Source organism: Alnus glutinosa, chromosome 10 (genome assembly GCF_958979055.1).
Source record: "Alnus glutinosa chromosome 10, dhAlnGlut1.1, whole genome shotgun sequence".
NCBI classification, from domain to species: Eukaryota; Viridiplantae; Streptophyta; class Magnoliopsida; order Fagales; family Betulaceae; genus Alnus; species Alnus glutinosa.
Genome location: NC_084895.1, coordinates 19,435,690 through 19,507,778, shown reverse-complemented (window position 1 = coordinate 19,507,778; position 72,089 = coordinate 19,435,690). Strand labels below are relative to the sequence as shown.

At 36.6% G+C, this 72,089-nt stretch overlaps 2 protein-coding genes across 4 annotated transcripts; both read right to left on the bottom strand.

The window, feature by feature from the left end:
• Positions 1-12,468: 12,468 nt before the first annotated feature.
• LOC133879136 (uncharacterized) lies at positions 12,469-21,517 on the bottom strand. The gene is given in 12 exon segments (XM_062317680.1): positions 12,469-13,436; positions 14,016-14,233; positions 16,294-16,455; positions 16,859-16,913; positions 17,096-17,438; positions 17,480-17,656; positions 17,777-18,005; positions 18,056-18,206; positions 18,438-18,502; positions 19,008-20,894; positions 20,896-21,099; positions 21,225-21,517. Coding segments are annotated over 12 exon segments (4,542 nt in total). The 5' UTR covers positions 21,308-21,517.
• A 968-nt stretch (positions 21,518-22,485) lies between these two features.
• On the bottom strand, positions 22,486-39,780 carry LOC133880685 (probable helicase CHR10). 3 transcript variants are annotated; one of them, XM_062319677.1, is made up of 17 exons: positions 39,496-39,780; positions 39,160-39,167; positions 37,171-37,249; positions 36,898-37,058; positions 36,551-36,682; positions 35,978-36,158; positions 33,305-33,440; positions 33,101-33,218; positions 31,146-31,235; positions 30,772-30,879; positions 30,470-30,673; positions 29,981-30,106; positions 29,243-29,904; positions 26,638-26,783; positions 25,470-25,634; positions 22,819-22,933; positions 22,486-22,744 (listed from the first exon to the last, which is right to left on the bottom strand). In XM_062319677.1, the coding sequence occupies exons 1-17, from the start codon at positions 39,674-39,676 to the stop codon at positions 22,714-22,716; spliced, it is 2,643 nt and encodes an 880-aa protein (XP_062175661.1). In that variant the 5' UTR covers positions 39,677-39,780; the 3' UTR covers positions 22,486-22,713. The 3 variants fall into 3 exon arrangements, with proteins under 3 accessions (XP_062175661.1, XP_062175660.1, XP_062175659.1); XM_062319676.1 differs by lacking the exons at positions 39,160-39,167; positions 39,496-39,780 and having other exon boundaries at positions 29,243-29,520; positions 29,641-29,904; positions 37,171-37,245; XM_062319675.1 differs by lacking the exons at positions 22,819-22,933; positions 39,160-39,167; positions 39,496-39,780 and having other exon boundaries at positions 37,171-37,245.
• Positions 39,781-72,089: the final 32,309 nt, after the last annotated feature.

Sequence of the window (72,089 nt, the reverse complement as noted above, 5' to 3'; positions counted from 1 at the left end):
CCTTTACAACATCTTTCTCTACTTTACCAGAAGTACGAGTACCACTACCCACACCCAATGAGGTTGAACTTGTGCAACTTCGACTTTCATTTGACAGTCTTGCCTCACTTCCTCCAACATTCATAGCATAGTGATTATATAACTTATTCAAATAATTATTTAAGTTGGAGACAAATCTTTTTTGTTTTCCCCTCGCCTACATTACTCAAGAATCAAAACTCCAATACATCCATCTTGTAACGGTGATCAAGCATAGAACCGACAAACAACAATGGGCTAATTTTCTCAAAGTCTCCCCAATATTTATAATATTTCGTTTTCACTTTAATCGCCATGGTACTCAGCAAAATATTATCACTATCATAATACTCGGTCAAACAATTATAATATTTTTGGAGTATACTGAAATACATGCTGGAAGTTGAGTACAAGAAACCCAATATCTTTACTATCACATCATAAAACACTTGCAAAATTTTTATAAAGTGTCGAACATTAGCCCAATCAATATCAATCGGAGGCCCCAACCCCTTTTTCCCTCCACCATCCCCACACAAATAGTTTGTAAAATTCGAATTTTTGTCTAACATTAGATCAAAAGCCTTCATACTCTCCACTACCTCTAACATGGTATAAATAGAGTTCCATCTAGTGGGAACATCAAGAGTCAAGGAAGCATTACATTCGATTGTCTTCCTGTCTGCACAAGACTTAAATTGGGCCAATCTTTGAGGGGATCCCTTCACATACTTCGCCATATTTTGGATTCTTACTGTTAGTTTTATTGACTACATTTTGTTGACAAAATCACTGCCATATAAGGTTGCTGCTTTATACAATGTTGCCATATTCTTCAGAGTCTTCATAATATTCAGAGATTATTTCTCCAATTTGGAAAGAGCCTTAATATAACAAGTATCAGTGTCATAAGCATCAAGAAGACAATTCCCGGTTTTCAGGAAGATTCTGCACGCATCTCAATATTTTTATCATAACTTTCTGCTCAAGTATCGAATTGAGATGAAACTAGTGTCATTGGAAAGCTAATAAAAAATACTACAACTTAACTGTCTGGACTATAAAGAGAAACGTTGGGACGGCCCAGTGTCTGGACGGAAGATGAGTGGGTCCGAACGCTATCCAGAGTTCGAGAAATTTCAGAATTCCTTTTCAGACACAAAAACAGCTAGCAACTGTCCAGACGCAAGGGCAAGTCCTTCAGGACGTTGAGATTGAAATTTACGCGTGAAGCGCTGTATGGAAGGTGGTTGCAGTTCTTTGTCCGGACGCGGCCTAGAAAAGTCCGATTCATACTCGACTTAGGTTTTCTTAATCCTATAAATAGAGGCCTCTAGGCATGTAATAATCATGAATTTAGTATTGAATTATTCTGTACTTAGAGAGGATGTTTAGGTAGAAATTGTGAAGATTTGCTAGCTCTCTAAGGGTTGTCAAGTGTGTAACTTGTTCGTGTGAAGTCTATCTTAGGGAGAAGCCCTAAGGTAAATGAATCCATTGAAGAACTCTTCAAGTAGGTGACTTGGTTGGGAGGCGTTCATGGTGGGTTTCATGTCAGAGTGCAAGATAAGATCGATGCATCGGGTATGTGAGTGTTACTGTCTTGTTACTAGCTTTGTCTTCTGAATAGTAGAATCCCTGGGTTTGGCTGTCCCGGAATGATTTTTCTCTTAATTGAGTTTCCACTTTGTTAACAAAATATCGGTCTCTTTTAAATTTCGCATTTGGATATTTTGTTACACGTTATTCACACACACACACACACACACAGAGTAATTTAGAAGTCTATTTATTTTCCACTTACAATTGAATCATCTATTTCCTTCAAACTCTCATGCACAACTAGATTGGGAATATGGGCACAACACCTTACATGAATAAATTCGTGGCAATAAAGAACATCATTATTAGCCATATTTTTTTTTTAAAACCAATCGATTGCACTATTATTAGCAGTTGGATTGTCAACTGATATTGTCAACAACCTTCCAATACCCCATTCACCAAACATTGCTCTAATTCCCTTGCAATTGTTTGCACGTTGTGATTTGACATTTGGCGAAATAGTAATATTCTTTTGTGATATTTCCAAGTATGATCAATGAAATGTCTAGTGATGTACATGTAATTCATATTCTGAATTGAAGTCCATGTGTCAGTGGTCAAACAAACCCTTTGGCCTGTCATCAAAAACTCGGTCTTCATTACATTCTTATTCATCAGATACAGCTTGACACAATCCTTTATCATTGTATAGCGGGAATGAAGCTTAAATCTAGGCTCAATTACCCTAAACAATTTCTTAAACCCCATCTCGCCACAGTCGAAAAAAGGCATTTCATCAACAATAATCATCTTAGAGAGTGTATCCCTAATAAGTTTTTCAGAATATTTGGCAAATCATTGTATAGCGGGAAGGAAGCTTAAATCTAGGCTCAATTACCCTAAACAATTTCTTAAACCCCATCTCTCCACAGTCGAAAAAAGACATTTCATCAACAATAATCATCTCAGAGAGTGTATCCCTAATAAGTTTTTCAGAATATTTGGCAATCATTAGGTTCTTACTACTACTACCACCCTGAGTCTGCCTAAACGCAAAAGTAAACTTAGATTGAGAGCTATCTTGTTTAGCTTTTAAGCTCTTGTACTTTTGGCATATCTTGAAATGGTACAACATGTTAGAGGTCCCATAGTTTTTGCGTGACAGTTATACGAAGCCTCATAATAGTTACAATGTGCCACGGGTTCTTCTTCGAGACTATCTATATCTTTAGTAAAATGTTCCCAAACTACAGATAGTTCTTAGGGAGTGGTGGTCATCCACCACGAACTGGCATAGAACCAGTAGATTTATCATTTTCAAACTCATTAGATTCACAGTCATCATCGATATCTACAAGACTCATTAAATTATCAATAGGAGATGGTGGACACTGATAACAAGAAGTAGTAGCTGATGCAGAAGATGTAGGTGTACCTATTGGTGTAGGACTTGTAGGTGTACCTTTAGGACCAAGAGCAAGTGCATCCATTTAAAAACACTAAGCTAATATGTATTAGGGATAATTGCTTCGTTGGTCTCTGTAGTATGCCATAATTATTTTTTACTCCCTATGGTTTAAAAAATTCATGGGAGATCCCTATGGTATGCAATAATTACGTTTTACTCATTTGGTCGATTTTCTGTCCACCATTTTGGCGGAATCTATTAGCCCTACACGTCAGCGCCACGTGTTGAATAAGATGGCGACATGTGTCCATTTTAATAAAAAAATATAAATTTATTAAAAAATAAATAAATAAACTTTTTAAAAAAGAAAAAGAAAAAAGGTAGGCCAAGGGGTGGTCGCGGCCTCCCCATTGGCCGGGGGTGGCGCGCGGCCACCCCCAATGGCCTGGGGGTGGGTGGCCCGATAGCCACCCGCGGCCACCCCCCGCGGCCACTGAGGGTGGTGCGTGGCCTCCCCCCAAGGGGTGGCCCAGCCACCCCTTGGCCTGCTTTTTTTTTTTTTTTTTTAAATAAGTTTATTTATTTATTTTTTAATAAATTTATAATTTTTTATTAAGATGGACACATGGCGTTGACGTGTAGGGTTAACAGATTCCGTCAAAATGGTGGACGGAAAATCAATCCAGGGAGTAAAACGTAATTATTGCATTCCACATGGACCTACCATAAACTTTTTAAATCATAGGGAGTGAAAAATAATTATGGCATACCACATGGACCAACGGTGCAATTATCCCTATGTATTAATATATGACAGAACAAGAATAAATATTTGGTAGCCCCTAATTAACCCTATCTCGAAAGTCAGAAAGCCTAAACTATAGGCAGCCCATAAGCAAAACCACTAAATAATAATTAAAAAAAAAAAAAAAAAACTAATGCTAAGGCCTAAATATTTGGACAGATTTTATTATTACAACAAAGCAATCATTTAATTTCATTTCCATATACAATGAGCAAACTTCTATTAAATGATAAATCCAAATTTTAAATTAATCTGAACCAGCAACATTTCAACATCTCCTTTTACTAAAAAAACTACATTAAAAACAGAACTCATCACGTTATGATACATTTATGAGTGAATTATATTAGTAAACTTTAAACATATATATAACCTGAAAAGTGAAAAAGAGTGTTCATGTGGTTGTTTTCAAGTCTCAACTAAATGCAGCTTTTTATCACGTGTGTTGTCTTGAAGTGGTACATCCTAAAGACTATGTAGAACTTCTTAGAGCAGTCACACTAGTTACCCAACCATTTTTCCTAAATTTAGAGAATAAAACTACTTTTTGCTTTCTTATAAAAAAACACCTCACAATAGATTCTTTTAGCTTTCAATTAAACACTTTTTTTACTCTTATTTTATTATTATTTTTTTCTCTTTCCTACTTTTTTTTTTATTCAATTTATCTTCTTCTCTCTAGGGCTGTCAAAACGGGTTGACACTACCCGTTTGACCCGCGAACACGTTAAGGGTCAACCCTGACACGACCCGTTTAGATAAAATGGTCAAATTCTTAAACCCTAACACGACCCTGCTAAATAACAGGTTGACACGACCCGACCTGTTTATTGATAAAATCTATAAAAATAAAAATAAAAACAAAAACACAAATTTAAATTTTTTTAAAAAAATCATATTGTTTGAATAATCATATTATTTTACAGTTGAAATATAAAATATTTAGTTGTTTTATTATTTACTTGTTTTGGTTCAACTTCTAAGTTCGAAAACTTGAAAGAAAAAAAAAACTCCACTAATTTTTGTAGTCTTTGCCTTTTTTGTTCAAGTTCTAACTCAATAAAAGAAAAAAACTAGTTTTGTTTTTTGTGAGATTTTTTTTTTTTAGTTTAGTCTTTACTCTTTAGACAGTGAGAGAACGAGAGAAGTAATATGATTGTTTAAATTAAATTTTTAATGTTAAAAAAAAATGTTTAAGTATACGGATCAAATGGGTCGACCCACGGGTCAAGCAGATTGACCTTGTAACGACCCTTTTATTAAACGGGTCTAATGGGTCAACCCTTTTATGAACCAAACCCTTTTAAGTTTAACCTTAACCCTTTAACTTCGTGTCGGGTTCGCAGGTCGTGTCAAAAATTGTCAGCCATACTTCCCTCCTGTCTCGTCTTCTCCATCCTCTCTCTCAAAACCCACCACCTTGCTCTCTTGTCTTCTCCATTCTCTCTCTCTCAAAACCCACCACCCATAATTGCACCAGAGAGCCACAATAGCCATCGTCCTCTCGTCTTCATGGCATTGTGTTGGTCCTTCCCAGGGACTTGGAGGTTCATAGTGAGAAAGAAACTTTTGAGGGACTTACGGAGGGCGTGGAACACGCTGTTGTCGAGGCGCGCGAGTTCGTTGTAGAGCTTGGCTGTTGATTTCAACCAGTCCATGCTAACCGGAGAGAAGAGGTTCTCACCGTCTGGGATCGATTTCAACTAGTTCCACCCCCAACCCATCTCTCTTTTTCCCATCCTACCCTTCTCCCCCTCCCCCTCACCTGAGCATAGCTCCCCTAAAATTGTCGCCGGCGCCGTTGCTGCCTCCTCCGTCGTCTTCCTATGCTTCCAGTGCCGGAGGAGCCGTGAGTTCACTGTCGTCTCTAGACGCGTGTTTCAGCCTTCCTTCAAAACCTGTGAGAGCCAGAGAGGAGATAGGAGAGGGAGACTTTTTTTTATTTTATTAAAATAATGCAATGGGAATGTACATGCTCATGTATATTTAGGGAGTTACTGTACATTTCCAAATAAGTTATCTAAATATAAGGCATCTGCTGTGGAAGCTCTTTGGGTGTTTTTCATGAAATTTTTCCTAAATATAGGGAAGAGAACCATTATAAGATAACTACTACTAGTGCTTTTATATAATAGCTGCAAGAAGTAGTTTACAGCCATACCCACGTTGGGTTCCATCCCAAAGCTAACTCACACGTACACTAACCCATGACATATACGGAAGATAAACCTAAAAACTGCCAAACCGATTTACACTATAACTCAAATACATTTCGGGTAGAAACTATAACTGAAATGCATAAATTAAAGCTCTTTCGCACTATAACTCAAATGCATTGCATATTAAAACAGGAAATTTTGCATAAATCAAAGCTCTAGACAATGCTTTAAACAACAAAAGTTACTCGATTAAGTTGAAAACGAGAGTGAGAGAGACATAGAGACGAGAGTGACTAAGGTGAGAGAGAGAGAGAGGGCAGCTAGGCATGGTCGTGGGCGGCTGGGCTAGGGCAACAGATGGGCGTAGGCGGCGGGTAGGGAGTGACTCGAGCTCTTGGGTTAGGTTAGTCGTGTTTTTTAGCACTCAGCAGTAGGTTTGGCAAATACACAAATTGGATAACATAATCTTTTATTTTTTGCTAGGTATTTATAAAGAATTTTTTTTATTAAAATTTTGAGAAAAGTATACTTAACTCCTTCAAACTATCATCCCATATTCCTATAGTCAATGTCCTCTCAAAATATCAATTGTGTCAATGTGCCCATAAACTACAAAATAAAATGTCAATGTCCCCAAGGCCAACAAAAAGATAAAAATGACCATAACATTTTCAAAAGGGACAAAAATATCCTTATAAATTCGAAAAAAAAAAAAATCTTAAAAAACAAAAAATTTTAAGAACTAGCGAGCCACCCTTTTTGTCCAAATAGAATTCTAGAAAGTGACTTCGTTGAGTACAACGAGTTTGCACTTTTTTTTTTTTTTTTTTTTTTTTTTTTTTTTTTTTAATATATATACAATAATATGATTTTTTATTTTATAAGAAAACTTCACATACCACCTAATATGGTTGGTAATTTTTGACATGACTCACGAACCCAACACGAAGTTAAAGGGTTAGGGTTAAGTTTGAAAGGGTTCGGGTCATAAAAGGGTTGACTCGTTTAATAAAAGGGACATTACAGGGTCAACTCGTTTGACTTGTGGGTCGACTCGTTTGACCCGTATACTTAAATCTTTTTTTTTTTTCAATATTAAAAATTAAATCTTAACAATCATGTTACTCTCTCACTATCTAAAGAGTAAAGATTAAACTAAAAAAACTCACAAAAAACAAAACAAAACAAGTATTTTTTTTTATTGAGTTAGAACTTGAACAAAAAAGGCAAAGATTAAAAAAAATTACCAGAGTATTTTTTCTTTCAAGTTTTCAAACTTAGAAGTTGAACCAAAGCAAGTAAACAATAAAACAACTTAATGTTTCATATTTCAACTGTGAAATAATATGATTATTCAAACAATATGATTTTTTTTTTTTAGTTTAAATTTGTGTTTTTATAGACTTTATTATATAATGGATTAAACGGGTCGTGTCGTGTTAACTCGTTATTTAAGTGGGTCGTGTTAGGGTTGACTAAACGGGTCGTGTCAGGGCTGACCCTTAACGGGTTGACAAGTCAAACTAATCGGGTCAAACGGGTCGTGTCAACCCATTTTGACAGCCCTACCACCTATGATTTTTTATCACGTTTGCAACAATACCCTAAAATTTTAAAAAGTATCAATTTATATATCAATCTTTCAATTTTTTTTTTCAATTTCAGCAATTCATTAGAATTTTTAGTTAAATCCTAAATGAAAGGGTGCCAAAATTCCTAAAATAATATACCTCTTTTTTTTTTTTTGTGGGAAAAAAATTTGCAAGAATTTAGAAGTTGATCAAGATTTTGCGGAATTTATAAAAATATTCATGTTTGAATCTTTGAAAAAACATAATATATATTTTTATAAAAAAAAAAATCAAGGGTATTTTTGAAATTTTAACCCGCTTTAACGGAAAATAGTAATGGATTGGTGAAATTGAAATATGAATACACTAAATTGACACTTTTTAAAGTTTAAATGTATAATTACAAAAGTTATAAAAGATCATGGGTGATAATTAAAGTTTTTCCTTTCTTAATTAATTTTATTGAGTACTTTTGTCATTGGGTTTTATTTTTTTAGTTTTTATTTTAAAGATTTTGGTAATTGGAAGAGGAACTTTTGGCCAAAGAGCAGGTAGAAGGGAAGGAATTCTTCACCAAAGGGCCATGCGGCGGAGCAGTCAGCCCCCGGTCGCACGTGCCAACTAAAAACACTTGAAAAGAAATTAATATTAATTATATTATTTAGTAAAGAGTTAAATTAGTTATAATTCAAAACAGACTAGAATTCTAAAAGATATACAAAAAGAGTTACCAACATCAGGCTAAAGTTTATCTTTGGGCACCAAAACGCACCGTTCACGACAGGCTAAAGTTTGAGACACAAAGTTTTGGTCTCACAACAATTTGACTTCACCAAACCTCAAGGTTTTTTTTTTTTTTTTTTTTTTTTTTTTTTTTTTTTTCGAAATAAAAAAAATAAAAAGGGGGTGCCAATTTTTCATTATATTATGGTTAAATATACTTTAACTCCTTTAACTAATAGCCATTTTATATATAGCCTTACGAACTGACAGGTGTAACATTTAAACCAACCAAATTACTATTTTGCTGCAATTAAGCTATTTTTCTAAAAACACCTCCTCATTTTATTTTTTATTTTTTTAAAAAAATCAAAATTCCATGCATATTATTTCTTATTTCTATACTAATCGAACTTTACTCTATGTATTTTAATATTTAATCAATTTTTTAAATATAAATTTGATTATTGATTTTAAAGAAAGTATGAATATTTTTGAAAGAATGACAAAAAATGGCTTATGTTTGGAATAGTTATTTTATGATCTAAATTATATTTTTAAGATCTAAAGACGAAGGCATTTTATAAATTAACCTTTACATAGTTTAAAAACAATTTTTGACTATAAAATGATTCCTCTTCGTTTTATTAAATATATTATTGTTAGCCATATTTTTTCTTAATTATTTTATGATTAAGATTTTGTTTTAGTGTCATGTTAATTAACCTTATATATTTACGAAAAATATTCCCTACACTTTCAAAGAAATTGTTACTTCTCAAATGATGTAAATTCAGACCACTTTTTTGCATTGAACGATAATAAACATATGGTAAAAGCAAATCCCTTGTTACAATTAAGATGTATGCATTTTATTTTCACTTTAATTTGAGATTAAACTAATTAAACAACATGAAATTTGACGGAATCTATCACTATAATGCTAAATCACTGATATTTACAGCATCAATGTAAGAATATATGAATGTTGGCTTTTCCTCTTAATTATTCTAACATTGTGGGGAGACCTTCCCTTGGTTTATCAATCTAACACTCTCACAAGAGACTTTGACACTTTCATCTTCTTGGCGGGCTAAATTAACATCTTCCAACAAAATTCCTTGACCAGGATGACTCTTGCTGCACTTGAAATTTATAGCTTCCTCTGATGCATTGATACCTATGACGTTTTTGTGAATATCATTGCTAATCTTCACGGTTGAGGCATGCCATTAGATTAAAATGATTGTTATCTTCGTGTTAGTTTATGATTGTGAGTAGAGTTGACAATTTTTGACATGACTTGCGAATTCGATAGGAACATGATACGAAGTTATAGAGTTTGAGTTTAGGCTAAACGGGTTTGAGTCATAAATGAGTTGACCTGTTTATATATATATAGAACGAAATAGAAGAAGGAAAGTTAGAAAACCCTAGCTGTAGTTTTTGTTTTTCAATCCATAGCCCTATAAAAACTTGTGAATAGAGACAAGACTCTAGCTCCGACTAAGGGCTTATCCTTCAGAAATTGCTGTTTTCCTTACACCAGGCTCTTCAATTAGAGTAGGATTGTTCTTTGTTCTCCTGGAAAGAATCTGGATGCACCTAGGTATTTCATCATCTCTTACTATTACTGGGTCAAGCTTTCCTGCTTTTGCCATGGCTGTCAAATCTGTTCCATATTTTTCCAGCGCCTCTTACTTTTCCTCAGGATCTGTAATAAATTCAATGTGTATCTCTCTTAAGCATTAAACTCGTTTTTTTTTTTTTTTTTTCATAACTATGTTGAGTAAAATGACATAAAGAGATTATCAAAGCATCAAATATACTCAGAAGCTTCGATACAGAAAGCTATTAGACACAAATGCTCCATTATTGGAGCATATATTACTAATTAATCAAAACCCATTAAAAAATCTTTAAAAAACAATCGAGTCGTGTCAACCCGATATGATCCATCAACTAAACGGGTTAATCATGTCGTGTCAGGTAACCTGACTTATAAACGTGTCATGTTTCAACCTGTTTAACTAATCGTGCCTAGTTCGGGTTGGCCTAAACGGGTTGATGGGTTGACTGGGTCGACCCAAACCCGATACTGTAACCCGTTTTGTCAACCCTAATTGTGAGTGACAATGATGGGTGTAAGGGTACGAGTGTTGTTATGAATATTATATCTTTCACTACAAATCCATGTCAACCACTAAACAAGTAAATTTGGAGTATTACCTGCACCAAGTAGGACGAATCATTTCGATGTAGTATTGATTTATGACTATAGGATTTCTAACATTGTGCATTTCAACATTTTGAAATGTGATATTTTTGGCATGCCCCGAGGCTCCTTACACATGAATAACACACATATGTAAAGTGCAAATTTCTACTTAAGGAGTTGTCGTAAAAGTGGTAGAGTGCAAAAAAAAAAAAAAAAAAAAAAATTGAATATTTGAAAACCAATTTTTATGAGCCAAGTCTTTATTCTCAATCCATTACTGGTTCTTGAAAGTCTCGCTCTATTGATCACTATGACATTTGAAACATAATCACTTGAACTCCCAGCACCTAAACTTTCAAAGCTGTAAATAAAATAATATCCAAATAAGTAATAATTAAATTGTTAAAATAAAAACCAACAACATAATATTCGTGCATCATGCATGTTGGTAGAATTGCTTAAGTTCAAACATTGATTAGGTGCAAAGCAAGTTTGAGATACAGACCTGATGCCATGATCTGTTCCACATGTAATATTTGTTGCTTCAACATTTTCTGAGCCACCTTCTATTGAAATACAGTCATCACATTCAATAACGAGATCACAGGAAATAGCTTTTTGTGAAATTGAGAAAATCTTCATATCATTGTTTTGCATTGAAATTGTCATACAAACATTTGATTTCCTCCAATAAATCAAGTTTGTAAGTAAAATTTTTGCATTTAAAACTCTGTAAATAAAATTTTGCATTGTAAAACTTTTACCATACATATCTATAGAATTACAAGATATTTATACCTACGTGAACCAAATATTAATTGCAAGGATTTGCGTTGCAATCATTTTGTTGTGATCAAGTGGAATAAATTTATTATTTTTTTTAAGCGAATGCATTTATTGTTTTTGTTAGATCATGACATACACATTTTGGATGACTGCTAAAACTTGTGAACTATACATAAATTACAAGCAGTAGGGGTGTACAAACGGGATAATTATTAATCGTTAATAACCGTTAACCGTAACCACCCTAGGCCATTATGTGGTTAGTGGTTATAGGGGTAGGTAGAAGCGGTTAATAAGTGCTAATCGCCTACCCTTATATAATTAAAGATAATCATATAACAAAACGGCGTCGTTTTGGTATTTAATGGTGCATGAACAAAAACTTAGGTCCTGAACTCTTAGTTAAAAAGCAAGGGGGAGGAAGTAGAGAGAGGTTGATAACAAATAGTTCACAACAAATTTAAGGAAAACTTTACTTACCACCCTTAATCTTTTATCACTTTTACAATCATTCTCATAAATTTTAGAAAGTGTTAATTTAGTATATCCATCTTTCAATCTTTTTCAATTTCATCAATCCGTTAGAATTTTTCATTAAATCCTAACGGAGGGGTATCAAAATTCATAAAATACCCATTTTTTTTTTTTTAGAGAAAAAGAAAAAAAAATTTCAAGGATTTAGGTGTTGGTAAGGATTTAATGAAATTTGTAAAAATCCTCGTGCCTGAATTTTTGAAATATATATATTAACAGGATTTAACGAAAAATCCTAACAGATGGGTGAAATTGAAAAAATTCAAAGATGGATACATTAAATTGACACTTTTTAAAGTTTAAGAGTATAATTGCAAAAGTGATGAAAGATCAAAAGTAATAAGTGAAGTTTGCTAATGAATCCCATGTCGATTTTAAAAGAGAACAGAAAGCAAAAGATGGAAAACAAAGCCGTTAACAAACATACGTTACTATCATTAGTGTAACTTAAAAAATACAATATAATATATGTTATCAACTATATATGTAATTTGATCATAAACATGTAAATTTTATATGTTGTACTTTATGGGAGAAATTTAATTAACCAGTCCTAGCTATTTTAGTACTGATTTTAAAAAGCAGAACTCAAAAAAAGATTTTGAGACCAAGAAACAAACATCAAATTAATTGCATGTTATTCCATACTTCCATAAATCTGAGAAACTTCAAGATTAAACCAAGAAAATGTATGCAAGATATGATTACAGGCTACGGATGAGTATGCCCTCAAACGTAATGCCTGGTCCAAAAGCTAAGGCAAGCCCCCATTCTTCCCTTCCTCTCGTCAACTCTTCTCTCATGTAGTCCATGACATAGAATATGGTATTACTGCTCACATTCCCATAATCCATCAATGCCCTTCTGCTACACTCTAGCTTGTCACTTGTTAATTTCAGGGTGTTCTCAAGCCTATTGAGAATTGCTGGTCCACCAGGATGAACAGCCCAAAACAAATCATTGAACTCTTTCAAATCACCCTTCGCCATCAGCTTCTTGCAGAACTCCTCAATGTTGTCCTCTATCTTTTGTGGAAGGTCTCTTCCAAGCTTGAAGTTTATGCCCTCTTCGGAGATCTTCCCGTCGATCACATTATGTGTCCCTGGCAAGAATTGTTGGACAGCATAGTTTAGCTCCATGAAAGGAGACGACTCTTGATCGGTTAATGGATTGCTTCCAATAATCACAGCAGCAGCTCCATCGCCAAAAAGTGCAGCCCCTACAAGATCATAAGGGCGCTCCTTGTTAGGAGGGCGGAAACCGAGTATAGTTGTCTCCGAAGTAGTCAACAGAATCCGGCTTCCCGGATTGTTTTCAGCGATATCCTTGGCAACCCTAAGGCCGGTGACGCCGCCGTAGCAGCCGAGGAAATATAGCATTACACGGCCAACGTCGTTCCTCAGGCCGAGCTGACTGGCTAGGTGAAGATCGCCGCCGGGTAAGCGGATTTCGCTTGAAGAAACGTAGACAATGTGGGTGATGTCTTGGGCTGGCCTTCCCCATTCCTTGATGCAGGCAAGACTCGCTTCCATGGCCATCTCTAGGACTGCTGGGTGTGCAATTTCCAGCCTTTGTTTGATCGTTGATGAACCCTCAGTTGCCAGTTCAGGGTATTTGTCCAGTATCTCCTTGGACATTACTGTGTATCTTGTCTTCACAGTCGTAGTTTTACCTATCAAAATTAACAGAAAGAAGTAAAGAGAAATGCATGGTGAGTCTAGGGGCATATATCATAAGGGGTTCGTTAGAATCATTTTTGAGTAGAATAAATGACTTCCAATAGCAGCTGACAAAAGAAATGTTGGTGGTGTTTGATAACCATTTTTAAGAGGTTTTTTTTTGTGTTTTAGTTGAAAAAAGTGTTTTGACTTGACATGATGAAAGGAGTTTTGAGTTTTTATTGTAAGGAAAGTTGTTTGTTAATTTTTTTTTTGATGAATAAGTTGTTTGTTTGTTAAATTTTGGTAGGACAATTTTTTTTATACAAATTCTATACAAAATTAATGGATTCGTATTTGTGAGTCTGGTCCATTTAATTTAATGGGTTATATTAGAATTGACTTATATAATTTTATACACATATGCCTCGATATAACTCGAATCCGAACGATAACACGAATTCCCACCCTTACAATTGGAAAGACATCAAAAGTAAGTTACGTAGGACAGTTTAGAAAGCAGCAAATGACGATCTCAACAAGCTAGCTAGAAGCATGAACTATATATATATTGAAGTAATAATTTTGCTTACACAGGCGCTCCAACTTCTCTTTGATGGAGGAGTCCACACATTTGGTGTCACGAATGTAGCCCTCCACCAAGCACTCCTGAGGAATGAGTTGGCTAGGGAAGGCCTTGCCCAAAGCAAGGATTGTTGCCTTCCCTGGAGAAGGAAGGCGTCTGGTTTGTGAAGGATATTTGTCAGGATCGCCATTGCCGTTGATCCTTGACATGTTTAGGCCGGAGGTACTGTAGGAAGAAGATGAAACTTGGGTTTGGTTGATATATAGAGTACTAGAGAGTATAATAATGGGGAGCTTGGTTTGTTCTTGGAGAGAAGTTGGTGCCGAGAATGAATGGCATGAAAAGAGTGGAAATTATTTGTTTATCAGGTTTTGGCTTATTTTTTGGTTCTGGGGGCAGGAAGTGTGAGACTATACTTAATAAGGCAACGATCTTTTCCTTTACTTTCGGTTGAGCACTCACCATTCACCAAAAAATAAAAAATAAAAATAAAAAAAGAAAAAGATAAAAAGAGGAGAAGTACGAAAAACAAAAAGAGATATTGACACAATTGATAGTTTATAAGGACATCGACAATGGGACAGTAGTTTAATAGGGTATGTGTATTTTTTTCTAAAAGAAAAAGCCAACTCAATAAATCTAATAGCATTATGTAAAATAAAAACATACAAGTTTCAAATTTAATTTTATAATAAGTCACAAGTCATAAATATAATAAGTCACAAGTCATTAAAAATAAAAATAAAAATAAAAAAATTCATGTTTAAAATTAAAAAGATTTGACATAAGAGTAGGCATGTCATATGAGGGGGTAAAAAATACATTTGACAGGGCCACGGCATAAAACGTAGTGTTTTTATAGGATTTTTATAAAATTTTAGAGTTTTTGAAATCCCCAAGGATAAATGTAGGTCCACCCCTGGGCTTAAGTCATAATAGCTAATTAAAAGTTGCTTTATCTCTTTTAACTAATGGCTTTAAAAATACATCTTACATCTAATTATTTATTCTTTTCCCATACCATCTATATATATATTTATATATATTTTCGTCGGTCATTTTTATAACAGTCATATTTTTCATATGATCGCATTATGTTATGTTAATCTTCATTGGAATGTTCACTTTACCACACTAGAAGTTTCATTTCATCAATTTTAATATATACAAGTCAAACTTCATGCACTTTATAACTTGCTCATACCTTAATGGTTGGTCACTTGTGAAAATCATAAACATTTACTCAAGTACAGGATAATAGGATATACTTGTTCATTAAACATATACACTTTTTAATTTCATTTCATTGTGTTTCTCGGAGGGTATAGTATGAGTTCAACATCAACTCTATATCAGTAACTTCTCGCCCGCCACCCACATTGCTACGTTTTACACTTAACAAAGAACAAAATTTGGCAGAGGCAGCACACATTGGGTGTTGATAAGATAAATTTAACAGGCAAAAATACAACAAACAGATATCACAAACAAATGGAGACTAAAAAAAAGCATTTTTCCCATTGAATTCTGTCAATCTGATTCTATACTACAACAAACAGATATCACAAACAAACGGAGACTAAAAAAGGCATTTTTCCCTTTGAATTCCGTCAATCTGATTCTTCACTTTGAAAAACCTTTCCCTGCAACTACACATAACAGATTGAACAACAGTTTCTCCTTGAAAATCCTTTAGGCCTGCTACTTATGTACTGCAACAAGTTCAACAGAAATGATATTGTACATTTTTCAAAATAATTGACCACAACCATGTCCACTTGAAAGATAACAACTCAAGATGAACCGGTTAAAACAAATGCATACCCAACTGCGATAGAACATCCATACTAAAAGAGCCTTTTCGTTCAAACTATTAGAAATCAAATCAATCTGAAGAATGTACAATAGTGCAAAGTAACACTCCCAGGACTGAGTAAACCATGGTAACAAAGCCAAAATAATTCTTCAAAGCTTTCAATTCCACATCGACTTTCTGGAAGAAATACCCACCAACACTGCGTGCCTCTTTATTACATCAACCTACCAATAAAAAGGTATAGTTTCAAATTGAGATGCATACAAATTACACAATCATATCCATCACAAAATGCTAAGATGTTAAAATCTTGTCTCCTGGAGATTTGGTAACTACCAAACTGTCCGAAATGAATACATAGAAAACTAAATAAAGTCATGTGGTGGTCAATGGTAGTACTGTCACGGGCCGAATTTTTCGCTCGGCAGCAAGCACAGCTCCAGCCCCGTGATGGCCTTAGGCAAAGCACCAAGCAGTCCTAAGCAGCCCCAACACCTTCCCAAGCCACTGTCCAGCAAGCTTTAGGAGGTTCTTTTGCACCAACCCGAGGTTAGGGAAATCACCAAACACCTCAGAGCACAACACAACACAGTACGCAGCATCTAGTTTTACGGGAGCAACACCTCCCAACCTTTACAATTCACTCAACGAATATACAAAGGACCGACTAGGGTCCTTGCGCACAATGGAGCCCTTAGTCCTATACAACTCAGCCACCAAGGCTATTACAAGAGATACATGAATGACCCAAGCCACCAAGGCTTTACAAGGAAACCCTTCCCCAAACAGTCACTCACCTAGCTCTCACTGTGGCTGGCCCTCTTCCAGCACACATTTGTCTCCAGCAGCACCACGGCCCAGCTTTGGTCTCGGCCACCTTCGACACTTTGGTTTCCAGCACCCTTTAGCCTCCTGCACCTTGGAATGCTAGTCACCCCTGCCGCACACCTTCGGTTTCCAGCAGCCTTGAAGTCCTCTTGACTTGCCCTCAGCTACTCATAACTCTCCAGCATACATGCAGCACATGGACTCACTCAATCAGCACCTCACTAACTCTCACAGCATGGAGCACACTCAGTGAAGTCGGTCCTGAGTATATGCCATCCAGCAATGAAGCCCCAAGCTACTAATTTAAAGCCCCAGCAGGTCTTCATGCTCCTGGCAGTGGGCTGCCACTTGGCCCACGCCCACTGCCCTCAATCAAGGCAGCATGGCATGCTGTCTCTACCCAGCATGCCCTGCAACCAGCCAGCCATGTGTCGCGGGCTTACCAGCCCATTTGAATCCGCCCATCCATGCCTCTCCTGCACAGCAGCATCTCAGCATCCCATAATACTCGGGCCACGTGTATGAAGCATCCTTGGTCCATTTCAATTCAACCAACAGCATGTCTGGCGCACTGCCACAAGGCAGCACCCATGCAGGCCCTCCTGCAAGCGCACAGCCACCCACACAAGGCAACAGCAGCTTCTCCAATGCCCAGCCATCATACTGCCACGTGCTTAGCTCATGCAGGCATGATGCAGCACCCCTTTTGTCCACTGCAACACGCCATCCCCTGCAGCCAGCTTGGGCAGCGCCCATGACAGCATCACTGCTGCACACAGCAACCACCTGGCACTCCCTAGCACATGCAGCAGCCTGGCCTCACTGACATTCGCCCTGCAGCACTCTTCCTTGGTGTAGGCAGCCTGGGCAGCGCCCCTGACGGTTCCACTGCCCCACTCAATCCTTCTGCAGGCCCAGCACATGCAGAAGCCTTCTAGTGCAATCATTGCACTCATGCCCAGCACCATCACTTGGGCAGGACAGTGCCACCACGTGGCCACTTCCTGCAGGCATTCCACAGCATACTCAGAGACATTCTAGGTGCCATTTGGCCCCTCTCAGCAGCATCTAGCAATAGCATCAAGTCAGCAAGCAACTAAGGGCCTGGGCCACGCCCAGCCCACTCTCAAGCTCTCGTCAACATGTCCTGCGCCCCACAGCAGCTCTTGGGCCTCATTAGCACTGGCCATGCTCCAGCATGGTCCAACCACGAACTCCCTTCCGTATCCTAAGCCTTTTCCAAGCAACAGCACCGAATCATCTTCCTTGCACCCATGGCATGCCTTCCTCATGCCATGGCTCAGCGGACAGCAAGGGTGCAAGGCACCCGCCCCTGCTGCCGCGCCACAGCCACTGTCAAGGTCGTGACAAGTACCCACCAAGACCAATCAAGAAGTTAAAACCTAAATTCTGCTTCACAAGCTTTTTGCAACTGCAAGAACAGCTTCTCTTGAAGAGAAGCAGGAGCAATATCTTCTTCCAAACTCCTCAGCCCATCACCAACACTTCCTGCATTTCCCAGACTTTTTGCTTCTGAGTTTTTCCCATCAACATCTGCATCTCAGACCAATGGTATAGACGTCTAGTATACAACATTGTCCAGAGAAACAATTCTAAACAGTACTTCTCTGCATATAAATGAAGGTGTAAGTGGTAGATGGAAAATACAGAGATATCTATAGAGTTGGTTTCTCATTTCCTTTTTTTTTTTTTTTTTTTTTTTTTTTTCCATGGCTTTATTCAATGCAAAAAATACCAAAGCTTTTCTGGCTCCCATATTCCTACCTGGTTTCTTCTTCATATCTGGCCTGGAATTATCAGGTCTCTCTCTCTCTCTCTCTGCCTTTACACTGCATGCATTGCATTGTCTAGTCTTTTGATGTTGAGCTCTGTCTTGGTTTGAAAATTGAGGATCCATTTTTTTTTTGGGATAAGCGGTAATAGTAGAGGTCATGAGCAAATAAATTACTCACAGGAACTTAAAGTTCAGTCAGGCGTCTATCCACCAAATGAATTCAAATCGTTGGGAAGTTACCCAAAATGGGTCGCATGCTCAAACATTGAGCTTGAGTTCTCTCTACAGTCTCACTATCAACAATGGGCTAATCAAAGAGTCCTGATGTTAGAAGATGACATTCCATGCAGTATATCCTCCCCTATTCTTGTGCCCTTCTAGGGTTTTAACCTGTGAAATAGATTAAATAATTGTATCCTTCAGACACACCAATTGTTATACTTGCTGTATGAATTCATTCCCAATCCAGAGAGTTTAATAATAATTATAACCAGCACTAATCTTTCGTGGAAAAGGGAACAAAGAGCTAAACTTTGGAGCTGATCTATCCAAATGTTCACTGTCCTGGCATCCTCTTAGACACAAACCCAGCTTCATCTGATCTTCCCCCAGCGTCTAGGGCAGTTTTCAAATCATATTGGCAGGTCAACTGTTGATGTACTCCTTTCTCTGCCAATTCATAGTACAAACCAAATGCTTCTGAAAGTTTCTTCATTTTACAGAGGCCCACTATAACTGTGTTGCAAATTTTGATGTCAATATTTTGATTCTTATCCAAGCTAAATAGCAACATTTCACGTGCCTCTAACAGCTTTCTTCTCTGGCAAAGGAAACCAACCAATTCTTCCATCTTAACTATGTACCCATTTTCAAAAATCAAGCCAACAATCCGAGATGCTTTATCTCGCAGTCCACTACCAAAAAGTAACCTTATACAATTTGTTGACAGACTAATATTTTGTCTAATTTTTCTCTCTAACATCAACATTATAAAACTGGCAGATTCATGGGCACAACCCTTTTCAAGAAGTTCTGCAAGTACAGAATGGAAAGTAGACGTTTTCGGGAGATGAGAGCTTTTCAGCATCTTCTCTAGAGTCTGCTGAGCAAGAAGAGGCTTTCCCTTCTTCAGGAAACCACCAATCAAGGATTCATAGATCTCAAAATCAGGCACAAAATCTCTTCTTAACATCCAGACCAAGAGTTCATATCCAGCTTCATATGTACCTTCCCTACAGTGCCCCATGATCAAAGTTTTGTATGATGGCGGGTCTTGCGTTCCCCTTTTCATTAGCTGCCTAAATACTCCCTCAGCTTTATTAGTTTTCCCACTTGCACACAAATACTCAAACATAGGGTTATATGCAGCAACAAGAGGCTTACACCCAACATCCCTAAACAGGATTTCCTTCTCTGATAGCTCATCAAACAACTTCTCTGCTCTAGCATAATCCCCAATCTGACACAAGCTACGTATTAAAACACTATATGTAGCTGAATCTGGTTGGACATGAAACTCCGAAATCTTCCTATACACATTCAATGCTTCATCCAAGTTTCCGGCACTGCAATGCGCCTGGATTATTGTGTTGAATGTACAAGTATCAGGAGTAAATCCTCCAACTTCCATCATTCCCTCCAAAATCTCTTTTATCTTATCCAGCTTCGATGCCTCACAAAGCCCCTTAATTAGAGTATTATAGGTAATTACATTCGGTTTCAGCCCTCGGCTAGCCATCTCTTCGAGAACAACCAAAGCTTCATCAATCTCTTGTTTCATACAGTACCCTCTAATCAAAGTTGTATAAGTAACAACATTAGGATTCAAATCCATGCGTTTTTTCCCCATACCCTTCACCACATTATGCGCAATCCTAGCCTTCCCAACCCTACACAACCCATCAACAAGCGTATTATACGATACAACATCCGGATCACAATTAAAACGTGACATTTCCTTAAAAAACCAAAACCCTTCATCAACCATTGAGTTCTTACAAAACCCTCTAATCAAAATATTAAACGTATATGTATCCGGGGTAACACCATATGTACTAAGCATTTCATCATACACACTCTTTGCCATATTAGTTCGACCCCGTTTAAGCAAAATCGACAAATGACTGTTGAATGTAACAACAGAAGGTGAAACACCAAGCGACTTCATCGTCGTAAAAAGCTTTATAGACTCTTGGAACAACCCGGCTCGACCGTAGCTCCTAATCAAGCTATTAAAGAACCGGTCCACGAGCTTAACAGCTCCATTAGACCTCTTTTCGATCGAAAACAGCAAATTTCGTGCTGCATTGAGATTTCTATTTCGACCCAAGATTTCTAGCATCATGAAATACGACTGGTCAGTGTGAGAGAAACCCATTTTCTGCACCCAGTTGAAGAACTGAAAGGCTTTGGATGGGGCTGTGATAAGGCGGAGGGTCTGGAACACTGGTTTTGGACAGTGAGGGCGAGAGTGAAGAGAGAGAGGACTCAAGGTCATCCGACCAGGGCTTGGAGTTGATGAGCCGACCCATGGCTCGAGCCCTTCTGGTTTTGGTGGGTGGTTTGGGTTCAACACTGTGGCCCTGGTCCAGCTCTTCGTCGTCTTCGTCATCGTTCTCACTGTGGGTAGAGGTCTGTAGAGAAGAATAATACCTGGGTTTTGAAAATTAGTTTAAAAGAAAAGACAAAGAAGTGTAAATTAGTGTACAACGTGTTTGGTTAGTGAGAAAATGTAGGAATGAAAAAGAAAAGAAAAGAAAAAGATTAAGAAGGGGTACCTGGAAGTTGATTCATGAGGCTTGAAGAATTGCTTTCTAAAGAGTGTATATAATCGACTGTGGGAATTGGGAACGGCGGCCATGAAACGAATTTTGCTTAGTTTTACAGTTTATAGAAGCCCTTTCAATTCTTCAGCAAGTTCAGTCAATTTCCTTACAATTTCCCAACACAACCGAGATTCTGCCACGTGTCCACTAAACACCAGATGATGCCACCTGTCTTTCATGGCCAAAAATGTTAAAGAAGCTAACGAAAGTGGCGAAAAGGCTGACATAACATTAATAAAAGTTGAGAAAATAGACAAAAATAAAAAATAAAAAATTACAAAATGATTGATTACAAATCCACGACAAACTTAAAATACAAAAATTAATTTTTAAACAATGATGGACTGATTTAAATCGCTCGTTGATTTAAGAATTTATTAAGCATTTTTACCATTTATTTTATGCGATACTCTTTATGTTTCTTTAGAAATTCTCAATTGAATGTGTTTTCTTCTTAATTCCGGCACCAACAGCATCCATGCTACTTTAACTAAATATTATATTTTATTGATGAAACTAATTTTTGAACTCTTTATATTAAAAATTTATTTTAATTGAGAGGAAAGAATAAAAGGTATGAAAGAAAAAGAATATTAAAAAATCTTTAACTTTCACTTTTAAACTCTTTATATTTAGAGATCATCAATTGACAAAAGTTAAATTTAACATTGAGTAGAAATGGCTAAATCCTAATACATTGTTCATCAATTCGAAAGACTTTTGTGTTGTACTTCAAATTACTAGGCTTGGGACTAAAAATGAAAATTTTGAAAAGAAAGAAGAGTCATGTCTAATAAATTGTTTTGTTTGATGACTTGAGTAATTATGGGTGAAGAATTGATGAATGGAAAGAGTTTGAATTGTAATTCAAGTAAAATAGTTACAAGATCTCATTGATAGTAATTTTTCAAAGAATAAAGAAGTTTTTCTAGTAAAACAAAATGTTTTTGGTTTAAACATTATTTTCAGTTGCATAAAACACCGAAAAATACAAAAAACATTTTACACTAAAACAAACGGAGAGAAAAAACTTATGAGAAAGAATTTCAATTATGTAGGGCCACGGCCTTGCTTTCATTTCATTTGAATTAAGTAAAATGGAGAGAAATTATTTTATGGTCAATATTTTGTTTTATTATATCTAATGGTGTACATGATATCACGTTATATTCATGTGAAGCAATTTATATACAGTTAAATTGTGAAACTAATATTGACCATGAAATTGTTTCTCTCCATTTTCCTTGAAATGGGAAGAACCCTACCCTGAGTATTATAATTGCCTCGGGGTCTTGGGGCCTCACTTGAACAAACTGATCAGACCTAACCATGAATAATTTTAGTAATGTGCCGAAGTCCATTTCACCATTCAGGATTACATGTCCTCGCAATACAGAAGGGTTAACCTAAAAGGGAAAGTCAAGATATTTCAAACACAAGTCTAGCCTGAGGTGGATCGGCAGTAATAATACCTGCAAAAAAATTGTAAGGAATTAGTTTGCATTGGATGAGCAGGGAGACAGAGAGGAGAGTAAAGGGAACATACACAAAAAATTTTATGGCATATATGGAAGCATATTTTCGTAGAAGACGTTCCACTGTGTACCAATCTGAACGATCTGATCCATCCTGATACCCAATACGTGGCATGTGGATTGACGCTTTTGGAAAAACAAAATAAATATAACATAAGATAGTTTCGTAAAAGAGGGGGGGAAAAAAAGTTTCACATTGTTAATTGTGATGGGAATATGCAAATGTAAGAGAACTGCTTCATAGTTATGACTCTCTTATATATACATATATAATTATGGAATGCATCAACATGATTTTCTGCCTTGTTTCAAAGCTTGTGAACTGCTCCATGTGATGCTTTACTTTTGACTCACATTAAAAGAGGGTTCACAACATTACCATGTTTACGAGTGTTAATTACTCACTAAGTCATGGACTTACCCTTTTTTGTGCATATCCACCTCTAACCCTAGTTTAGCAAAGGACTTTGTAAATGGTGAAGCAGGATCCGCCCAGAAGAGTGACCATGGATGATCTAGTTAGGCTGACCTTTGGGTCTAGCCTGGTTGCTTACATGGAGGCTCATCACAGGGAGGAGGCTTTCTCGTTTTAAGCACTTCTATGGTGGTGGTATTTGATTTACCACCAAGACCTTGAGGATTATCTTTATGGCTCTCTTTTATCTCTAGACTTATCTTTCTAGCTTGATGATTTCTAGACTTTTTATGTATCCTGATATTCTAGACTCGGTATGTACTATATTGATGACTTAGCTGATCTAGTTGGTCTATGACCGTACTGATGATAGACTTGATGTTACTACTAAGTTATGACTATGATGTCGAGTTATATTCTAGTTTCGTAGTTGCCCTAGTTACGATTATTCGTGATTCAGTCTTATTTCTATCGTGGTTGTCCAAAAAACAAAAAAGATACACCTTTCCATTGCATATTATTTGATTATTGAGTAGTAGTGTTAACTCTTCGGATTCTTTACCAGTTAAATGAATTTGGGTACCTTACAGTTCACGCTATTTACTAGTTAAATAATTTGGGAGAGTCATAGAAAACACCAACACAAGTTGAAAGCTGCTACAGTTCTCTTGGGGAAGTTGTTGTGGTGCTATATGTACGATAGAGAGGCCTTGTGAAGAGTTGTAATAGGTTCTAAATATGGTAGCTCATAGGGTAGGTGGTGCTCTAATGAGGTTCATGGGCCGTTCGAGGTGGGGTTATGGAAAAAAATCAAGAAGGGTTGAGGGGAGTTTGCTAGTCATACCAAATTTAAGGTGGGACATGGCTTTAAGATTAGATTTTGGAATGACACGTGATATGGAGAACAGGCCCTCAAGGAAGCTTTTCTAGTTTTGAATAGTATAGCTTGCGTCAAGGATGCCTATGTGGTAAATCATTTGGAGGTTTCTAGTGGCTCCCATCAATAGAACGTAAGCTTTATTAGAACTCTTCATGATTGGGAGATGAAACTCTTTGCTTCGTTCTTCAATTTGTTGTATTTATCTAGAGTGGGCCAGGGAGGTGAAGATAAGCTTTGTTGGGTCCTTTCCAACAGAGAGTTGTTCGATGTTACATTGTTCTATAATGTCCTTGTCCCTCATGATGGTAATCATTTCCCTTGGAAGTGTATCTGGCGGAATAAGGTCTCCTTGAGAGCGACATTCTTTATTTGGTCGGCTGGACTAGGAAAAATCCTCACCATGGAAAACTTAAGAAAGCGGTATGTCATTGTGGTGGATTGGTATTGTATGAGTAAGAGATGTGAGGAGTTTGTGGATCATCTTTTTCTACACTGTGAGATTGTTGATGCCTTATGGAGTGCTATTTTTAGTTGTGTTGGTCTTACTTGAGTAATGCCTAGGAGAGTGGTTGATTTACTGAGGGTTGGGTAGCAATTCCCAGAGTGCAACAGTGTGGAAGATAATTATATCTTGTCTTCAGACTTCCCTTATGTGCTTTCTTTTCGTATTTTTTTTTTATCCTTTTTCTTTTTAGTTAGGTGCTCTTCTTGTATGTTCCATGTGTTGTGTTAGTGCGCCTTTTGCACTTTTTAATGATATTTTAATTACTTATTAAAAAAAAAAAAGCTAAAGAAGAATTCTAAACCTTTTTTTATTTTTTTTAATATACCCTAAACCTTAGAATCTTGCTATGATACTATGTTAATTGTGATGGAAATATGTAAATGTAAGAAAAAATGGGGTGAATCTCCCTACTGGCATTCTTTCAAATATATAGGCAAGGTGGTTACACAGTATAGCTCATGAATTGAAGTGAGGACACCTCTCCACAGACGGATGGTGGGGAGACCTCACCTGTACTTTTAGAAGGAAACTCCTATCATTCTTAACACACATTATCAATTGAGACTATGAAATTTCTGGTAAACGTTTTGTGCTATAATAAACAAAAGAGGATTTGTGCCTGATGATGACATGCAATCAAATAACCACTACAGTTAACTAGGCATAAACATTCACACAATATATTATATCTACCTCGAAGCATTCACAATGAACATTAATCTTAGTAGATCTATTAGGTGCAACAATAACACAACAAAACTTGGTTATATTAAGTACAATTTCAAAGGACCAATAGGGTGGAAGTGCTATGCAAGAATCTCAAGTTCTACACTAAATTAAGCCAAATGTGTGGAGACCTTACCAGAATTTTGAGCTGCTGTGAATGATGCCTTTGATAAGCAACATTCCAGGTCCGAAAGAGAGATCTTGCTGCGGGGGACTTTACGCCTAGAATTGTAAGACTGTACAACAGCCAAAGCCACCCATTGAGGAGGACAAACACCTGCACTCTGTTCATCTGAGTCCTCTGAATAGCAACAAATGGGTTGAGGATTAAATAAATAAATGAAAGAAAGAAACTTAAAAAAGGGACAATAAATAAATCTGAATGCTAAAGTAGGGAATATGGCATATAGAGTGCCCATATTAATCAGAAAGATTATATGGTGCAGGACAAAACAATGGAAATTGGTCCATCGAACAAATTACAGCTAATTCTCAGAGGAAAGCAAATTAAAAAGATTTTGCTAATGACTTCCATCAATCTTTCTCACCAGAAGAAAAAGACTTCCAACAAACCAGTCATTAATATCAGTGACTCACAGTCAAAACATAGTTAAGTTATTGTATATATTATCTGCATATGTTAGCAGCCCAACTGATGCTGCATGGTCTCCCTAATAAATCCTCCTATTTCTTATAGGATAGTCTGTAGTTGAGGTTACATGTTCTTACATGGGGATATTATAGAAATAGTACCTAATAGTGATATGCTTCTTCATCAAGTCATTAAGGGCAAACTGGCAACATGCTATTTAAGGTCTTTTTTTTTGTTTTTGTTTTTGTATTTTTTTTTCCATGAGAAAATAAATTTAAATTTTAATCAGAGGGAACAAGCTGCAAAGCAAGGAAACATGAGATTAGCCAGGATATCCTCCCTTAATAACCTTTTACATAGTTGAGGATGAGGCTATCAGTGGGAGCTTGCTACCTCTAAAGAGATACTTACATTTAGATGGAGTTCTTAAGTTGAGAAACATGATAACAAGGGTGATTTGAAATGACCTTGACCTAAAACCTATACTCAACCAGAACAACTTGCTACTATCCTATAGGTACCATGACTTGCTTCTTGGTCTGAACAATTAATATTTGTCTGTTGGACCTCTGTGAAGAACATGGTTAACAACTTCCTGTAATCAATACCTGAACAGCTTGTAAAATACACCTTTTTTTTTTTTTAAAACAATCCAGAGCAGATTTAGGTAATAAACAATCAAAAATAAGGTAGAGAGTACACAGAAGCTGACCGTTAATTCTTATAAGATGCAGATCACCAAGATGCAGGTCCCTGAATTCAGTAGCTCGTTGATATGCATCAGGGATACTTGCAGAAAGTTTGGCCAGTGCATCAAACATTCCTCCATGGCCCCAGTTTCCGGAGTCATCAACACAACTGCAAAATGAACATATAAATTTTCTTCTGAGATATTACTGTAATCAGCGAAAAAAAGAAAAAAGAAAAAAAAGAATAGTCAGTAAAGCATCTTCAAATTGCCAATATAATGACAAATGGAATTGAAAACTTGTTTCACATCCCATATAATCGAAATGAACTCATTTCAAAATGCTATGTAAAATGGTGTGTTGATTTCATCAGCATTGGACATTCAAAGTTGAATAATTTATTCCATTCTATTATAATTTCAATTTGGCAATAGTGACTGATTTCTCATGGGTATGCCTGCCTTCTCTCTGGTGATAAATGGGCTGTTTATCTCTAAAAGGATACTATTTGTTATTCATATGCAATAACAACAAACACATTGACAACATTCTTTTCTTATTTTTTTCTTTTGATAAGTAATACTTTCACTGGACAATGCCAAGACGGCCAAATTGCCGAAGTTAACAACTAGTTATTTTAAGCAGAATGTCAAGAAGGCATTTGGCTTATCCAGCTTATAGAGAACTGGTGGTAGATATAAAATTTCCCCACAAAATTGTTACCAGATATGAGTTCTAGTATTTTAGTAATTAAGATGCATAAAGCCTACTTTAAGTAAACCAAACTCAATGTAGGGAGCATCTAAAGCTACAATCAGTATACAAGCAGGATGTGGCACTTGTTAATTATAAATGACGAATAATTTCTGCTTTTACTATCTTTGAGCACTAGAGTATTTGTTAACTAAATGAGCGTGTTGATATACCCTAGAATATCATAAATTGAAAACTGGTAACGATTGTGATTTACCATCTTATATAAAACAAAAAATGACCCTCTTGTTGAATAAAGCTACAAGATATTCTTTGGAAACATAAATTCACGATTCCTCATACTTTCCTAGAGAGCAAGATTTTACTTACTGAATAATTCACCAACAAGGCTGTAGTAGACTGGCTAAAGAACTTCTAATTATGGATTATTAGTTTTTTTCTCCTACTGATTAGCAACTTTCTGGAGATAAATCCTGTACTTAAGAAAAGGGGACATGTAGAAGCTGATGACAAAATTTATGTCTTTGTTTTCTTTTATATTTCTCCTCACTTCCATTCTAGCCCTCTTGCGGCTTGATAATGCTTCTGCAAGAGCAATCTTGATTATTTTTACAGTTCTAACTTAGAAGTGTAGAAAGGAAGATACTGTTGAGGTATTAGAACATTTTACAGAAAATGTCATTGATCATTATATATAAATTGGAAGAAACTTCACTTACCCCACCTGATATTTCATCGCTTTTGAAATCACATCCCCAAAGTTTAAAAAATCTCAATGTTGAATATCCAAGTTTAAAAAGTTGCAATGTCACCCCTCTATTAGGATTTTCTGTTAAATCCTAACGGAGGATGTGAAAATTCTCAAAATACCTATTTTTTATTAAAAAAAAAAAAGAACAAAATGACCATATGCTCCACGGCTGGCCCAACGCCAAGCTTGAATGTGGGTCAATTTTTTTTTTTTTTAAATCTAATTATTTAATTAGGGAAATTTTGTAATTTTAAAAAATTTGCAGGGATATAAAGGATATTTCACCCCTTTACTGTCTGATTTAGCCCCAAACCCTAACGGTAGGGGTGACATTGCAAAGTTTTTAAACTTGGATATCCGACATTGAATGTTTTTAAACTTTGGGGGTGTGGTTGTAAAAGCGAGAAACATCAAGGGAGAAGTGAAGTTTTCCCTATAAATTATTTTAATTCAGAATGTGATCTCAATCCTCCAAAGTTAAGAAATGACATTGGAAAAGCATAAAATGGAATTTTAATTTTATAATAATCTCAAAAAGCAAGACAATGGCCCAGTAAGAGCAAAACTAAACATGCTGACCAGATACCAACAATGCTTTAGGATGTTAGAAATAAATGTCTATACTCAAAAGAGCCAAACAACGGATAAATGGTGCACATAGTGATTGATAATGAAAAATGAAACAGAAATTTGAGAGAAATAGAACTGAACCAAAGTATTACATCAGTAATCATGGATGACTGACAAAAATTAGAAAGAAAATCCAGTAACACCCTGAATATTTTCCTACCAATTTTTCCATTCATTTTTGCACAAGCAAGATAAAATTAGAAAGAAAATCCACACCTGTTCATAAAAATGCATAGCACTGCCATTTCAAATGACCCATCTATACAATCAGAATATGCTTAAAGTTTGATTTTGTAAGACAAAATGAAAAACATATGTGCACTTTCAAGGTAGTCAGTTTTATGACATGCTCATAGTTGAAAAGAAACAAGCATCAACACATGAAAAAATGAAAAGCATGAACAAGTTGAAAAGGCAAAAACATGCCAAGAAAGAAGAGAAAGGACATAGGAGAAACAACTGCGGACCACCACCACTCTTGTTATACTAATGAGAAAGCTAACATGAAGGCACATCCAAAACAATGAACTTACCTGAAGATAACAGTTGGCTCAGACGAACAAACTTTTGATGGATGCGTACAATCTCCATAAACAAAATGAAGGGAACCTGAGTCTGACATCACATCAACAGTCACAGGGCTGATAGGTTCTTTAACTGATAATGACCGGTATCCAAGGGCTTCCCACTTAGACAACTTCTTCTCCTCTGCCTTCTTCCTTGCATCCTCAAGATTTAGATGCTCTTTCTCAGGGGCTTTCCTTCTAATTCCTGACTCCATTATTGGGTGACTACCTGATTGCGACGCCTCCTTGAGTTTTTCAACCCAGGAGAGATAAGAAGCCTCATCAAGACCAGGATCTAAACTGATAGAGGTGGATCCTCCTCCCACAACAATATCAGATCCACTTGATAGATCTAACGGACTGACCTCAAATTTCCTATCATCCTTTCCTGCAATTTGTTCGCAGCGCTTTGCAAGTACCTTATCAATCATAGCATTCATTTCAGAAATCTGCAACTCATCCGAATTCTCAGTGCTGACGTCAGTAGGATCAAACATATGTAACCCGAATATGATAGACCGCAAATTACCAGTTTCAACTCCTGCCATTTCCTTACCTTCCCAGTCCATATCATCCCCTACAACATTATGGCTAAGCTGCAACTTCCTCTCCGCTCTCCGCATAATAACCTACATCAACACACATGTGACACAACAGACAGTACACCAAGGCCTTCAACATTACAGACTGATATATAAATCTCACCTCCTCTATGGTATGTCTGCTAACTAGGTTTATAGATAAAACATGATTCATTTGACCAATCCGGTGTGCCCTCTGCAAAGCCTGCCTGTCCACTTGAGGATTCCAATCTTGCTCATAGAATATAACCTACAATGTGGATTGAAATCAACAAAGTTTTGACATACCACAAATATATCAAGAATACAAAGATGTGCTCTAAGCCACAAATATATAACCTACAATGTGGATTAATCAACTCATATGATACAAGTCGAAGTTTGTTGAGGTAAGTGGCAGAGGGGTAGCAATTTATCCAGACAAAGTGTAATTTACCCAATTTAGAATAATTAAAATTATGGTAGGGTGAGAAAGATTTAAGACATCTGGCCAAAGATATATTCCATTTCCTTTTGAACCAAATCAATGTATTAATGAGTTCAAATATTGATATAATTAATCACAATTTAAGTAATAATGATAAGGGAAATGTAGATTGAGATTGAAGCTCACAGTATCAGCAGCGACCAGATTCAGGCCAACTCCCCCAGCTCTTGTGGATATCATAAAAACAAAAGAGCCTTTCTGTTCAGATTCAGAATTCAAGCTCCCTTTAACAGATTGTCCACTGAAACTTCTTATTGCAGAGAACCGCTCCTCAGCACGAACTGATCCATCAAGACGCTCGTAGGAATATTTTCGTAACTCCAGAAAATCCTACATTGCATATAGAAACACTTCTTAAATAAACTGCACACTGGCGTATCCAATAAAGTTTAAGAGATTATTTATTCTTTTGATAAAGGACAAGAAACCTGTAAAATGTCAAGTGTATGTGTCATTTGAGCAAAGAGAAGGACACGGTGTCCAGAATCATGTAGCTTCTGGAGTAGTTGGTCCAAAATCATCAGTTTACCACTGGCCTGATCAGGAAGTCACAAATGAAAAGGGATTACATTTATAGGAAACTTCATGAGAGAAAAAGACAGATCTAATACACTTGAACCCAGATAAACTGCACAAAGTATTTCCATTTAGAGCGACAACAACATAGCTAAGCAAGCTTTTTTCCCTCTTTCTTTATTTTTCATACTTCTGGAGATAATAGAGGCTCAAACCACACAACATGGTTCAGACTACACATTATTATCCATGATTATATCAAATTAACTTAACAGAGCAGGGCTACCTGAACCAGGTGTTCGCCTTCTTCAAACGGTTCCGGCTCAATACCAGGAAAGAGGTAAGGATGACTACATGTTTTTCTTAGCTGCATTACCTGCACATCAGTGCCATTCAAATGATCAAAGACTCTATAAGCATTACATTCACCTACACATACAAGTGAAAACCACAGCATGAATTGCAAAAGAAAAATAATTAAGGTAAACAGTACTATATTAGAACTTAAGTAGGCCTCAAGAACTACAGCACCAATATCACATTTCACATTGTTAAGCTTTCTATGCTATTCATTAACAGTATCGACTTTTACTAAGAGTTCATATTCTATGCCTCTCCTGCCTGAACAAATTGCAACGGACACATCATAAATATATATATAAAAGCTAAGTTCTTCCTTAGAATGACATAGATGGCAACACGTGGCAAGTCCCTTTACTTTTTAGTAACCGGTCCTTTAAGTATTGAACCGGTCTTCTAAATAAAATTGAACAGGTATAAAAGCTGAGTTCTTCCTTAGAATGACACAGAATGGCGACACATGGCATGAACCCATACTTTTTAGTGACTAAACCGGTCCTTTAAGTACTAACCGGTCTCTTTAATATATGTTAAAATGTTTACTTAAAAATCTATATATAGAATCAAGAGTTATATGTATTAATACGGTATTTAAAAACCCATATATAGAATAAAGAGTTATATGAGTTATATAGAATCCCATATATAGGAAAACAAAAACCCCCATATATACCAAAAAAAAACAAAAACCCATATATACGTTACAATAAACGCACGTCTCTCTTTCTCTCTCTCCATTAACGCCTTAAAATATAGAAGCGTTTCAGATTTTGTATATATATCATATATCATACATATATATAAAAGCAGAGTTCTTCTTTAGAATCCCGCGCATTGCACAGGTTATGAATTAGTATATATTACAGAGCAGATTATATACAAGGTAGCTTTAGGATCTTTCAAGGCAGTCAATGCAGAGGAAACCTTCTAGGTCAATTGCACTGCCTTGCCTAGTCAATACTTACCCTTTTCCTGTATTTTGTACCAATTTTTATGTTACTTTTCACCTCTCATCCAATAGCAATCAAATTGATTAAAATAGCTCCTAAATCCAGTTTAGAATGACCCTGCATTCCATCAGTCAATAACCAGGTTGTACTTTAACATTAGTTTAGATAGATTTGAAGTCATCAATACTATTCTTGCAATTGTGGCAAGAATATTACATAGCAGTTGAGGTGGATGCCAACAGTGGCTCACCGATTCCCATCTCACCCCTTCTTTAAGTGGCAAGCCAGTGGACTTGGTACATGAGGGTTAATGAGAGATCTTTTGTCTAATTCTTTTCCTGTCTTGACTTACAAGGAGTGTAAGCGGCCAAGCACACGAACAGTTCTAGGTCAGCAGAAGCACCAATTATGAGGATGGTCATGGCAGAGGGATCATGCAATCCATGTACAAACCATAATTTTCAGATTGTAAGCATCAGATAACAATTCCCAATCCCAAACCAGCCAGAGTTGCAACCCAATATGCAGAGGAATCACGCAATCCATGAACGAACCATAATTTTCAGATTGTAAACATCAGATAACAATTCCCAATCCCAAACCAGCCAGAGTTGCAACCCAATATGTGGAGGATAATCTGTCAAGTAATCCATCAGTCCCCACATTAAACTTCAAAAAATCCTATGAGATAACACACATTAGCAGCCATAGTATCAAAATTCATGCAAACCTCTTCCACACCAAGAAAATAAGATTACTAAATCTGAATTAAGTAATGTTTGGTCAACCTAAAATCTACAATATATAAAGTAATTCTTCCAATGTGGATTTCTAGAAGTTAAAGAGCAAAGGAATTTGCTGTAACACAACATATAGATGGAATGACAGAGAAGAGAGGTGCTAAAGGTGAAAAGTTCATAAACTGACATACGATATTCTGTAAGGATTGATGATTTGAAGCTCCCGAAGATATAGCGAGTAGTTTAGGAAGCTCCTTTCTTAATATTGACATGTAAACCTTCTTTTGCAGGCTAACAAGTGGCACTATTCTGTTATAATAAGGCATCTTAGCACACAAAAATGTAAGTAAGCCCATAAACTCAGCTAGCAAAGTAAAACAGGGCAAAAAGCATACATGGTTATCTCAGTAAGAGGGGGCAGCACTAGATTTCCACACTCAATAAGCCTTGATTTTGTCCGTCGAAGCATGAAAGCTCCCAATATATATTTTAAACTTTTAAATTGCTCCTTTACTTCAACTGCATCATGACCTGTTCGCAAATAACAAGTGTAACATTTACAAAATCATGTCTCTCATTTTCCAAAAACTCACTCTCTTTAAAAACCACAGAAGTAGAAAGAAAGGAAGCTCATCTTGTCCGTTTACAAGTGAATTAGAGAAAGCCAACCCCAGGCTCGTAGAAGGATATGTACATACTACTTATATACAAGTGAACACAAAACCCCCTACCTCCCTGAGAAAAATCAGCCACCCCTAGAGTAGAAAAAAATAGTGAATAGTAACAAAGGAGAGAATGTTATTCTTATTCCTTGATATTTTCCACACGGTTACATAGGTTAAATAGTAGAGACCTCCGAACTAGTATGGAAAGAAATAATGACATATTACAGAATAATAATTTGCATAAACCGGGGAGAACCAAATCGTATAGATTGTTTCCATCTCCAACACTCCCCCTCAAGTTGAGTCATAGATGTTTGCTTATTTTGCATAAGGCTGAATGAAAAACACTGCTAGACACTCCATTTGTCAAGATGTCCACAAGTTGTTCTCCTGTCTTCACATATGGTATCCAGATGATATCTTCTGAATGGGTCCTCAACTTGGAGGACGGCCACGAAATCTCCAACAAGTCTCCAGATATCTTGAACCTCGTGTGTGGAGAGTTGGATTCTCACTATGAGAGGTCACCTGACTCTCTATCCCCATTTTGTGTGGTTCAACCATCCAACTAAATAGCTAATTTTTGTGAAGGGTTGGATTCTCACTATGGGAGGTCACCTAACTCTCTATCTCCATTTTTGTGTGAGTTCAGACATCCAACTAAATAGCTCAAATACAAAAGAACTTGGGCTAAAGCTCAAGCGAGATTGAAAAGATTTTTTTTAAGTAAATGTCTTAAAGCAAGTTGTTTTTACTCATTGTATATGATGAAGATAAGATTTTTCTTAACTTTCATTTTATGAAGAAAATTAATTTAGAGTTTATCTTTTTACATAGAAGTCAATATTTTCAAAGGCATTTTTTCAAAGAATATTTTAAGACTCTTCTTTCTTATGTTGTATTAATTTTCAAGGAAAAGCGTTTTTAAGAAAAGCTTTTTCGCTCATTAGTTTTGTTTTCATGTTTTTAGGTTGAGACACAATAGGAGGTCAGATGCACAACTTATATGGGGGAATTTCAGTACATATCATGTTTTAAGATTAACTTGTTTTCAGTACAGAAGCAAAAAAAAAAAAAAAAAAAAAAAAAAAAAAAAAAAAATTATTTTCAGTAAATGCCTTGGGGCATAAGAGAGAAAATTTCAGACACTTTATACTATGCTTGGACCTTTACGTTTCGGCGTTTATGTTAATAAAGGCTTTTAAACTCATGCATTTAAATGATCATAAGTGCTATGTTGTTCATATTTATAACCTTTGCACCTATGAGATTTCTAGATTACCTAACCTTAGTAGGTTCGGGCTGTTAAAAAAAAAAAAAAATACAAGAGAAACAATTGCCCTGTAGGGTTTTATAATCTAAAAAATTGACCAGATGTACAGGATCCGGTGAGGAGACGTTAGGAACATATACTACAGTCCAATCCAAAAGAGATCTCAAAAAGGATGATTTTAAAGAAAGCACGTTGGACTCGTAATCCTCATAAAAATGCCGATTCCTATCTCTTCAAATGATCCACATTAAGAAAGCAAAAACAACTTTTGAGGTAGGGTCTTTGGAATCTCCCCACCCTTGGATCTTCCAAAAATAAAGTAGCTCTAGGATGTTACTAGGCATTGCCCACGAAACCTCGAATAAGTTGGGAACCAAGTGCCAAAGATCACCAGTGTACTCATAATGAATGAGAAGGTGATTTAAAGTCTCTCTTTTTTTCTTTTTTCTTTTTTGCATAGGCAACACCAGTTTACAAGAGTGAAACCCCGCCTTCTAAAGTTATCAACTGTGAGGATTCTACCCATAGCTGCTGTCCATAAGAAGAAAGCATTGCGGGATGGGGTCTTAACCTTCCAAATACTTTTCCAGGGGAACGAATAATGCTCTCCAGTCTGTAAATTTGGGGTGTCCCCCAAAATTTAACGAAAAAAACATGTAAAAACTAGGTATTAAAGATCAATGGTACAGGTTTAGGCACTCAGTCAATGTTTCAAAACCTAAACTGGGTGAACAGGTATACTATTAAGACCTTCAGCATCTTAGCAGGCATTACATTTCTGATAAGAGGTGATCCCAACTATACTTATACCAAAAATTTTACACTGATAGATTTGATACTCTAGTATCAATGAACTCATGCTTTCCATAATTTTATATACTTCTATAATGATTGTATCACCAGCCATTTGGCTTGGCTAAACAACCTTTCAACTGATGACCTTGTTTCATTTAAAACTTGGGTAAGAATTTGAATTAAAACACACCACACTTGATTGCAGCAGAAGTAGACACTTAGATTTGTATGATCACATAGCATAGTTTTAGAAGAGCCAAAACTACTGAACAACTTACTAATGGTAGGTTTTCAGCCAAGGAAAAAAAAAAACTGATGGCAGGTATGAAGATAACCTGATGAAGGATCTCCAGCTTCCTTGAATGTGGAAAGAAATTGATCTAGTGTCCCAAAGATCGAAGGCATACAAAAATGCATCAAAGCCCAGAGTTCGGTAAGATTGTTTTGGACAGGTGTGCCAGTCATCAACAACCTTCTTGGCATAAGAAAACGCTCTTTGAGAAGCTTATAAAGAACCTGCTAAGGTTTAAGCATTTAAGTGTCTGCAATAAGAAAGGAGTACTCTAAATTAAAAACATGTTTTTAATCTTCTTAAAATTGAGACTAAGTCGCCTAATATTGTTGCATATTTCAAATCTTTCAAATATAGATTAGAAGAAAAATTCCAGCTTGTCATTTTTGTCTTGGCCTAAACTTTTTCATTTTCCACAGAAATAGTATATAGAAGACCAGTATGTTCTTTAATTTTCTGAAAGCTGGGTTTTTAAAGCTTATTAGAGACTTAATAAACATGTCTACACTATGATTATGATGTAACTCATAATAACTACGATAACCACATAGAATTAACTCATCACCAACTAACAAACCCACAATATGATTGATATTTCAAGGTATCTCCAACGTACACTGGAAGGATTTTTAAGTCTTTGAGCTTCGTCAATTACTGCACACTGCCATGGTATTTGAGAAAGAAAATCTTGATCCGTCAATGCGATGTCATATGTTGTCAACAGTACATCAAAAGGTAATGACATGCCCTGTCAAGGATTCAACTTGAAAACTATCAGCACATACAAAGTGCCAAGAAAAAAGTATATTTCAAACAAAACCCCAACAATGAATTAATAGTACCCAATAATAGAGAAAAAAATAAAACTCTTGGGAGCTCTGAATTAACAGTACCCAGTAATACCAAAAATTTAAAAATAATTACACTCATAGCCTGTTCTAGTCACTAAAGCTATGAACTTACGTTGTATGATGAGGACTGTCCTTTTACATGCTCATACATTGCCCGGCGTAGACTGCGGCGATGTTCTTTCTCACCAACATACTGAAGAACTTTTAGGTTTGGGGAAAATTTTACTATCTCGGATACCCAACCATCCGTTACGCTCAGAGGGCACAATACAACTACAAATAATTGAATGAAAATAAGAAAGCCACAAAATGTATGCATCCAAACCAATACCAAAAATAATCACTCCAAGATTTTCAGAATAAAACAAAATATATCCTAACTTACAAAATGGCCCAGAAGACATCATGTGAACCTTCAAATAGCTCAAGAAAGAGATAGCTTGCAATGTCTTGCCTAGTCCCATCTGCCAGTGTCCCCATTAGATACAGAGCACACTGAATAAAATCATGCATTGATTTCGGCACTTTATAGGTGTTGAGAAAAGTAAATAGTGGCCTTATATAATTTGCTCTGGCACTAATTTTGATAAGTAATTTAATCTTTTTAGAAAGTGCAAAGGGATGCAACACAAGTATACAGGAAGTATACAAAAGAAACCCCAAATACACAAGAAGCATACTGCAAACTTACTCATTAGTAATTTTCTCCCACACTAATGTCTATTATTTATAATAGAAATACAATTCATAATAACGATAAATATAACACACCTAAACAAACTAAACTACTACCAAACCTAAATAATGATAAATACCACTAAACTTAGATAAAGATAAACTTAACTATAAATCCTCTAACAGTACACATTACTATGGTCCTGCTTCTCACTTCTGCTCAGTTAGGTAAGGTTGAAATATATTAAAAACTAAGCATATTGTCATACGGGTTTCCCATTTATGAAGATACTACAGCTAAGCTGCGTCAAGAAGAATATTGCAAAACTCATGTTGGCATTCCTCAGCTGTCAATATCAACAGCTGCACCACAACTAGTTTCTGATAGTAATCATAGCAGATAAAATATGTCCCCATGCATAAGCAACTACCATCACCACCAACAAGTCAGCCATCAAACTCTAATGGGAATTTAATAGCCTGAGACCTCTGTTCTACTTCATTTTCCTCCAAAACATCCCCACATTTTAATAATCCTCCCCAAGTTACTAAAGAAGAAAACAGATGTCCAAGGTGCTCTGAAGGAATCATAGATTTGGGAGCTAAATTTATGGTTCATTTTCAAACTCAAAACACTGAGAAACATCTTGTTATTTATTAATTCCAAACACTAGCATTTAAAAAAAAATCTATAGTTTACTGCTTTTAACTTCATAAAATTCTACTTTTCATATGAAATATTTTACCCACTCTTGAGTTTATTGCAAAAGTAATCCATATTTACATTTAAACCACAAAGAGGGGTACCCTTGGGGAAAGTTACTTCATGTATCACTCAAGGAAGGCAAAGGATTCACTGGTTGATAGAAGGTCCAAAAGAAGAGGCAAGTTTATGAGCTTTTTTTCTTTAGGGGAGCAATTCATCGAGAGGATTCTCTATATGAGGTCCAATAGCAACTGTGCACGTTGTAGGCAAACCCAAATCCTTGATGAAGGATCATGGAAAAGGAAAGGATCAAGGTCTAAAGTCCCTTCTAATCTGGTAATAACATTACCATTTCGTTAGAAAAAAGAACATGAAGCAAAGATTGTTCATATTACATGTCCTAAGATCGTGAAGAATGAGCACTAGGATGTGCAGATCCTCACATGTTCAAATATGCTACTCAGCTGATATGCTTCACATGAAGCATGTGAGGCAAATCCACTGTTTATAGCAACAATTAATTCAGAAATCACCATATTGTTCAGTGCATCTAACTTCATTTGAAGTTAATGGGACCACCGACCACTGATAAAGTTGTAACCGCTAAGAAATTTAACAAGAACAGTTATTTTCACTTTCTAGAAATATTTAAATTTGATAGAAGTATAAAATGCATTGTGAAATTCTAAAGCAGTTTGACCAGAGGTAAGTGAGAGAAGTTTAATACAATGTTTGGGCAATCTCCCTCCAAGAGTTCAAAAACTCTTGTGTCCAACTTTCAAGTTTTTACAATCTCACCGTTTGAAGCTAAATTAGACGTCAAAGAGTGAAATAACCCTTATATCCATGACAACTTTATAAAATTACAAAAATGACAAAAGTTCAGGGTTAAGCGAAGTTTCTCCTAATAATAATCTCTGGCCATAAACGAATTCAAGAAACTTGAACTTCCTCTACAACCAATTGGAATTCAAAGCCACGAAGCAATCATACCTCATCTCCTGCAAATTCAACAAGAGAATGCAATCATTAAAATGTACATTCCAATTAAAAAGTCATAAAAATGAAAATAAATTGCATCAGCGTAATGAACTCCGCTTGGTTGCTAAGAAAGTCACAAAATCTATTCGGTTCAATCGGTCAAACCTATCGAACAAAAAGATTACTATTTTTCATAAATTCGTACAATTCAGGTTGTTTCACGTCATTTTCGTTCTTCAATTATAGAAAATGACAAATTGATTACTTAAATTCGAACTTTTCATTCGCTTGCTTCAAGTTTCCTCGGCAACCAAACATAGGAAAAGAAAAGCTGAACCAAAACCGTACCGAGAACCACGTTGACGCCGAGAGTGTGTCGCCGAATGAGCCACGAAACTCCGTCGACTTGGTAAGGTTTCAGCGTCGCCGTAACCCCAAAGTTTGAGACGTCCAATGGCGCGTTTGCGGTGCGTGAATCGTCCGCGAGTATAATTTTCGCTGCGGCTTTGAGTCTCTCCTCGTAATTCATCTCTCTGTCGTTCAAACGAACGAGTTTCTGAGATTTTATGCGGATAGGCTTCTTTCTTTGTCCCAATTCCAAATGTTCGAAAGAGGGAAAAAAGAAGGAAAAGACAGTTGTTTATTTATTTATTTTTTTGTGAGTTGTGACTGTTCTTTTGAATAAACGCTTGGGTGTCTTGGGAGGGAAGAGAGAGCGTTTTGACGGAAATAGCCTTAGTGGATTTCTGAATTTATCGGAGGTCCTCTTTTATGAACTGCTTCCTCCTCGGGGTGCTTTACTAAAAAATCAGTTCATCATCTTTATACTGCTCAGAGGCCTCTCCAACCTTCTCCAATGTTGGCTTCTAGCTGGAAAGGTCTTTGAAAACTTAAAGCTTAATTATCAGCTAAAACTTTTTCTCTGGAAAATGGTTTGGAATATTGTTCCAACCAAATCTCGTATTTCTTTATCCATTCACTCTGGGCTAGATACATCTTGTTCTCTCTGCTCTAACTCTAGTGACTCCTTGTTTCATTTATTTTTCTCTTGTCCTATTGCAAGGGTCATATGGAGAAATTCTTGCTGGCCTTTGGATATTTCAGCTTTGCATATTGCTTCTATGGTTGATTGGTTAGATATTATTTTGCATCCGAAGTTAATTGGCATCCTCCTATGGATACCCATTTATTTCAGATTTTTGTTGTGGTTGCTTGTGATCAGATCTGGTACTTGCATAATAAGGTTTTTCATGAAGGTTTGATTCCAAATGCTTTATTTGTCTCTTCTTCAGTTAATCAAATCTCCAGGACTCATTTCCCTGCTTGGTCTTCTAAAACCACTTCAATGAAGGAAGTATGGAAGAAGCCTGATCCTGGTTGTTTCAAGATTAACTATGATACAGCCATTCATTCTACTTTCTCAGCACAATCAGCAGTATGTCGTGATTCCAATGGATTTATTCTCAAATGTATTACTCAAATTAGTCCACATTGTATGGCTTTGTATGAGGAAGCGACTGCTGCTCTTCTTGCTGCTCAACTCTGCTCCTCAATGCAGCTGTCTCATGTTACTTTTGAAGGGGATTCTCTCACAGTCAACTTAGCCATCAACAATCCAACAATCACTCAAGATTGGCGTATCTCATCTATCCTCTCGGATTTATTTTCCACCATCCCATCTTCAACTAGTTGGTTAGCTAGTTCTATTAATCGAAGTGCAAACTTCTGTGCCCACCATGTGACTTATTGGGCCGCAACTAGATTTTCTTCTAGCTGCATTCCCACCTCTTCTAGTTTTTTATTTTCTAGAACCTTTCCTCCCTGTTTTGGATCAGATTCTTCTTTTCCTTTTATAGTTCCTTAAGTTTGTTTCCTCATGTTGTACTCACAAAAAAAAAAGAAAAAAAGAAAACATTATTTTTGTGTAGGTAGGTCGGTAGATGTTACAAATGAGGAGGGTGTTCAGGTCATTTCGGTGATTCCACGCGGCGTGTAAATGTGTGTATTGGGGGTGGATGTGGAGACGTGGGAAGGGTGGCTGAACACTGCTCAAAGAGAAAACACGGCGAACTACAAACGTATCTAACGCTCGTTTGACTTTACGATTTAAAAAAAATAATTTTTAAAAATAAATATTTGGCAAAAATTTTTTGCATTTAAAATTGTTTGTTAGCCTTTAAAATATTGTGTTTTTAAAAAATTACTCACTTGCTTGAGATTTAAAAAAACAGTTTTCTACATTTTTAAATTATAATATTTTAAAAACACAATTTTCAAACAATTTATTTTATTCAATTTGATTTAAAATCGCACTTTTTTTTCTAAAAAATCACAGTTTCAAATGCAACCTAAAAACGTAGTTGTAGCACAATATACTGAAACCACGACTTTAACCGCTTTTTATTCTATTTTATTCCATTTACCATCTCTACCTCTCAAGCAATTTGCAAATGTCCTCCAACTTTAATTTGTCTAATGTCTCTCTCAAATTATCATTGGGGTTGTAGTGTCCTCCTTTTACCCACAAACTAACAAATGTATATCTAACAATCTTTTTTTCAAAAAAAAAAAAATCATCTTTCCTGAATTATTGTGTTTTTTTTTTTTTTTTTTTTTTTTAAATTTTTCTATTTTTTTATTTTATGAACTTCACTTATAATCCCTGATTTTTCATCACTTTTGAAATAAAGTAACCAAACTTTAAAAGTCTTAGTTTAGAGTATCCATCTTTCATTTTTTTTTTTTTTCAATTTTAACCCTCTGTTAAATTTTTTCGTTAAATTTTGTCAAAATTTTAAAATATTACATTTTTTTTTATAAAAAAAAAAATAAAGAATAAAAGGTGTTGGTTAGAATTTAACGAAATTTACAAAAATGCTAATGCCTGAATTTTTGAAAAAAAATTATAATTTTTTTGAAAAAGCAAAACACATGGGTATTTTGAAAATTTTGACATGATTTAACAGAAAATTCTAATTAATGGTTGAAATTGAAAAAAATTAAAAGATGAATACCCTAAATTGACACTTTAAAATTTGAATACCTTATTTCAAAAGTGACGAAAGAACGAGGTCATAAGTGAAGATTTTCCTTTTTTTTTTTTTTTTTTTTTTTTTTTTTTTTTATTTCTTTTTTTCTAAAATTTTATAAGGAGTAATTTTGTCATTTTCTACAAAATGAGAACATTCCAACTTCAATGGTAGTTTGATAGACATTGCATAAATTAAAAGTTCGGGGCATGATGTAGGATACCAACGGGCTTGTACCGTCGGGCCAATTGTTGGCTCCATGCAGTGGACTATCGGGCAGGTGGGCGAAGGAAAATTACTACCACCGGTCCACCGAGCAAAAGTAACGAAGAGACTTGTTGATGAAACCAACTGGCAAGAACCAATTCCGTGAAGTGACCCAAGAAGGAAAGAGGCGACCATAAAATCACAATCAGTTGGAGTTTGTGTGATTGACATAATTGATTTGTTTTTATTTTTATTTTTTATTTTTATAGATACTTGAAAACGAGATTACAACTAAAGCTTTGAAAGACCAAAGCTTAAAACAGAAATAAAGCATTATCTAATACATAATGTAAATAAATAAAGAGAATCCAAACTAATGAAAAGACAGATCCTTCCCACTGACTATTCGGATTGAAGGGATTGGAGGAGGATAAGTGGGAATGCTGCCAGCTGTAACCCTGGTTGCGGCCCAATGTGCTACATAATGAGTACAGAAGTTTGCACTTCTATTGACCTTCTGTGCAGTCAAAAAAGAATCAGCAGGAATAGAGTCAATGGTATGATAGATAGTTGATGACATTCGCCAATCTTGAGCAATTTCTGGTTGTTGAAGAGCAAGAATAACAATCTGCGAATCACCTTCCAAAATGAACCTTTGGTTATTTAGAGAACCCGCTAATGAAACAGCAAGATTTGCTGCTAGAGCCTCTCCCATATTTGGTAGACATTTGGAGTTAATCTTGGTGTCCATTTTGATGATATGTCCCAGATGATCCCGACACACAGCAGCTTGAGCCGAAAAAGTATCTCGTATTGCTGTATCAAAATTGATTTTGAACCAATGCGGCGGAGGTGGCATCCATTTTTCTTCAAGTGGAATAGAGACATTCTTCCAAGCTGCCATATGCTCAAGTGATACTTTGTTAATTTTCCTAGAAACATTAAGAGCATCAAAAGAAAGATTTTCATGATAAGCCTTATTTCTTGAAGACCAAAGAAAGTCACAAGCCACTGCTACAAAAATTTGGAATCTATGATGATCCTCCTTTGGGATTTTGAGACGCTCCAGAAGAGATAATTACTTTAATCCAATCCAACATATTGGTGAAGTTGAAAGCCAACAAGTCCATTTGCCAAAAAGAATTGCGCCAAATTACTCGGGCAAATCTACATTTAAAAACTAAATGCTGGATAGAATCTTCTCCATCTTTGCAAAGAGGACATACATCAACAATATCTGGGGAAGAAAATATAGCATTCAACCGTTCCATTGTAGGAAATAAATTCCAAGCGATTTTCCAAATAAATAACCTCAATCTGTCATTGAGATTCAGCTTCCAAATACTCTTCCAAAAATTAGCAGAAGTTCCTGGCATCATAGGACTAACAGAATTATTTTGAAGAGCAAGATAAGTAGAAGAAGTTGTAAATCGTCCGGAAGTAGAAAAGGTCCAAAAAAACTTAGTCTCTATATTTGAAGAAATATGGATTTTTGCAATCTCTTGAACTGAGATACTATCAAAACACCTATCAAGGGCTTGATGATTCCACTTTGCAGTTCCCGTGAGAATAAAATCTGATATAAATTCAATTGGCAAGTTCCGATTATTTGGAAATTTCGGCAGAGGCTTATAATGAGGTAAAGTTGGAACCCACGAAGTTGTCCAAATAGGAAAATCAGAAATAACAGCCACTTGAAGACATGATCCTGATTGGATAAAAGATTTACACTTCTGTATACCCTTCCAGAACCACAAAGTTGAAATAGAAGTTGGGGAAGTGAGAAAATTCCCATATTTGATATATTTCTTTTGGAGTAACTGCACCCAAATATTCTCAGAGTTATTAAGAATTTTCCATCCCAGTTTTGCTATAAGAGCTAAATTAGCTGATTTCATATCTCGAATCCCCAACCCTCCGTGACTACGAGGCATACAAATAGAACTCCAGGATTTAAGAGATAGATTTATGGATTTATCTTTAGGGAAACCCCACCAAATTTTTTTAAAGCTTCTATCCAGAGTATTGCAAAGAGAAATAGGAAGCATATAAGTGCTCATCGTATAAGATGGAATTGCAGCCGCAGTGGCTTTGATGAGAACAGTCCTACCAGCTTGAGAAAGAGTCTTAGCTCGCCAGCCTTCAATTTTAATCAACACCCTCCAGAACAGGTTGAAAAGTTTCTTTTTTTGATTTCCCAATGATAAATGGCAGGCCTAAATAACAAGAAGATGGATAAGCTTTTTTATAAGGAATGATACCTTTGATACTGTGAATTGTTGAATCCAGAGTATTTTTGCTAAAAAGGAAGGAAGACTTGCCGGTGTTCACCTTTTGCCCTGACAAAGAACAATATAACTCAAGACTGGATTTAATGGAAACTGCCTCTGTAGAAGTTGCCTTGGCAAAAATAATCAGATCATCAGCAAAAAGCAGATGAGTAATAAGTGGACAATTCTTTGCAAATTCTAATTCCTTTAAGAATTCCCAGACTTTCTTGCTGATGAAACATTCTTGATAAAGCCTCAGTACCAAGAGTAAACAAAAAGGGAGATAGGGGGTCCCCTTGCCGCAACCCTCTAGAAGGAGTAAAAAACCCAAAAGGAGATCCATTTATAAGAATAGAAAAGGAAGTAGAAGAGATACATATTCGAATCCAATTTATCCAGAAAGAATCAAACCCCAGTTTTGTAAGAATGGATAATAAGAAATCCCATTCCATTCGGTCAAACGTTTTCTCCATATCGATTTTAACCGCCATAAGCCCTCCTCTTCCTTTTTTTGATTTGATAGAATGAATCAGTTCATGTGCCAAAATAGAATTATCCTGGATTGTATTGGAAGGAACAAAAGTAGACTGATTTGGAGAAATAAAATGATGAAGAAGAACTTTGAATCTGTTCGCCAGGATCTTCAAAATTATCTTGTAAATAATATTACATAGACTGATTGGCCGGAAATGATTGACTGAGAAAGGACCCAACCTTTTGGGAATAAGAGCAATAAATGTGTGATTCTGCTCCTTCAATAAATGGTTCTTTTTGAAGAAATCCCAGATGCAATTTAAGACCACTTCCTTGATGATGCTCCAATATTTTTGATAGAATAAAGTAGTAAACCCATATGGTCCCGGAGCTTTAGTGGCACCAATACTGAAAAGAGTCTAAAAAATTTCATTTTCCGAAGGAATAGAACATAACACTATATTCTCTTCATCCGAAATAACATTATCAAAAAGATTAAGCATTTCATTAGAAGAACCAGGCAAAGAGGAAGAGAATAACTCTTTGAAAAAATTACCAAAGCAATTGCCTATATTCCTTCTATCTGAAATCCATGCACCAGAGGGCAACTTAAGAAAATCAATGGCATTACGTCTTCTTTTGATTAAAGTTGACATATGGAAGTATTTTGTATTCAAATCTTTGCAAGTAAGCCAAGTATCCCAGGATTTACTCTTCCATAAAATTTCTTCTTGAATAAACAAAGAGTCCAATTCCTGTTTTAGGAAAGTTTCTTCTTGATTCAAACGTGGATAGAAATTGGATTGTTGAATATCATCAATTTGCTGGGAAATAGAATTGATTTTTTTTTTTCTTTTGAATATTCCCAAAATACAAATTATTCCAAATCTTCAAGGCATACTTTGTTGATTTCAGTTTTCTTGCTAAGATAAAAGCAAAAGAACCACTGATAAAGGAATCCCAAGCTGCTATAATAACCGAACAACATTCAGGATGCTTAGTCCAAAATTCCTCAAACCTAAAAGGCTTAGGCAGAGAGAATGATAGAGAAGCAGTATTTAAAATCAACGGATTATGGTCAAAAGTGATAGCAGGTAAATGACAAATAGAGTGGGAAGGGAATAATTCAAACCATTGAGGAGAAGCTACCCCCTATCCAGCCTCTATTTAATAAGGTGGCTACCATCCTGATGATTTAACCATGTAAAAAGGTTCCCAGAAAATCCTAGATCAATCATTCCACAAGTATTCATAAAAGATCTAAAAAAATCTCTAAATGAAGTAGCATAAGGCAAACCACCAGATTTATCAGTTTGATCCAAAATCATATTAAAATCTCCAATGCACAGCCAAGGACCAGAAAACCTATCTCCAATTGCCATTATATTATCCTAGAATTGTTGTCTATTATGGTAGTAAAGTGAACCATAAACACAAGAAAGCATCCAAGGGGTATTAACAGGGTCAGAATAACACCAAGCAGATATAGTATTTACATTAGTAATAAAACACTCTAGTTCAACACCATGACGCCATGCTAACACAAGTCCTCATTTAGAGCCAACAGGAGGAACATGGGCCATAAAAAAGAAACCAAGATTGTTCATAATTATACAGACAGCAGTTGGAGTAGCTTTATTTTCTGATAAATATATAACATCAGGAGAATATTTCCTAACCTTAACTCTTAAACTTCGGATTACAGAGGCACGAGTCAACCCTCTGCAATTCCAAGCTAAGAGTTTCATGGATGGGGAGGAAGGCCAGACTGGTCCTCCCTTTGCGTCATCTTGAGTGAAATCCTGGCCATCCAATACTGCATCCTTTTCATAATCTGAAATAACATGACGAACTCCACGAACTGCTCTAAGGAAAGTTTTGGTTGATGGTGGAATTGCATTCATGTCTAGACAAACAGGTGAATCAGTAAAAGGAGAACTGGCAGCGACATTAACCATAGGAGAGGTAACATAACAATGCGGCACAAATATAGAAGGAGGAATCGGCTTCCCGCAAACCGATTCAAGGCCCAAGGATAAAGTCACTGGAGCAGCAGTTGGTATAGAATATTTAAGAGAAGTTAGGGACAAAGCTGCCAGCTCCACTCCAGAAATTCCAGATAAAAGTGTAGTAGGATATTCAGTCACCCTTTGTTTTTTCAAAGCAGCCAGAGGGATATCATCATCACTAATGGGCCAGCCACATTTTTTTTGAGTGAGAAAGGATGTATCCAGCGATGTTGGAAGGGAAGGCTGGGTGGAGGAGGAGAACGAATTGTAGGAAAGGGTGGTGAGGAGGGAGTGACACTTCTGGTATAGTAAGGATGGAATCTTGTCATTTATGCAAATGATTTGGGGGCTTTGTGGTAGGTGCGGGAATATAGGTTGACAGTAAACGAACTTGTGTTTGAAAATGGGTGAACAATAGATGTTGGGTTAAGTTCGGTTGTTTGGAGTCTACGAGGAGTGGGAGTAATATCCATAAAGTTTGGATTAGGCTCAAAGGAAGATGGATTTGGTTTATCAAGATGGAGCCTAATGGGCTGAAGGGGTGGGTAAATCTGAAAAGCCTTAGGTGGATTTGAAATTTCACTTGGTGGGCTAAAAAGAGGTTGAGCCTAAGATGAAAGAAAATCAGTAAATTGGGCTTGATTTTTTTGGTTGGGGACTACAAATAGTTCTTGAATCTGAGTTATGGTGGAATCAAAAGATGTAGGGGTAGATCCGTAAAGCTTAGAGCAATACACGTCAGTAGCAATTAATGAAGGCTGATTTTTTTGGCTTATGTGAATAAACAAGAGGCGACTTACCCTTATCACAAGCCGCCTGAATAATGACATTTCTGGAACTAGTGGACGTGGCAGCCTGTGATTCATGCACAACTGAAACATCCAGCTTTTGATGACGCAAACCCAAATCTTCCACTCGAGTTCACTCAGAAGAATTTTCAGAGGATTAGTTTGGGGGAGACAACACGTGGCAAATAATATCTGAGTGACTAAGTCAAGGAACAATTTGCATGTGAGATGACTCACCACCATGCAAGAAACCAGAGGTTACCTCCGAGCGTGAACTTGCTGGCCCTTCAAAAGACATACCAGAATCAGAATCCTCCTGAGCAAAAACCATTCTAGGACCTGAAAATCCAGTTGATTGGAGAGGAATATGATAGTTGATATGAGGTAGAGCATGTGAGTGATTTGAACAATTATTTCTTTTATGCCCAATCAGACCACAGATTGTACAATAATTACCCAGCCTCTTATAACGAAAACTAATCCACAATGGCTCCTTGTCTGGACGAGGAAGATGGAATCCAGGTATAAGTTGCTGAGCAGTGTTGAGATCAACCCTGAAACGAAGATATTGCCGACATATAAGCCCTGGAGTCTCAAAATTTTCCACTTCCATCAGTGTACCCAAACCTTTCCTAATCTTTATAGCATTGTTGGTTGTCATATTTTGACAAGGAAGACCATGAACTTGCACCCAAAACAGACATTGAGTTAGCTCAACTTCAGCAATAGCAAGATCAGGAGGCCATTGTTGGAGCAAAAGCAAAGATCCTTTGATATTCCAGGGCCCAAATCGCAAAATACGATCCAAATGGTCTTCATGAGTAACACCCAGTAAAAACTTATTTGGAGCAAGTGTTTCCACTACAATAGGAGCTGCAAAACTCCATGCTACTGCCAGTGTTGCTCGAACAGTTTGAGTAGTTACTAGTTTTGGTGAAAGAAGCCTCCCAATAAGAGCAAAAGCTTCTTGATTTTTTTTTTTTTTTTTTTTTTGGGGGGGGGGGGGGGTTCTTCTATAGATTCCAACACTGGATTATCAAACCCAAGAGCCTCCGTTCTGTCAATTAAAGCTTGAAGAGCTTCTTTAGACATAGTAGATGAAGAGTTTCTTCGTTTCCTTAGTTAAGTTTCGATTTTCCTTTTATTGTAGGATTTTTTTGTTAAAGTATTTTCAAAATTAATATGTACACACACACACACACACACACACACACACACACACACACACACACACACACATATATATATATATATATTTATTTATTTATTTATTTTGTGTCTTGAGAATGATTTAAAAGGAATGTGTTAAAGAGCATTAAATGAAGATAGTCCCACATGGGAAAAAGAGAAACTGTAGTGGCAGTTATAAGGCCCAACACACTTTAAGCATTTAAAGTAATGCTTGGGTGTATACTCTTACATGTATACTCTAGTACGGTGCGAAGCACCAAACGCATACGCGCGCGCGTGTGGCAGTGGGCTATAGGGCGCTAGTGGCGCACTTGGCACTTATAAATTTTGGATGATCATGATCAATCAATCTGGTGGTTTAATCTAAACCATAAGATGCTTCTTAGGTAGATTTAGTGGTTGGATTTACTGGACCATCATTAAAATAAACTATAAGGTCAAATCACATTTGATCTAATGGTTACTTAAGCAGTTATGGACGGTTGGATTAGCAGTTATTTTCAATATTATACAGAAGTATCTATTGTCTAGTTATCAGAAAAAATACAGAAGTAACTGTTGTACAAGGATTAATAAAAGAGATAACAAAATTTCTTTTATCTAGAGTGCTTTTTCTGATACCTTATGTATTTTAAATTAAAAAGTCTCTGTTTGTTTCTTGATATAATAGAAAAATCTTGAAGTGTTCATTTTTAGTTTTCGTTAGTGCAAAACGCAATTAAACAAACAGAGAATTTTGGGCTCCATTGTATCCTGGAGAAATATTTACTGTAACCTTTTGCATACCTTTTTGGTGGGGGCAAATAATTTCTTAAGGAAAGCGATGTTGTAAGGTGCCTTAGGAGCATTTCGTTTTTCTGTTTTCGTTTATTTTTTTTTAACAATCTTAAGAAATTATCTTTGCTTCAATGGCACTGCAATCTCTGAAAGAACTTGTTGCTGATTTCATCAATCTCGAAAGGTTCGATGGTTCCTTGTTCAAACGATGGCAGAAGAAGATGCATTTCCTCCTTGCTGGATTGAGGGTGGCTTATGCGCTTACAACTCCCAAACCTGTAGCACATGAGAACGAGACGATTGCTGATACTCGAGCAAGGATGAAATGGGAGCAGGATGACTACATCTGCAAGGGCCACATCTGCAATGCTATGGTGGATTCTCTGTTTGACATCTACCAAAGCAAATCAGCAGCCAAAGATGTCTGGGATGCACTCGAGGCTAAGTATCTTTTAGAAGATGCTACAATTAAGAAGTTCTTGGCCTCTAAATTTATGAATTACAGAATGGTTGATGCTAGACCTATTGTTGAACAATTTAACGAAATTATGCATATTTTGAATCAATTTGGTCAGCATAACATGAAAATGGATGAGGAAATTGCTGTCTCATCCATCATTGATAAACTTCCTCCCTCTTGGAAAGAACAGAGAAAGATTCTAAAATACAAAAAGGAGGAGATAATTGTTGATCAGTTAGGCTAGCACTTTCAGATCGAGGAAGAATTGAAAATCAAAGAAAATGAAGAGCAGGGAATTCTGTCCTCGAAAGTGCATATGGTGGAGGAAGGGAAGGAAGAGGCTTCTTCAAAGAAGCCCTCTCAACTCAAAAAGCCCAATCAAAAGAAGAGGAAGAACTTTAAGAATCAAAAGTCGGACCAGGACCATGAGAAGAAGAATAAGGGTGGTTGCCACTATTGTGGCAAGCCAGGCTACTTTAAGAGGGACTGCCGTTTTCTAAAAAAGAAACAACAGGATTCTGACTTGAAAGAGTTTGTGGCAATGATTTCTGGGGTTTTTATGCTCGAGGAAGAGGGTTCGTGGTGGATTGATTCATGTGCAACCAAGCACATATGCAAGGAAATGAGTCTTTTCAAGAGGTTTGAAACAGTGGAAGATTGTGTTCTCTTTATGGGGAATTCTTCCATTGCTGTTGTCAAAGGCAAAGGAACAGTGAATCTTGAATTCACTTCTGGAAAAGTTCTGCCTTTAACTGATATGTATTTTGTACCTGAAATTAGGAAGAACCTCATGTCTGGAGGTCTTCTTAATAAATTTGGTTTTAAGGCTGTCTTTGAGACAGATCAGTTTGTGCTGACCAAAGGAGGTGCTTTTGTTGGGAAGGGTTATTTGTTTGAAGGGATGTTTAAGTTGAACCTTATTAATAAAGTTAATAATTCTGCTTACTTGATTGACTCAATTTCTTTATGGCATAATAGATTAGGCCATGTTAATACTAGAAGAATGCATGATATGATTGTTTTAAATTTGATTCCTAAATTTGTAAATGATATGTTTGATAAGTGTAGAATTTGTATGCAAACAAAGATTACCAGAAAATCATTTCCAAAAATTGATAGATCTTCAATTTTGTTACAACTTGTACATAGTGATGTTTGTGATATGCATAGTAATCCTACTGTTATGTTTATCTTATGTTTTCAAAAGATGAAGTTCCAAAAAATTTTAAAGTTTACAAAACAGAAGTGAAAAATTAATGTGATGTTAGAATTAAATGCCTTAGATCCGATAGACAGGGAGAATATTATTTTCCTTCATATTGTGAATCTGTAGGGGCATTATTCATGAAACATCCATTGCTTATACTCCACAACAAAATGGAGTTGCATAAAGGAAAAATAGAACTTTAGTTGAATGGTAAATGCCTTGCTTTGTAACTCTGGACTGAATAAAAGTTTTTGGGGAGAAGCTATACTTTTTGCATGTTATATTTTAAACAGAATACCTCAAAAGAAATCCAAGATTACTCCATACTAATTATGGAAGAAAAGAAAACCCAACCTTAGTTATTTTAAGGTGTGGGGGTGTAGAGCTATTGTCAGATTACCTGAGCCAAAAATCAGGAAATTGGGACAAAAAGCTATTGAGTGCATTTTCTTGGGTTATGCACAACATAGTAAAGGTTATAGGTTCTTAGTAGTCGAACCTAATCTTTCTGTTGAGGTAAATACTGTTATAGAATCCAGAGATGCAGAATTTTATAAACATAGGTTCACATCAATTCCATCTATTAATGATAAGATGGTGGAACCTATAAGAAATAACAATAGATCTAGTGAACCAAGTGAACATTCTGAAATAAGGAGGAGCAAAAGAATGAGAAAAGAAAAATCTTTTGGACCAGCTTTCATTGTATATTTGGTTGAAGGATCTAGAGATTCATCTTGTAAACAAAAGATGATCTCACCTAATATAGAATCGGATCCTTTAACATATGAAAAGGCTATGAAGTCTCGAGATTCTGCATTTTTGGAAGGAAGCCATTAATGATGAAATGGATTCTATAATAGTTAATAACACGTGAATTTTAGTAGACTTACCCCCTGGTTCCACTCCTATTGGTTGTAAATGGATTTTTTAGAAGGAAATTGAAGGTAGATGGAACCATAGAAAAATTCAAAGCAAGGTTAGTTGCTAAAGGATTTAAACAAAAAGAAGGTTTAGATTATTTTGATACTTATGCTCCTGTTGCTAGGATTGCTACTATTAGAACGTAAATTGCTTTAGCATCTATTTATAAATTTGATATTCATCAAATGGATGTTAAAACCGCTTTTTTAATGGTGAGCTTGAAGAAGAAATTTATATGCATCAACCAGAGGGATTTGTTTTGCCTAATCAAGAATGTAAAGTTTGTAAATTAGTTAAATCTCTATATGGTCTTAATTAAGCTCCTAAACAATGGCATGAAAAATTTGATCAAGTTGCGATTGCAAATGGTTTTAAAATCCATGATTCTGATAAATGTGTTTATAGTAAGTTTTATAAAAATCAAGGAGTCATTATATGTTTATATGTTGATGACATGTTGATTTTTGGTACTGATTATGATTACATTGTTAATACTAAGAATTTTTTGTGTTCCAATTTTGACATGAAAGATTTGGGTGTTGCTGATGTGATTCTTGGTATTAGAATTATTAGAAATAATGGAGATTTAATTCTTACTCAATCACATTATATTGAAAAAGTTCTCAAAAGGTTTAATTAGTTTGATTGTAAACCTGTGACTACACCTTTTGATACTAGCATGAAATTATATCCTAATACTGGTAGAGCTGTAGACCAATTAGAGTTTGCTAGAGTTATTGGTTGCTTGATGTATGCAATGATATGTACTAGACCTGATATTGCAAATGCGGTTGGTAAAATGAGTAGATATACTAGTAACCCTAGTCATATTCATTGGATTGTTGTACAAAGGATTCGTAAATATTTAAAGAAAACCATTAATTATGGAATTTTGTACAGCGGGTATCCTACAGTATTGGAAGGATAAACGGATGCTAGTTGGATCACGGATAACGATGAATACAAATCAACCAGTGGGCGGATATTCACCCTTGGTGGAGGAGCTATCTCCTAGGATTCTAAGAAATAGACCCTTATTACAGATTCTACAATGGTGGCAGAGTTTGTGGCATTAGCTTCTTGTAGCAAAGAAGCGGAATGGTTAAGGAATTTATTAATGGAAATTCCTTTGTGGCCTAAATCTATGCCTCATGTTTCTTTACATTGTGATAGTCAGGCAACACTGTCACGGGCTTATAGTCATATTTATAATGGCAAATAAAGGCATATTGGTTTAAGGCATAGTTATTTAAGGCAATTACTCATTGACGTAGTAATTACAATTGATTTTGTGAGATCTGTTCAAAATTTGGCAGATCCATTGACTAAAGGACTTGCAAGAGATTTGGTAGCTTACCTATATGAGTGACGGAGGTGGTGCCGCCTTCTATGAAACTAAGGTTTTGTCTCTAGAGCGCTCATGAAACCAGGATATTGACACAAGGCCAATCCATGTGTCGGCTTCTAGAACTACTCAAAGAGAAGAAAAAGCATGTGTGAGATGTGCCCGGCTAGTCAAATAGGATAACTGGTTCAAAGCTTGTCTACCATGGTATTCTGATTAGCTCTGACATATTATCACTAAGTAAAGGTTCAAGTCCTCAAGACACCTTCATTTATGCATGCTTTTTCTTATTATAGTCAAGTTGTGTTTTGATTTTGAAAATGGTGGGGGATTGTTAAAATATTTTCAAAATTAATATGTATATATATTTATTTTGTGTCTTGGGAATGATTTAAAAGGAAGGTGTTAAAGAGCATTAAATGAAGATAGTCTCACATGGAAAAAAGAGAAACTGTAGTTGGCATTTATAAGGCCGAACACACTTTAAGCATTTAAAGTAATGCTTGGGTGTATACTCTTAGGTGTATACTCTAGTACGGTGCAAAGCACCGGACGCACACGCGTGCGTGTGTGTGGTAGTGGGCTGTAGGGCGCTAGTGGCGCTTTGATGGCGCACTTGACACTTAGCACGAAGCATCAGAGCTTGGAGCGATCTAATCTTGACCTTTCAATTTTGGATGGTCATAATCAATCAATCTGGTGGTTTAATCTAAACCATAAGATGCTTCTTAGGTAAATCCAGTGGTTGGATTTACTGGACCATCACTAAAATAAACTATAAGGTCAAATCACATTTGATCTAATGGTTGAGATTAATTAATAACGATCTGATGGTTGTTATTAAATAATCATAGACAGTTATTTGATCTGATGGTCAGATTTAAGTGTTTGTTAAAATAGCAGTTTATGATTGTTACTTAAGCAGTTATGGACGGTTGGATTAGCAGTTATTTTCAATATTATACAGAAGTATCTATTGTCTAGTTATCAGAAAAAATACAGAAGTAACTGTTGTACAATGATTAATAAAAGAGATAATAAAATTTCTTTTATCTAGAGTGCTTTTTCTGATACCTTCTATATTTTAAATTAAAAAGTCTCTGTCTGTCTCTTGATATAATAGAAAAATCTTGAAGTGTTCGTTTTTAATTTTCGTTAGTGCAAAACGCAATTAGACAAATAGAGGATTCTAGGCTCCATTGTATCTTGGAGAAATATTTGCTGTAACCTTTTGCATACCTTTCTGGTGGGGGCAAATAATTTCTTAAGGAAAGCGACGTTGTACGCGCCTTAGGAGCATTTCGTTTTTCTGCTTTCGTTTATTTTTTCTAACATTTTTCCCTAATAGGTTCAGTTTTCCTTTTACGTCCACATTTCAACCTAATATTTATTCAATAGTCAAAAGTTTTGTAGAACAACTTGATTTTTCATAATCTTATAAAATTACTATGTGTAGTTTATCATTCTTTAAAGCCATATGGCTTGGGTTTTTCTATTGATCAGAAGATGAAGAAGCTTTTGGTTATGTTTTACTAGCTTCCGCTACGTCGAGTGGTATTAGAGTAGGTGTTATCCTGATCGACGGCCTACCAGGGCAACAATGGCAATCCTTCTAACGACGCTAATTGTGAGAGGGAGTTTTCTTGGGTAGCCGACATTACAGAGCTTCAGAGTTCGATGGTGCAATCAAGAAACGAGACCCAACAATCGATATGTGAATTGTAAGAGGCAATCACGAGAATGTTGTCGGGATGTTTCCAAACTCACATCGATGATGAGACTCGGGATGATGACGGAATCCAAATGCGACCCGTCTATCGCCACAATCCCATTCATGTGAATCGGCCATCAATTTACAAAGAGAATCTCAGCGACAATGAAGACTACGCTGAAAGGCTATTCAAGCGTAATGGTGAGGCCGTCCAAAGAGGTGTTAGACGAGAAGGTGTCAGGTGTGGTGGCGCAAGGTATAGAAGTTTTGAACAAGGGGGCGTTGGGTTTGGTAAAGATGACTATGAAGGTGCTGGTTACAGAGGCCTATACGGTGGGCACCTGATGTGCCAAGACTACATTGGTGGAGAGTCCAATGAATATCGAATGAAAATTGACCTTCCCCCATTCAATAGACATCTTCAAATTGAAGATTTCCTTGATTGAGAGTGATAGAGGTGGAAAGGTTTTTCAAATACATAAGTATTCTCTAGGACCACAAGGTGCAATTGGGGGAGTACGAGTTCAAATGCAGAGCTTCTGCCTAGTGGGAAAAGCTGTAGATCTTCCATTCTCGACAAAGAAAGGGGCGCATGACCTCATGGCTAACAATGAAGCGACTCCTTAAAGTACGATTCTTATCGCCAGACTTTGAGCATCACATGTTTCAACAGTACCAAGAGTATCGACAAGGGAGTCGAGCAGTCCAAGCATATGTCATGAATTCTATCGTATGTCTGCCCGCAATGACCTCATGGAGACGAAGGCACATCAGGTAGCGAGGTTTGTTAGGGGATTGCGATGGTTATCTATGCATCTTGTCTCAATTTTGATGGAAGCCATTAGCTTGGCAACTTCGGCAGAAAGGTAGTTGGAGCGACCCTAAGTACTAACAACGAAGCGTAGCCCATTTGACTGAGGGCGAGCTACACAGAATTAAGAAAAACAACCTGCAATTCCACCAATTGTTTTAACTCAACTTGTAGCTCCCACCAGAGGGGAGCTAGTAGCAGTAGCAATATTGCGAGGCTGTCGGCGACAACGCCTGCATCCAACAATCTTTATGCACGGCTTGGTCCAGATAAGTGCTTCATGTGCAACCAACTAGGGCATAGGCCACATCAGAGAGCTAGGAGGCAAACAGTAAATCCTATTGAAGCCGAGTCGGAGGAAAGGAAGGGGATGGATTGAGTGGAGCCATCGATGATGAGCCACTCAAATTTTAGGAGGATGTAGTTGATGAAGATGAAGAGGTGCTATTGCTCAATCCTTAGTCTTTCAACATCTACTTTTGATGCCGAGACAAGAAGAGCACCGACAGAGACACAACATCTTTCATACTCGATGTACGATCAACCAAAGGGTGTGTGATGTCATCATTAACAGTGGTAATGGGGACGATATCATATCTAAGGAGATGGTTGAGAAGTGGGGTCTAATATCATGGACACAACATTTTGGGATGTGGTGGAGATGGATGCATGCCACATAATCTTGGGACGACCATGGTTGTTTGACGTGGACGCCCAACACAAAGGTTGGGACAACGTCTACATTCTCTTCAAGGACAAGCGAAAGATAGTGTTAAGACCCCTGTAGGAAGAGACGTTTTACACTCCTGCCCATTCCATTGGTAAACAAGTCCTCCTCACGACGGGGCAAAAGTTTCTTAAGGATGTTAGAGAAGCTAGGGAGATCATAGGTGAAAAATTGAATTGACTTCTAAAATCAAAGTGTGTGCATAAGTGTCAACAAAAATTAAAGCACAGCGGAAAGTAAATGACACACAGATTTTTGTTGACGAAGTGGAAACTCAATTAAGAGAAAAACCACTCCGGGGCAGCCAAACCCAGGAATTCCACTATTTAGAAGACAAAGCTAGATACAAGACAGTAACACTCACATGTATCGATGCAGTGGTCGTACCTTGATCTCTGACGTGTAACCCAACACGAATGCTTCCCAACCAGGTTCACCTACCTGAAGGGGTCTTCAATGGAACTCCTTACCTTAGAGCTGACCTCTAAGTTAGACTTCGGTTTACAGCACAACACACTTGAAAAACGGCTTCAGAGGAAATATCACGTCTCTGAGCTCTAATGGAATTCACACCGAATTCTTGCAGCTCTAAGTGCCCAGGGGCCCCTATTTATAGGCTGGGGGTTAGAATGGGCGTCAGGCAAAATATGCCTGGGGGCCGTTCGGACGGAGAAATCTTTCCTGTATAAGAACATCGTCCGGACGGGATGGCTCGATCGTCCGGATGGACGCACGTCCGCTGCAAATAATTTCCATAACACACAATTTCCATATCTGATGCGCGTGCGTCCTGACCATGAGGGGGAGACGTCCGGACTGTTGAAGTCGAATCGGCAGTTACCATATACGATGCACCAGTGTCTGGACCACAGCTCTCAGACGTCCGGACGGTCCATTTTGAACTGCGATTCTTGCCTTACGGAGATACGCGTCCGGACGGGATACCACATCGTCCGGACGGTTGATTGATCTTCCCTTTCTTGAAACTTGTAAAGAATCAGTGAACCGTTCAAGAACTGATAGGCATCCAGACGTGCTGCTGAAACGTCCGGACGGAGAAAGCTGGCACAGAAGCTTCTCGATACGATGTAAGTGTCAGGACGGAAGAAGCACGTCGTCCGGACAGATGATGCTTGTCTGTCTGATGTCCGGACGGAATGACACGTCGTCCGGACGTATGGAACAGTAGACAGATGGGCGTCCGGACGGGATGACACATCGTCCGGACGGCTGACAAGGAACTTGAAATTCTTCTGTCTCGCAGGTAGAATCTTCTAACATCACTCTGAAAGTGGAATCCTTGTTTACCGCATCATTACACATAAGTGATTTTGTCCAAACACAGAATAAGGCCAAAATACTAACAAACTCCCCCTTTGGCTATTCTGGGACAAAAATCACTTGACCGGTTTGGAAATACATTCCCGGTCCAAAATAAACATTACTCCCCCTTTTTGTCACAAAGGGACAAAGGATAAAACATAGTAATGAGAAAAACCACACAACAATTACTCCCCCTCAATGTCTCAGAAGTACAAGGGTAAATTGAGTAATAATATTCACAGACAAAAACTTTCTAAAATCCAAAACAATAGGAGAATAGAGAAAAGTCTGCAAGTGGCCCAAAAGAGAGGAACAGAAATCCTCCAAGTATCAAATCCCAAGACTTTTGGAAATGGAACATCCGACTTCAACAATAGTCAATTTTCCAAAGGATGCATCTGTCAAACATTGTGCTGGGTGCCGCTGGATGTCATATTCCTGAATCAAAACCAACCAGAAATACTTCCAAAAATACCATTAGATCCTGTTAGTTCCAAAAATAATGTGGTATTCAAGACGGCTGTCAAATGGATGCCAAAGAGAAATATAAGCAATGTAGCTATTCATAAGGCATAAAAGATCAGCTCAGCACACAGACAGAAAAGGATTTTCATGCACAATATCTCAAGAAAATATCCCAACAAATATTCCAATATTCTAAAAGCACAAAGACTTAAAAGAATAACGGAAGACACAATGAAGATCATGGGATGAGAAGAGATATGCACAGAATGCCAAAATCTCGGGAGAAATCCACGAGAAAAACACACAACATGCCATGATAAATCAATAAAAATGCAAAGATGTGTGTATGGCAGAAAAAGAGAAGCAAGTCTTAAACCTATAGAGATCCGGACCGGATGAGCAATTGCTAGGTCAGCATATGGCAAGACTGCTCTTGTTTTGGACGTAAGAATAAGTCCGTCCACACACTTCACACTGAAAATCTGAAACTTGAGGAAAATTTGCACAAAAATAATTTTTCCAAAGTCAGTTTCAGAACACGCATGTATATCTCAAAACTAAGCAGAGATATAAAAAAGAGTTGAGAGTTCAATCAGCACAAACATTTTCCTGGACATAGAAAATTCAAATAGACAACTCAATTCATGCAATGCGTGTGTGTGTGAAGACTTAACCCACAAGGTATGACTATCACAGAAATGACAAAGAGCAACTAGATTTTCTAGACAAGAGAGAAAATCTGTGACAGATTAGCCAAAAGTCAAACCTTATAACTTACTAGGGCCTAGCCACCCTCATCTGATACACTCCCCCAGAGGTGAAGCATCGAATTGTTTTACTTGTACCATAAAGGACAAAGTAAATTTTTACTTGCACGTAGAGGGCAAGGCATATAGCAAATTCAGCACAAAAGCAGTGAATAGTCAATTTAAAGCACAAAATTCATATGAATAACTTCTTAATTCTTATGGTGCTACAATCTAAAGGGAATGCCAGAGTTTTTAGGTTCTAGGTTCAACTAGCATGTGGTCAATTTGGCCATCTTATCAAAAACATCTTCTCTTATCCAAAAATTCTTAGATACACAAAGTCAGAGAAGGAAAGATGTACCTTTAGGGGAGTCATGGATAGTGCACATTTTTCATCGCATGAGAAAAGAAGCTATCCTACTTTTGCATGTACCAAATTATAGTTAGCCTTGTCCGGACGATCTTCTGTGACCGCCTTTCCAGAGTAGCGCGATTCTTCCCATAATAGGACCACGTCCAGACAGCTTGGCCAAACGTCTGGATGGTCTTCACTGTCACTCCTTTCTGCATTCGTAAAGGAAACTCGGATTATTTTGGAATGCTGGATAGCGTCCAAACGTGTTGCCACGTCGTCCAGACGTCTTGCAGAATCTTTCCAAATAGTGTCGACTGAAATCCAACTTTGTGTAGAAATTAGAGAAGCTTGACTAGTGTCTAGACGGTGTTGCTTTGACGCCCGAAAGTCTTCAACGCTGAAGCTTCTAGACACTGAGGGGCGACTGGATGCCTTCAAAGGCCCATCCTGACGGTTGCATAGGAACTGGTTGATCTGACTTGGAAAATGCATGGAGTCTTAATGGACATCTTCTAGAACTTTGTGACTAGTCACATGGCTTGAAACGAACACTATCCATATAACTTGAAGACTTTGAATAAAACCGATAAGCCTGTTTAAAATGCAACCGTTACATAAAGTATTTTTGTTATCCAGAATGTTGCCAACATAAAATACTAACAGTTAGTCTATAATTTCAAAAGTATCATGGCCCCTATCATCAAGTGTTTGAAGAAAGGGAAATTCCATTAGGGTGAGAAGGCCAACGGAGCTTTACTCTTATTGAGGAAAATTTGTGAGCCACACCTGGTGCTAGCTTTACTTGACTTTGGCAAGTTGTTTGTGGTAGATTGTGATGCCTCCATCATCGGTATTGGAGCTGTTCTATCACAGGAAGGTAGGTTGATGGAAATCTTTAGTGAGAAGCTGAGGGAGGCAAGACAAAAGTGGTCGACTTACGAACTGGAACTCTATGCTATCCTAAGAGCAATCAAGGTGTGGGAGCACTACTTGATCTAGCGGGAGTTCTTCCTATACACGGGCCATCAAGCTTTGAAGTTTGTCAGTAGCCAGCGAAACTTAAACCGGATGCATGCCTGGTGGGTTGCTTACATTCAATGGTTCACATTCTCTTTAAAGCACAATTCAGGTAAACTGAACTGTGTGGCCGACACCATGAGCCAGTGGGGAACCGTAATGGTTACTGTGAAAGGTGAAGTGATCGTATTTGAGTGCCTTAAAGATTTGAATGAGGAAGATGAATATTTCAGTGATGTTTGGAGACGATGCAACATGAGCCAACCGGTTCCTGAGATGCACACTCATGAAGGGTACGTGTTCTGAGCAAACCAATTATGTATTCCGAGGAGTGCCCTACGTGAACAAATCATTTGGGAATTACGCGGCGATGGATTAGGTGGACACCTCAGACGGGACACAACCATCGCCCTAGTAGAAGAGCAATATTACTGGCCACAGCTGAATAAGGATGTGGGGAATCATTTCCAATGATGCCTGATATGCTAGACTGGAAAGGGTCACACCTAAAACACTGGCATATACTTACCATTATCAATGCTAGCGGTACCATGAGAAGACTTGTCCATTGATTTCATATTGGGACTTCAGTGTACCCAACGAGGAACAGACTCCATAATGGTAATTGTGGATAGATTTTCCAAAATGACTTACTTTGTTGCTTGCAGGAAGACGTCTTAAGTTGTCCAAGTGGTCAACATATTCTTCCGAGAGGTGGTTCAGTTGAATGGAGTACTGAAGTCCATTGCTTCCGATCGAGACACAAACTTCTTATCATATTCCTGGCAGACGTTATAGAGGCAGTTCGACATAACCTCAAACTTCAGTAGCACAAGTCATCCGCAAACGAATGGTCAAATGGAGGTGACTCGGACCTTAGGCAAACTTCTTCCATGCATTACGAGAGAAAAGCCAAAGCAGTGAAACCTTGCACTACCTCCAACCAAATTTGCCTACAACAAGATGGTGAATCGGTCCACCAGGAAGACACCATTTGAAATCGTTTATGGTAGGACTCCCAAGCATGCGATAGACCTGCGTCTCTACCTAGGTTACCGGGGGCTAGTGTGCCATCGTAGCATTAGGACCAACGAGTGAAGGCTATACAGGAGTAAGTTTGCCAATGTCTTGAAGAATCCTATGCCAAGTATAAGGCGGTGGCAGACAAGGGCCTGCAGAAGTTCAAATTTGTGACTAAAATAGTCTCATTTTTTCTTTTCATATCACAAGGGTTTGGTTTGTAAAAATTGGTTTTTGAGGGATATGTTCATTTTCGTCATGAACCCGTCATGACAAACTTGATCCGAGAAGATTTTGTACTCACTGTGAGGTTTCGTCAGTAAGCTGTCATGACAAAGTTGGTCAGAAAGATTTTTGAATGTCTCGGATTACTTTTGTGAGGATTTTGTCTTGAGCCCGTCATGACGATGTTGGTTTGAAATGTCTCAGAAGACTTTCGTTAGGAGCCCGTCATAACGATGTTGGTTTAAAATGTCCTTGGATACTTTTGTTAGAAGTTTGTCATGATGGCTGTGGTCAGGAAGCTACTATTGACAACTCTGAAAGTCGTCAGAAGCACATTATGATGTCACTTGTAAGAAGATTTTTTGTGATCCAAAAAGATCCAGCATTTGGACATCTCCTCACGGTCATATGAGGTCGTGACATCATCTAGGATAGTTTTGGGTGTCATCTAGATGTCATGACAGAGTTCTAACGTCCCTAGATAGTTCCTAGATGTCAGATAGGCGTCGTGATGAGTTCCTAACAAAATCAAGCAGAAAGTTTCTATGAAATTTCATCATGAAGGCTGGATTTTCATCATGACAAGACCTGCACATTTGCAAAAACTTGTAATCAGGTTTTGACAAAGCAAACCTCTAAATTAGAAAACTTTTATGCAATACAAAGTTGTAGATTTGGGAATGAGCTTTCCAATCCCGATGTGTTTTTATCAATTGGAGCTTGGTATCAAAATTTATGGCCAAGATACATTGTTTGGTTTGTTTCCTTTTGCCAGAATTCCAAATTTATCCTTTCGCATTCTTTAAGTAGAGAAGGATGTTCATTTGTTTTTTTGCGAGAAGCCAAGCACAAAATTTACATTGAAGGAATCTAGAGAAGAGCTTTTGCTTATCCTTTGTGAGCCAAGAGGGTTTTTGTTGAGAGCCATCAAAGCTTTCCCCTTTTTGATGTTTGTGAAGACTTCCTTGCTTAACCATTGTTGATCCAAGAGAGGAGTTGTAAAAGCCTTGACCTATCCTTCTCTTGAAGTTATGTTTTTGTTATTGTTCAAACCATATCCATACACATCCATACACATCCTTCAATCGCAAAGAAGTGTACCCGTGGGTCGATAAGGAAATGCATTACAAGAAGATTATTGAACTAAGAGGCAAGCGGGGAGCTTGTTGGTCGTATAGAGTCTAGGACTTGCAAAGGGATGTAAGTATTCCTTGTGTCTGTAATATGGACTTTCTTTTGATAGTGCTCTCTTGAGTCTGGCTGCCCCATAATGGTTTTTACCTTTGAGGTGCTCAAAGGATTTCCACTGCATCAACAAAATCTTCTATTGTTAATGTATGCTTGTTTTATCTCTTATGGTGGTTAAATTTATTGTTGTGATGTTTATGTAATTTATGGTGAAAAATTGTTGTTGTAGCTTATATTTCAATAATCTTGTCGTGTGTTGATTATTGATATTGAGGAGTTGATTTGGGCATTGAACACGATCCAAGTGTTCTTTTAGTAACTGTTGTATAATATGTAGCTGAATAGACCATGCCGCATTGAATTTCAATTTTAAATGAGCCAAAATGAACCCCAGACAAATCAAACCAACATTGAAAGATTTGTGTTAGAAACAAATTGAGCCCAAATGGCCGAGTTGAAACCAAATGCCACCAAAATTGACAAGTTTACTGACCGCAGTTGGTGTCGATGGGGTTTGGTGGATTTTTACTGATTGGTTTGGTTCATTCTGTGGTTTGTGATTACCAACTCTATCGCTTTGGTCATAAATAATTCTTGAAAACTAATCAACAACATTGTTGCTATTTCTAAAATTAGGTCATATGATGACATAAAATAAATACATAGTCCATTTAGTAATAAAACAAGATGAGTATATAATTTTGTTAGGGTTTATGCCCTAAAATTCAATTTCTTTTCGTATGACATTTTGATTTATTAAATAAAGTTGTTTATTTTATGAATAGCATGAGAACAATGGGCATATTATTTTATACATGTGCATACTATTCTGTATATATACATGTAATCCTACTTTGGCAAGGAAACCTAGTCCTATTTTCACTTATAGACATAAGCCTATTTAAAAGTTCCTTGTGTAGGCATTAAAGCCCACACTATTGGTCTCATAATCAGAACTGGGGAGAAGGTTTATAAGTCTCAAAACTCTAGGCTACACGTGTGAATTGAATGAGGAGTAGGAAGAATCAAATCATCCTACACAAAGGCACTAGCCAACTTTGAGGTAGTGTTCTTGCCTTTACAATTTTTTTTTTTTTTTGTTTTGCATGATCAAATGCTATACTTTCTTGATGCTATTTCTTGGGATATTTTCGTTTTATCTTATGATATATTATCCCGACAGACTTATTGTACATGTAAGGTCGTGAATATAATTTTTTACCTTCATAAATGAAAGTTAGTATACTAATTAATCCAAACAATATAATTTTAATTGTAATCCAAATAATTATCATTAAAATTGAAAATTGTAGGGGCACAAAAGTAGGAATTCTATTTATGTATATATTATTTTGTAGTGTTTTTTGTACTGTTGATAATAGAAGAAAAAGAAATGGGAAAAATACACTTTACCCCCAAATGTTTTACCTCTTTTTCTATCTTGCCTCCAAAGTGAAAAAAATTACAATGCACCCCAACCAAGTTTTAAAAATTTTCAATGTTGCCCATCCGTTACTTAAATTTGTCATTTTTTACGGAAATAGACCCACAGAAATTTTCAATGTCTCTTGGAATATCCCTAAAAAAATCAATTATTATTATTTTTTTAAAAAAAGAGACTAAAGAAAAAGAAAAAAAAGAAATAAAAAATTAGGGAGGTGGCTGAAGCCACCCCATGGACCATTTGGGGGTGGACGGCCACCCCCATTTGGCCGGCCTGCATTTGGCCACATGGGGGCCGAACCACCCCCAGGCCGGCCAAATGGTGGGGGGGGGGGGGGGGGGGGGGGGGGGTTGGCCAAGCCACCCCTTTGGCCAAATACGGGTGGTTGGGCCACCCCAAAGCCACCCCCATTTGGCCACATGAACCACCCCCAAGTTGGCCGAATGGGGGTGGCCAATCCCCCCCCCCCCCCTCCCCTTTTTTTTTTAAATAAATAAATGTTTTTTTAGGGATATTTTGAGAAGTTTTTCTCTTAGAAACCCACGTGCGATGCACGTAGGTCTATTTCTGTCAAAAAAGACAGACTCAAGTAATGGATTGGCAACATTGAAGTTTTTTAAAACTTGGTTGGGGCACATTGCAAAAAGAAGAGGTGAAACCAAACTGCTGGACCCACGAATTGGATAAACATTCTAATACTACTACATGACAAAACCAAGAAGAAAAAGATGTCTTTGGCTCTTATAAAAAGAAGCGGAGTTTTATTTCAAGTGTAAGAGAGAGACATGGAACAAAGAGAAGACTGAGATTCTTATAGTAGTACGAATCCCAAAAGAAGAATGACTCTTATTTATATAAGAGAAGCAACACGGCAACAAACAAGGGCCGGAAAATTGCAGAAAAAAAGAAGAAGATGTTCAGCTCAAGATCAAAGAAGACAGCGACGATGGTTCAAGATTTATTTTTATTTTCTTCTAAGTTATTTTATTTTGCTAGCACGATGTTTATGATTTTAACGATGAAATTTATTTACATAATCATATCTAGCTAAATTTCTAGCTGAGGCTAAGGGTGAAACTTTTAATAAGATTGTATTATTTATTTTTCAACTCTTTTATGGTTTTTAATGTAAGATCTTTTTAATTGATTGCATGATTTATTCTTAGAAAATGATTTTTGTTCAGCAAAATTCCTTGATTCATTGTTAACTATGGGTACAGTGAATGCTTTGAATTCCCTGCGAATCAAATGAGTTGCGAAATAAATATTAAGATTAATCTTTCGATGATATTTTCTCTTGGTATTCACTGATCTATTCTTCGATTATCACATGAGTTGCGAAATAAATATTATAATTTTGTTAAAAGTAAAACCCCAATGCCTTAGCGATCCCTTTTAATTGTTATTTTCATTATATATTTTATTTGCATCATTCCACTAAATCATCTATCATAAATTTTTCTTAATTTTATTTTTTTAGTGTTCTTTGTTTCCCAAATCCTTGTGGTTCGACACTCGACTTCTGAGAATTACTACTTCGCGACAACCTACACTTGGGTTCGCACACTTAAGGTGTCAACATTTAACTTGGAACTTATTGTCAAAAGTCTTTAAGATAGATGAGCTTTTTCAGCGTGTTTCAACCCATGAAGCCTACAAGCTACCACCTATATAACACGAGAGTTCTGGGCCAAATCCACATGAATGATAGAGAACTCACCTTTGTTTTTTGTAAAGAAAGTGTTAACATCAGGTTTGAAAATTAATATGACTCCTAATTTACCAAGCTGCACGCAATTTCCATATTAAGGCTTGAGCGTTCAGACCATGGAGACTGACGTCCGGACGGTTGAACTTCTGTGGCATACAATTTCCATATTATGACTTGCATGTTCGGACCATGGAGATTGATGTCCGGACGGTTGAACTTTGTATGCACGACTTGCCTTATCAACAATAGCGTTTGGGCGGTTGCAGCTGTCTTCCCATATCTGTATTTTGACTTGTCGAATACTAAAAGGCGTCTGGCCGTGTTGCTTAGACATCTGGACAGATGCAACCTGGAGTAGTTCGAAGCTTTTGAACACAGAGGGAAGTCCAGACGAAAAGTTCTCGTCGTCCAGACAGATGATGCTTTGGCAGCTAAGCATCCGGATAGAATATCAAGTCGTCTGGATGAATGCAAGGGATCCGATTTCTCTGACTTGGAATTGGAGCAAAATCTTCTAGACGTATAACTCTGAATAAGAAGACTCTGAAAATAACTGAATCCCTGTTTAAAAGCATCATTGCATATAAGTGATTTTGTCCAACATAATGTAGTCAATTACAAACTAACAGGGTCTTTCATTATATTGAAAATTTTAGACAATACCTCTTCATATAGAAATGACTTATTAATTTCATAGTAACTTGGAAGCTAATAACTATAAGCAAGCATAATCTTTTATTTTTTTGTAATACCTAGTATTTTAAGATATTAAATAAAATATCTTAAAATATGATTAAAGACCTAATAATATAAATAGAATAAATAGGAATATTTATTAGATAAATATTTATCAATATTTTTATTCATCAATTTTAAGTATAAATGTTTATAAGATTAAATATTTACTAGAAGAATAATAATGGGTCTAATTTATTAAAGAGATTTAAATAAAAGAAAATTTGGAGGAATAGTATGTCGATCGATCCACCCAAAACTGTTGATCGATCCACTTACTATTCATGTCAATCGATCGACACAAATAGTCGATCGGTCGAGGGTGAACAGTGTGTCGATCGATCCACCAAAAAAGTCGATCGATCGACTTCTATAGGAAATAGATTCATGCACCAAATCTCCGAAAATCCGATTTTTAATACAAAATCTCTCCAAATCTTCTCCCCAGCCGTTAGATGCGACTGTTTTGGAGCAATCTTGGCCGTTTGTTTTAGTATAAATAGAGCCCAACCCTCACGTTCAATTCGTGCTTCAATTCTCTCCAAATCTCTCTCAATTTCTCTCCCAATCTCTCTCAAATTCTGTCTGTCTGTCTCTCTCAATTTTGGGTCCAGCAGCAGAGGCAGAAGTAATCCGAAGCTCTCTCTCTCTCTCTCTCTCCCCCGTAGGTAAGTCTCTCTTTCTCCCAAACTCTTCTTATCTCTTTCTCTCTTTGTCCCTCTCTCTCTCGGCTCTACCTGTAGAAGGGTGAAGGAAGAAAAAGAAAGAAGAAGGAAAAAGAAGGAAAGAAAAAGAAAGAAGAAAATATAAGGAAAATGATATTAGTTTTAAATAAAATGTAATTTTAATATTTTGGTGATTTTATAGTTTTTATTATTTTAAGTACCTAATGTTTTTAAGATGTGTTTTAAACAGGGTATTTCAAACGGAGTATTGAAATATAAAAATACGTCGTTATAATGCCCGGGTAAAAAGCCATTATTTTACAAAAGCGCCGTTACGCCGCCCAAATATTTTTAAAGTATTTTAGGCTTTATTAATACTAATGCCGTTATTCTGAAACATAAAGCTCATTATTTATATTTGATAAGCTATTATGTTTATTTGATATAAAAATAAATATATATGCTTTTTAATGTTAAAGCTTTTATAATGCTATTTTAACTAAAATTGGTATTTTGGTTATTATTTATAAATGCTATTATAATGCCCGCATGAAATATGTGGCATTATAATTAATCAATTTTATATGCCGTTATAATGTCCAAGCAAAAATAGGAAATTATATTAAGGATTAAAGGTTAGAAATTAGAATAGGATTAAAATGCATTTTTAGTGAATTATACTAATTCACTATTTACTTGTATTATATATGTATATATTGCAGTAATTATATCTGTGAACGTTTTTCCTGAAGCCAGAAGAATTACTGTGAGTATTTCTTACTCTCTGAGGATGATACGTGTGGCTTAGTCTTTAATGACTAGGGATTGCTATTTTATTTAATTGTATGCATATGGTTTGGCATTTGATATGTTTAACATGCATTGGTTGGAATTATGTATATGATATTGTTTGCATGATTATACTGTGGTAAAGATATGAGTTATGAATGGGTTAATAAAAAGACCGAAGGTTTAGGTACCAAGGCGTCAGTGATTAAGGAGACCAACGGATGAACTGAGGTTTACGTACCAAGGCGTTAAGCAATTGACTAGACCAACGGGTAAACCGAAAGTTTAGGTACCAAGGCATCAATACACTGATAAGACCGACAGATAAACCAAAGGTTGAAGGAATAATAATAATAAGTTGGCGGGCACAAGGCCCACAGTGGGAGCACAAGGCCCCGTAGCAGACTGGCGAGCAGAAGGCTCACAGTCGGGGCACAAGGCCCTAAGAACCAATAAGCTTTACAGTTTAAGGAGCACAAGGCTCATAGAAGCTAAGCACAAGGCTTTAGCAAGAATGAATGCAAGTATATGACTTAAGTAAATAAAGAGTTAAATTAGATAAATGAATGTGATTAAATGTATGTGAATATAACTGTCATCATTTGATTGCATTGCATATGGTTAAATAAATCAGTGTATCACTGTGGTTGAGGATCGTTGACTCACTCGACCACAGCATGAGATTGTGCTGTTAACCACAATCACATGCGAGTTTTGCAGGAATAAAGGAAGCAGCTTAAGGACGAGACTTTTAGCATATAATCATTATTTGGAGAAAACAGTATTTATGTATTTATTAAGTGCCGCGTGTGGCATATATTGTATATTTTGGATGTAATTATTATATAAGAACAAAAGGTTATTATTTTTAAGGTTGTTCAGTCAGCTCTGATGTGTCATTGTTAAAGAAAAATTATATTCCGCTGCTAATTTATAACTCTGATGATGTCGTAATGTCACGTGAAAATCGAAATTTTCACTTACATTTTTTTGTAAAAAGCGGGGCGTTACATTTTTAAAAACAAAAACTATTTTACTTTTGATTTATCTTACTCTATCAAAAGCTACTTGTAACGCCCCTAAAATTAGGTAATTGTATGTACTTAACTTAGAGAGTTACTGGCAATGTCCTCTGTGCAATTAACTGGTAATTCACTGGGGAACACCACCCTTACACTTATCAGATTAAAAAGGCATGCGGAAACGGAAATCATGATATGAGATTTTATTTCTAAATCCTCAAATCATATTCATATATCATCAAAGATAGACTTAAAGCTTCCAAACATACATTACTATAACAATGGAATTATATTTACCCAAACCGGACAATATGAGCCATCCGCTAGGCGTCTTTATCATAGCAAATTGATCATCCTATCCTCACGAGACCTACTAACCTGCAAAATACCGAGGTGTTTCAGTGGAAGAGAAATAATTGCGTAAGTCTAAAACTTAGTAAATAAATAATTACAAAACCAGTCATAAAATGAGCCTCGGTAAGCACTTAGTATTTCTGGAATTATAAATGTGGGTTTCAAAAAATGGTGTGTGTTGCCTCGTCATTATGCCAAATAAAAATGTAGTTTATTTTGAAGAAGTGATTAGGCATAATCCCGGTGACAAGCACTAATAGTTTAATGCATAAGAAAACATGTTATATTTATGTATATAAGACATAGTTCTTTTCCATATGGTCTATCCAAGATATTAACCCATTCCCAATAGGGTTGGCGCTGTCCTGAGTGAACTGTAATACAACACCGGTGCCTTGCATAATGTACGTATACCGTCATATACTAGCAGCTAGACCAAGTCCGACCTCAGGTGGCCCACGCTACTAGCAATTTTGTAACCGTGACCCCATTCGGGTATGGTGCGCAAGTCATAAAACAACCATTGGATCCAAGGTCCATCATCATCTAAAGTAACCTATGTGACCACAGGGTCAAGTCTGTATAGTAAGCCCATGACCATTTCTACAGCACGTACCAATGTACCATGTCATACGATGCAATTATTGTTCATTTATTAACATTGTAAAATCAGTATTACTCATCATGAAGTAGTATAAAAACAATAGGATCATGGTATATCATTACAAGAATAAAGCATGCTCATTCCGCTGACATATCGCATGTTAGAATGAAACCAGTTTTGTAAGTATTTACTTACCTCAAACGCTCATCCAAAGGCTCGAACATTTCGAACTCTCACTACTACAAAACCTAATATTATACAAAATACAAAGAGGGTCCTAACCCATGCACGTAAAAACCCTAAATACGACCTTAGCACTATAACCTACCATTAAAACCTAATTAACCCTTTTTGGCCAATGTCAAACGTTTGATATCAGGGTTGATCGTTCGACTAGCAAAGGTTGAACGTTCGGTCAAATGCAACGAACGTTCGAAAGGTACCAGAATGCATGAAAAACTCAAAACTCAAAACTCAAACTCAGACCATTCTTCCTTAGAACCAAGGCTCAAATTAATTTAAATACAATATGTTAAATCATGCCAACGTGAAGGTTTAAGAAAAACAAGTGTAAACTCGAAGATTTTTAGAAAATATTCAATTTTAATATAGAATTACTATAAACACATCATAATACGTTTAAGGCTCATTACAACACATGATCATGTACTAACAATATGAAAAATGAATTTAAGGCTCAGGGTTTATCTCAATGAAGTTGAACAACACCAATATCACATCTTCTCGCTCTAAGATCTCTTTCTTATTCAAGGAACAAGGTAGCAAGGATGCATAGGGGTTATGGAGGCATCTGAGAGGTATGGGGTTGGTTTAAATAGGCTAGAGTTGAGGAGATAAGACTAAAAGAGGTGGATAGTAGATTAAAATTGATTTTCAGGCAGCATCAAACGTTCAGTGTATAAGCTCCAACGTTCGGTGTATTGTTCTAAAAAAGGGAAAGGAGTCCACATCAAACATTCTAAAGATGCTTCAAACATTCGGTGCACTGTACTAAAGACAGCATAGGTGGTTCATATCAAACGTTTGAATAGGGTCCATGTCGAATATTCCAAGGATGATCGAGCGTTCGATCAGGGTTTATGTTATTTATTAATTATTTATTTTAGTAAATTAATAAGGAAAGTATATTTTGTAAAATAAGATTTCAATACGTGTTAACAACCATTATTGCAAATTGTATTTTATTTTTATTATTATTTTAAAATTATTATTATTTTTGGGTATTACACTACTATTCTTAGAAAATTCTCAATTTAAATAAAAGGGATATAATTTATCCCCCTAAACTATCACTCATTTTGCAATTACGTCTGTAAACTTTAAAA

Coding starts and splice junctions, on each gene's coding strand:
- LOC133880685 (XM_062319677.1), bottom strand. CDS start 39,676: ATGAATTACGAGGAGAGACTCAAAGCCGCAGCGAAAATTATACTCGCG. Junction 36,683..36,897: donor GACAGTCCTCATCATACAAC/GTAAGTTCATAG, acceptor AATCCTTGACAG/GGCATGTCATTACCTTTTGA. Junction 22,934..25,469: donor CACAGCAGCTCAAAATTCTG/GTAAGGTCTCCA, acceptor TTTTTCCAAAAG/CGTCAATCCACATGCCACGT.